General features: G+C 43.5%; 3 protein-coding genes across 4 annotated transcripts in view; all 3 read left to right on the top strand.

Annotated features, from left to right (window-relative positions):
* COL5A3 (collagen type V alpha 3 chain) overlaps positions 1-1,785 on the top strand; it is a 266,605-nt gene extending 264,820 nt beyond the window's left edge. For both annotated transcript variants that reach the window (XM_077470190.1, XM_077470191.1), the window contains one exon: positions 1-1,785. This exon is cut by the window's left edge and continues 2,036 nt beyond it. The gene's annotated coding sequence lies outside the window, so the exon portion shown is untranslated.
* Positions 1,786-14,796: 13,011 nt separating this feature from the next.
* PPAN (peter pan homolog) lies at positions 14,797-43,503 on the top strand. Its single transcript, XM_077470183.1, has 12 exons — positions 14,797-14,953; positions 16,753-16,923; positions 19,055-19,156; positions 22,131-22,181; positions 24,388-24,558; positions 26,669-26,745; positions 29,822-29,929; positions 32,787-32,910; positions 32,992-33,070; positions 36,512-36,641; positions 41,029-41,189; positions 43,010-43,503. The coding sequence occupies exons 1-12, from the start codon at positions 14,939-14,941 to the stop codon at positions 43,402-43,404; spliced, it is 1,584 nt and encodes a 527-aa protein (XP_077326309.1). The 5' UTR covers positions 14,797-14,938; the 3' UTR covers positions 43,405-43,503.
* Positions 43,504-53,144: 9,641 nt separating this feature from the next.
* P2RY11 (purinergic receptor P2Y11) overlaps positions 53,145-72,089 on the top strand; it is a 102,929-nt gene continuing 83,984 nt past the window's right edge. Inside the window, exon 1 of the mRNA XM_077470185.1 lies at positions 53,145-53,281. The gene's annotated coding sequence lies outside the window, so the exon portion shown is untranslated. The remainder of the gene's footprint in view (positions 53,282-72,089) is intronic.

Here is a 72,089-nt window from a genome sequence, read left to right on the forward strand (position 1 = left end):
AATGATGTGCTTGTTACCCGCAGTCTGGAGGCAGCCAAAAACTAGCATCATCATGAAGCAGAATGATATGGCTGCCCCCAGCAGTGTATATGTTACGGGTCACTTTAACTGAATTAATTTATAAAGCAGGGTGTGAACAAATGCAAAATATGTAACAGAGGTGCGACAGAACAATGGATGACCACTGTACTGCTCTGAAGTTTTGTCCCCATTAATGGTGCTTACATAAAACAGAACCCTAGCTTTTTGAATCGAAAAACTATAGCAAAAATATTTTTGTCTCCAATATACTATATATTTAAATCATTAAAAAAAAATGACAGACTTCCTCTTCAGAGCTTTCATTTTTTTTAAGAGTTATCATTTGCTCAGGGAAGTGCAACACACAGCTGCCACCATTCAATTTTTTACAAAATCCAAATCTCAGATTTTTTTATTAGTACCACTGTGAGCAAACACTTAGCAGAAAACATAAAATCATAGATTTGTTTTTGGTTAAAAACTATTCAAAGTTCACTTTTTTCCAAAGTATGAAGGACCAACTATTAATACGACCCCTCCGATTTCAATAACAGGTGCAATAGGCTAAGACATACAACCAAATGCCTCTAGCTACAAAGCTTAAATGAAATAATACTAAAAATATGTTTTAGCTGTAGTTTTTCTTCAAGAAAACCTATCACAGTGATTATACAAGTCTGAGATTTTATTTAAAAAGAGGAATGACAATCCTTCTAATTTGTTCTTCTACTTGTTGTAATTGTTCTAATTTATGGCCCTCCACCAGTTTCTCAAACCTAGCTTGTCATTTACTCAACCATGTCTAAATGTCTTCTGAAAAATCAGTAACATTTTCTTTAATCTGCAGTCATTTGGTTGTCACACAGGTTGAGTTACCATGATCAATTGAACTGTTATTTTTTTTTTTAAATCAAGTTTTTAATCAACATTCGAGAAAGCTGTAACGACCTCAATGGGTAACTCAATTCTTTTAACTGTTCTATCAAATTTGATATTTCAGGGTAGAGAAATATATGATCAACTTTATAATCAGTACGTTATCTTCAAAGTTCCCAGATTCTTATGCAGACCACTGAAGTATGCATTGGGGAGATTTACTAAAACTGGTGCACACAGAATCTGGTGCATCTGTGCACAGTAACCAATCAGTTTTTAACCCCAGCTTATTCAGTTAAGCTTTGACAATAAAATCTGGCCTCAGGAACTGTGTACACAAGAAATGTTTTGTCAAGTCAAACACTGTATGGGTGGTAACACTAGTTTACTGTAGAAAGATCTAGATAAGGTAGAATGCAAAAGTTATTGGACACAATGGAAAGCCTTAAGGATCATGATACTTAAAAAATACTATTTAGAACTCTTTTTAAATGTTTACTGCCCAACCTTACAATATTAACTAAGATAGATCACGTCACACTGCTGTTACCACCCATTTAAATGTTTGGAGTTGATATCTAACTTTCTATTGCTGCCTTCGGACAAAATTACATATAATAAAACTTCCCTTTAAGTGAGACCCAGTCTTATATAGTCACTGTCTGTAGGTCATGTGATTCTAAAACCTAGCACTGTGATTGGTTCTGCTGACTCCTATAAACAGAACATTGACCACTGTTTTCTTTTGTTCCATGTTGCTACTAATTACTGACCAAAATACAACTTTTTTGGTTGTTTATTTTTTATAAATAAAACAAATGTTTTATATGGTGCTAGAACGATTATACCAAATCTGTATTATAAGAATAAATAAGATTTTAAAACGAATGTGTGCATTTATTTCATTGTGTGATTTTTCTTTACTAATTTAGCTGGAAATCCATCCTAGGCCAAGAGTAAGTTTCACCTCCAATGGCCAAGCTACACTCAGAAACAGTATCTAGACCAGGGGCTCTTATGTGGGTACCCATGCCCCTTCCCCCCATGCCCCTTGGAGATAAGGGAACCAAATGATAGGCGTATGAGAATAAAGCTTAGAAACACAGAACATTTTTAAACCAGGATTCTCTGCCTTATTAAGCCTGAAATTAAACTACAGAAATCAACTTGATGTATCAGATGAGATACAAGTAACTGCCAGTAACTGGAACTCAATTCTATGTTTTGGCTGCACAAAAACAACAGCAAAATATGTAGCTAGTGTGTGTATTTTTGATTTACTGTTTTTCTATAAATGTGATGAATCCTTATAGCTTTCTTTTAGCTGCTCTATTCCTAGATAATGCTGTATAATGATAGCCAAAGTAAAACCAAGCTATTGGATTCTATGGAAGTCATACCAGTATGTAATAGGACTGGTGATGATGATGATTTTGACAGTCAAGGACACTAAGGACATATTGGACAATTCATTGGGGGTCTATAATGGGAAAAAAATATTAGGAATTAGATTGTCATCAGGAGTTCAGCACAATGCCTTTAAAGGCCAGCTCCAAGAAACACACAGAAAGTACCCAAATAGTGACCCCACCAATCCTCTACCTCTAGACTTAAGGGGCAATTAATCATTACAAGGCAAAGGGGCCCATTGCAGGGGTCATTTTTGTGTAATTCCTTGAGCTGGGCTTTAAAGGAATATTTGAGCTCTCAAACTTAGAAGAGTAACTAAAATAATTTGGGGATTTTTGTCTCCTTCGTTCATTAAAGCGGAGTTCCACTCAAAAGTGTCTGACTCTTCCCGCCGTCCTGTGCCACATTTGGCACCTTTTGGGGGGGATCGGATACCTGTTTTTGACAGGTATCTGTCCCCACTTCCGAGATCTCGCCAAGGCAAGATCACTCGGAAGTTCGGCCCCCCTTCTCCTTCCCTTGCTGCTGGGCCATTCCAAAAGTAGGGAATCGGCTGTGAAAACCACAAGGCTTCACTGACAGCTTCCCTTACAGACAATGGCGGCGGCAGCACCCGAGAGCCAATGGAAACTTGGGCTGGGGTGCCAACATCTTTGGATTCCAGGACAGGTAAGTGTGCTAATGTTAAAAGTCAGCAGCTACAGTATGTGTTTTGCTGGGCTGGGGTGGAAAGCCGCTTTAAGATAATTTCAGAAGTGTTATGCAAGTGCCTAACCTTGCCCCATACATATGTTGTGGCAGGACACTATTTTTGCACCCAGCATGACACTTCTGTAAAATATGTGCAGGGTTTTGCTAAACTGGGCATAGATGGAGCAATTTATTTTCCAGCAACCATGGGCAATGTAAACGGATCGCCTATCCATTTACACCTGACCCCATCCCCATCCGTCTGTTTTTAGCAGATAGGATCCACTCCATAGAAGAGACTAGAGGGTCCAATCTGTGCGCAGGCATAGCAAATAACAATATAATCCCATGCTACCTATATATTCCCTCTAAACTGATAAATAATAAGTAGAAAATAATTATCAGTGGCTGCAAACACATAATTAGGTTCTCACAATATATCAAGAAATAAAATTACCAAACATTTTGCAACAACGTAAAAAAATACATGTGATGAGATGCAATAAAATTAAATAGGTTATATGTACTGTGGGGGTTAGCGCAATGGGGATCACCTTCCCTGGTATAAAGGTAGTCCAGACAGCAGGTTTTCTTAACCACTTACTTTCACGCCCTTCCTGCCCAGGCCAATTTTTAGCTTTCAGTGCTGTCGCATCATACAACACTGACTGTACCCATATGAAATGTTTAGCATTTTTTTCTTATAAATAGAGCTTTCTTTTGGTGGTGGGCATTGATGGGAGGCACTGATGGACATTGATAGGCAGCACTGATGAGGAGGCACTGATTGGCATTCCTGATAAGCACTGATTGGCATCCCTGATGAGCACAGATTGGCACTTGTGGGCACTGCTGATGGGTCTGCACTGATGATCAATGTGATGATTATCAGCCCAGACCCCCCTCCCCATCAGGAGAGTCACTTATCAGCCTGTCAGTGTGAATAGAGGAAAAGTCGATAACCGGAACTTCCTAGTTAGGATGTGATCAGCTGTGATTGCACACGTCACAGGCTCTTTATCGAGATCGGAAAATGCGATCAGAGCGACACACCACACCACCGATCGCTGTTGCATGAAAATCAAACAAAAAAAACTGAAAATAAATCCTTGCCATCCAGGCACTAGCTAAAAATTTCTGGTTCCTACTGTAAATCAAAGTGAAGGGCTTCTCCCAGTCACCAACAAAACAGAGATACCAAAACATTTCTTAAAGATAAAATCAACACCCGCAAAGTTAGGTAGCCTAGACACTCTTGCAAAGATTTGCAATCCCAATAACACTTATCACATCAGCAACATCGTCATCAAGGGCTTGATAGCTTCTGCTAATCCAGGACTGATTCATTTTGAAAAATAGCTGGTCAACGGAGTCCGTGGACAGACAAGCTCTTTTATCTGTCATAAAACCTCCGGCAGCACTGAATGCCTGTTTGGAAAGCATGCTGGATGCAGGCCAGCCCAGCAGCTCACTTGCATACTGGGCAAGTTCTGGCCAGTGGTCTATTCTCATGACCCAGAAAACCAGTGGTTTGTCTACAGGAAAGGTCTTCATGTCTGTTTTTACCCCTAAATAATCTTCCAACATATGATGCAGACGCTGCCGATGGGATCTTAAAGTTGACAGCCCTAGGGGCCAAGGACTAAAAATAATGTATAAATGTATCACTGAGGTAGCCCCCTTTTCCACCGCTCCTCCTTTGACCAACAGAAACCTCAAAACTAGACTTACCATGAGACTGTAACCTACCAGAGTCTAGAAAGACATTACATAAACTTCTCTTTAAGGAGTTCTCAATATATTTCATCCTGTGCTCCCTCTGTGAGGGCAGGATCAGTTCAGAAACTTCCCTCTTGTAACGGTGATCAAGGAGGGTTGCCAACCAATAATGATCCTTCTCCTTGATGCCACCAACTCTTGGGTGCTTTCACAAGCTTTGAAGAATAAGGGAGCCCATGCACCGCAAGTTTTTGGAGGCATGAGAAGCAGAGTCCTCTGGGTCACTGAGGATTACAGTATCTGGAACTGCCTTCTCTTAGCCACATACTACTCCCAAGGTTTCTGGGGACTGAAAACCATGTCTTAAGGTTTAACATATGTCTTCTTCTGCTTCAATGCCTCCAAAACTGCCAGAATCTTCCTCTTCTTCCCTCTACTTGTGTGTTCTGTGGCATCACAAGAATGATGTCTGCATAAAGCAGGCCTTGAGAGGGAAGGAAATTCTCCTCTTCCTCCTGCTGCTCTGTTTCAAGTGCCCTGTCCATAAGGCCAACAGAGTAAGCTCCAACAGGAACACAAGAGGGATTGTGTCACTGATGCATGCATTGTCACAGCTCACCATCCTTGTCACCTCCTCAAATAGTGACAGTATAGCGCATGCACTCTTTATCAGCAGCAATTGGCGTGGGGGAAAAAAGCAAAACTGCCACAAGCCTGTCATTGTGCCATACTCACACAGATACCCGTTGATGGCCCTCTGCTGCATGTGCAGTCTCTGCAGTATTGCCAAAGTTGATTTCCACCTGTTTGGCATGTCACAAATCAGGCGGTTTATGGGCAGATGGAATTCCCTCTGAATTTCAGCCAACCAAACATTGGCTGTGTATGACCTCCTGAAAAGGCTACAGACTCTTCTGGCTTGCCTTAAAAGATCTTGCAACCCTGGGTACCTGTTTAAGAAATGCTGCACCACCAAATTGAGAACATGTTCCTCTTGTTGAAGGGCGGACAGGAGGTTAGTGCCAATATCGCACACCACCATTTCTGGCTCAAGCTGCTATGGTGTGAACCACCTCTGGATCTGCCCCTGCAGAACTGAAAGAATCTCTGCTCTGGTGTGGCTCCTGTCCCCTAGGCAGACCAGCTGAAGCACTGCATGTGTCAGGACCTGGACTTGAACCTGGGACCTCAGCTGTGTCTGGCAATGAATCTTCTCTCTGAGCTATCTGAGATGCTGGACAGTTCCTTGTCAGATCCTTTTGACAACCCTGCCTTGTACCTTGATTTCAGCTGAACCTTGAACTCTTTGCTCCTCCCATGAACTTCCTGATATAAGCCATGTCTCTGCACTTCCTCCTTGCCAGAATATTGTGCCATCTCCAGCCTGTATCTCGCTCCCGTCTTCTCTGCTGCCGCTTATATTTACTACTGCTCGTTATCGACCCTTGGCTTGTTCCACGACTACGCTTCTGCCTGATCCCAATCTGCAACAACTCGTTACCGACCTTTTGGCTTGCTTACTGACCACGCTTCTGTTTGATCCTTACCTGCTCATCCGCTACTGAACCCCGGCTTGCTCACCTCCTGGTGGGGCGATCCTGAGGACCGCGACCTGGTACTAACACGCAGCTAAATCCATCTCTACCATCTGGAGCTCTGGTGAAAACAGGTTAGTACTTAGACTCCGCACCTCAGGTGAGCCTGTGTCTTCTGCCAGGGTGACGGTCTGTGTTCCTATCCTGCTGGTTAGTGGTAATCCTGCAACTGCTATAGCAATTGGTCTTCGAGCCTGACCCCCTGATCGTGACAGCATGGCACTTTTAGCCTGATTCGTTAAATAGCCCCTTGAACACTTAGGGGGGTACTGGTGGTTCATAGGACATTTCAGCAGAGGAAAGCATGAAGGAGGAGGGGGTGGAACTGACAGATGTCATATCATCACCCCCAGCTGTATGGAGACATGGCAGCAAAACAAGCTCCAGCACTGAGCCCTGTCCTGCATCCTTCCTAGTTGCAGGCAGAGTAACCCAGTGTGTTGTGAACAAAATATATTGTCACTAACCATGCTTGCTGGACCATGAGTCAGCAGTAATGTGGACCTTGCTGCTGACTGCCTTGCCCAATGATGCCAAAACATTGCTTTCCATGTGATGGTACAGGGCTGGAATTGCCTTACCTAAAAATAAATAGTGATTGGGAACCTGCCATTGTGGTACAGCACATTCTTCAAATTCACGGAAGGGGGCCGAATCCACCAAACAGAAAGGCAGGAGTTGTAAAGCTAGCAATTTGGACAAGCTGGAATTTAGATGCTGGGCATTTGGATGGCAGGGAGTGTATTTTTTTTTTCCGATGCAGCAGCTGGGGCAGAGAAATTTGCCTGCTATACTCTGCAGATTTTGCTGTGCTGCTGGCAGACGTGTTGCAAGGACCTGACCTGTGTCAGTGGAAGCTGCTGAGAGGTCATGAGATATAGCACGGGTAGACATGAAATTTGAGGAGTGAGGAGATGAAGAATTGTGTCCCTTGTGTGTGGCTTTCAGGTGTTCTGGCCAATGGGCTGAGTGGTGGGAGGTTAAATGCCTTGTCAAGCATGTGGTACCCAAATGGCAGGTGTTTTTGCCACGCTTGATTTGTTTGCTGAAGAGATTGAAAATTGCAACAGTGAGATTGGCTGTTTGTGCTAAAAAAGGCCCACCCAGCTGAGCTGTGAGAAGTAGCCTGGGAGATAACAGCTCCACAATCCGATGAAGTAGAGTGGGTGTTCTCTACTCTTCCATGATGGCTGCCTTTGGAGGACACCCTCCCTTGTTGGGTTTGTGCCTCCTCCTCCCCTTCCTCCTCTGCTCTATCCGGCAGCAAAGTTACATCAATGATCTCATCATCATCATCCCCTCCATTCTCATCATCACTGGAGCCAACTTGGCAATATGCTGCTTCTGGGGGAACATGACTGCCAATTTTTTGCTTATCAGTGTTCTCCCCTCTCTGTAGGCTCATGTTATTCCCTTCCTCTACCTCAGAACCAACATCAGAATCAAGTAATATCTGTGCATTGTGAAGAAGCAAGTGGCTGGCGCTGTGTTCAAATAATTCAGTTGACACCTCCATGCCTGATGCTGGGGCTATGGCAGGAGTAATTGTGGACAAGGAGGCAGAATAAGCCACTCTGGCAGCTGCAGAGGACTACGCACTAGTCTCTACTTGGGTGGCGGAGGATGAGGAGGATGAGTAGAATGGTTTAATAAGCTAGTCCACCACCTCCTCTGCAGGCTGTGGCTGGATAGCACGTGCAATATCACTAAACAGAGTCAAATGTGCCATGTCTGATGACAGACTACATCCACCGTTGCCTGTTTGACCTTTGCCTGTGGGGAACATCTGCTTCTCCTTATTGGCCTCCCAGGCATGATTGGTATGATTGGCATAGTTGCCAACATTGTAAAAAAAAATTAGGGGAACTTTTTGGGCTGTGGGTGGAGTTACATTACAATTAGGGGGTGGGGCATGCATTTGTGGGCGTGGTATACGTAAACTTTAAAAACAGGCGTGGTTTACGCGAATAGTGGGCATGACTTAAATAGGCATGGCTCAAAGGGGTGTGGTTAGAGTCTGAGATGAATGAGAGATGGAGAGGGAAAGGGGGAAAGGGGGAGAGGGAGAGGGTTGGAGGGACAGCAGTGTTAGGAACCATGAAACAGACTGAGACAGAAGTACAATCAAACCACACTTGTTTATTAATAAAAATAAAATGGTAAATAGAAAAAAAGCGTAGTCAAGCATTTCCAGAGTCCAGTAGCCAGATCGGGTAGTCAGCCAGTCCAAAGTTCATTAACCAGATCGGGTAATCAGCCAAGCCAAAAGTCAGAGATCCAAGGAGAGCAACTGCAAGCAGGATAAGAAGCCAGGAGGGATGTCAGCAAGCCAGTCTTGAAACAAACAGCAGGAGATGGTTCATTCTGATGTGATCAATGAGAAGGCAAAGGAAAGAGTGAGCTGGAAGGCTTTAAATAGGCAAGTCAGACGAGCATCATCGGGAACAGCTGGTAACTGTGGAAAGAGAAGAGAGCTGGCAATTAGCCGACAGCTGAGCGGCCAGCCCAGAGGAGGAAGGGCTAAGCCAGCCCTGACAAGCAGCCCCAGATCCTACACCACAATAGAAATGTGTATTACACAGTTTAACAATCAGCAGATAAATATACTCCAAACACCTGGTGTTAGTACATGGTTGTTATGGTGTCAGGATGATTGAAGAGCATTATTTCTATTACATTATAATATAAAATTAAATCATTCAACTCCCCATATTTCAGAATCAGTGGGAGCTCTGAGCGTGTCACCTGTCACCAGATGCCATGAGGTGCCCCAGCAGAGTTCATCCTTACAACAGGTGCCCCCAGCAGAGTCCGTCCTTACATCTGGTGCCCCCAGCAGAGTCCGTCCTTGCATCAGGTGCCCCCAGCAGAGTCCGTCCCTGCATCAGGTGCCCCCAGCAGAGTCCGTCCCTGCATCAGGTGCCCCCAGCAGAGTCCGTCCCTGCATCAGGTGCCCCCAGCAGAGTCCGTCCCTGCATCAGGTGCCCCCAGCAGAGTCCGTCCCTGCATCAGGTGCCCCCAGCAGAGTCCGTCCTTGCATCAGGTGCCCCCAGCAGAGTCCGTCCTTGCATCAGGTGCCCCCAGCAGAGTCCGTCCTTGCATCAGGTGCCCCCAGCAGAGTCCGTCCTTGCATCAGGTGCCCCCAGCAGAGTCCGTCCTTGCATCAGGTGCCCCCAGCAGAGTCCGTCCTTGCATCAGGTGCCCCCAGCAGAGTCCGTCCTTGCATCAGGTGCCCCCAGCAGAGTCCGTCCTTGCATCAGGTGCCCCCAGCAGAGTCCGTCCTTGCATCAGGTGCCCCCAGCAGAGTCCGTCCTTGCATCAGGTGCCCCCAGCAGAGTCCGTCCTTGCATCAGGTGCCCCCAGCAGAGTCCGTCCTTGCATCAGGTGCCCCCAGCAGAGTCCGTCCTTGCATCAGGTGCCCCCAGCAGAGTCCGTCCTTGCATCAGGTGCCCCCAGCAGAGTCCGTCCTTGCATCAGGTGCCCCCAGCAGAGTCCGTCCTTGCATCAGGTGCCCCCAGCAGAGTCCGTCCTTGCATCAGGTGCCCCCAGCAGAGTCCGTCCTTGCATCAGGTGCCCCCAGCAGAGTCCGTCCTTGCATCAGGTGCCCCCAGCAGAGTCCGTCCTTGCATCAGGTGCCCCCAGCAGAGTCCGTCCTTGCATCAGGTGCCCCCAGCAGAGTCCGTCCTTGCATCAGGTGCCCCCAGCAGAGTCCGTCCTTGCATCAGGTGCCCCCAGCAGAGTCCGTCCTTGCATCAGGTGCCCCCAGCAGAGTCCGTCCTTGCATCAGGTGCCCCCAGCAGAGTCCGTCCTTGCATCAGGTGCCCCCAGCAGAGTCCGTCCTTGCATCAGGTGCCCCCAGCAGAGTCCGTCCTTGCATCAGGTGCCCCCAGCAGAGTCCGTCCTTGCATCAGGTGCCCCCAGCAGAGTCCGTCCTTGCATCAGGTGCCCCCAGCAGAGTCCGTCCTTGCATCAGGTGCCCCCAGCAGAGTCCGTCCTTGCATCAGGTGCCCCCAGCAGAGTCCGTCCTTGCATCAGGTGCCCCCAGCAGAGTCCGTCCTTGCATCAGGTGCCCCCAGCAGAGTCCGTCCTTGCATCAGGTGCCCCCAGCAGAGTCCGTCCTTACATCTGGTGTCCCCAGCAGAGTCCGTCCTTACATCAGGTGCCCCCATCAGCAAAGTCTTCCTCATATCTGTGTCCCCAGCAGCAGAGCCCCTCCTTACATCTATGTCCCCATCAGCAGAGCCCTCCTTACATCTGTGTCCCCATCAGCAGAGCCCCTCCTTACATCTGTGTCCCCAGCAGCAGAGTCCATCCTTACATGTGGTGTCTCCATCAGTGGAGCTCCTCATTACATCTGGTGTCCTCATCAGCAGAGCCCTCCTTACATCTGGTGTCCCCATCAGCAGAGTCCTCCTTACATCTGGTGTCCCCATCAGCAGAGTCCTCCTTACATCTGGTGTCCCCATCAGCAGAGTCCTCCTTACATCTGGTGTCCCCATCAGCAGAGTCCTCCTTACATCTGGTGTCCCCATCAGTCCTCCTTACATCTGGTGTCCCCATCAGTCCTCCTTACATGTGGTGTCCCCATCAGTCCTCCTTACATGTGGTGTCCCCATCAGTCCTCCTTACATGTGGTGTCCCCATCAGTCCTCCTTACATGTGGTGTCCCCATCAGTCCTCCTTACATGTGGTGTCCCCATCAGTCCTCCTTACATGTGGTGTCCCCATCAGTCATCTTTACATCTGGGGTCCCCAACAGTCCTCATTACATCTGGTGTCCCCATTAGTGGAGTCCTCCTCACATCAGCGTCTGTCCCTATCAGTGGAGCCGCTGTTGTAAAAAAAACTCTTGACCTGTGCAGAAGCTCGACTGCGTCACTTCCGGTGCAGCTCCGTCACTCATACAGCTGTTGGCGGGGCTTTACCGTGCATGCGGTAAAATTATAGAAAAAGAGGCGGAGAGTTGGTGGGAGGGGGAGATAGAGTGGAGGTTGGAAAGGAGGCAAGCCCCCCATGCATAGCACTGTCTATGTACATTGTTCTGCCATCAAACGCATCCACTGTGCCCATCTGCCACTTTGCCCATCAAACGCAGCCACCGTGCCCATCAAATGCAGCCACTGTGCCCATCTGCCACTTTGCCCATAAAATGCAGCCACTGTGCCCATCTGCCACTTTGCCCATAAAATGCAGCCACTGTGCCCATTTGTCACTTTGCCCATCAAATGCAGCCACTGTGCCCATTTGTCACTTTGCCCATCAAACGCAGCCCCTCCCACCAACTCTCCGCCTCTGCCTGTCCGCTCAAGTCCATCATTTTTCTCTACCATGGACATGATTAGTGGGGTGGGGTGGACGGGGTGGGGCTGGTGCTGGGGTTCTAACCATCTCTCCGCCTCTGCCTGCCATAATTTTCCTTGACTGTGAATAGCTCCCGTGCATGCGCGATAAAGCCTCTCCAACAGCTGTTTGAGTGACAGAGCTGCACCGGAAGTGATGCATCGAGCTTCTGCATAGGTCAAGAGATTTTTTACAACACCTGGTTTCTCGTGTGTTCATTGGAGAGGGGAAGGGCCTCCCCTCTCCACTGAACACAAGGGGATTAGTCCTCACGGCGGCAGCGGCGGCCATCTTCTTGTAGTCCGCTGGCTGTTTTTGCTAATACATTGCAGATTTTCCAGGGACAAAAAGCAAAATCCCAGGAATTGAATCAGGACGAGGGTCCCAAAATCGGGATTGTCCTGGGAAAATTGGGACTGTTGGCAAGTATGTATTGGGGGGGACCTTATTACCCAAATGCAATAGAAACTGGGTAAACAGCACTATACAGCACTAAATGTTATGTAATGCTGTGTTAAAACACTGCACTACACTATACTGACAACCTACACTATACTCACACTACACTATACTCACAGTTTACTGAAATACTACAATATACTGACACACCACACTATAATCACAATATACTGACACACTACACTATACTCACACTATACTGACACCCTACACTACACTCACACTATACTAACACCCTACACTATACTCACATTATACTAACAGTCTACACTATGCTCACACTATACTAGCACCCTACACTATACTCACACTATACTGGCACCCTACACTATACTCACATTATACTAACACTCTACACTATACTGACACCCTACAATATATGCACATTATACTAACACTCTACACTCAGTCACAGTAACTGAACACACTAACTCGCTATTAGTCCCTTCACTATTTATCTCCACTTCAACAACACAGTGCAAAATCTTCCAGTAGGAAGGAACCTTTTATAGTGTAGGGTGGGACTATGAGCATTGAGCTGTGATTGGACAAAGTCATCATCACTTTGTCCAATCAGGGCTCTGACAGTGTGTTGTGCCCTAATTGGCAAAGCCTTGCACCTGCCCACTGGCTTCATCCAATTAGGGCTCTAGAATGCACTGTGAAGCGCGCAGTACATTGTAGGGCACGCGGCAGGCGGACATCCCACCAAGCACCCCAAAAAAATACGGATGTTTGCTGAACGGGCAATGTTCGTGCTGAATGTTTGCTTGGCCTGAACTGTTCAGCCAACTCTAGTTCTAGCTACTAGTGCTTGTGTTATCCCTCATCCTACCTGTCAAGACATGAAATGGCTGGTGTCATATATGATCACACATGTAACGCCATGGCAACTGCTGATCAAACAGAGGATAAGATGGCAGCTTCCTTGGCTGTAAGCCCTTGTACACACGGTCAGACATTCCGATGGACAATGTCCGATAGGACCGTGTTGTCGGATAATCCGACTGTGTGGGCTCCATCGGACTGTTTCCGTCTGAGTATCCAACGGACCAAGTTTTCCAGCTGGGCTATAACATTTTCCAACAACATGATTCGATTGGACTTTGAAGAGAATTCTGTTCGGACAAAGTGCCACGCATGCTCAGATCAAATTCCTAGACCAAAGTTATTGGCTTCTAGCCTGAACCTTGTCCCGTCCTAACGAAATAACGTCATCACGTTCAGAACAATCGGATTTTCTGACAACTTTGTCCGACCGTGTGTATGCAACAGTTTCGGACAAAATCCGATGGATTTGGTTGTCGGAATGTCCGACCGTGTGTACAAGGGCTAAGGCATAAGAGGGTTTAGTCCTGCTTTAATCTGTGGCAGTGGGTTCGGTTACCATTGCCAGAGGATTAGTCATGCAATCTCCTTCAGCAATGGATGATGGTGTCCTCAGAAATGAAGGCAGCCTTAGGGCAGTCATACATGGATTCACATTCGGCTGGTTCAGAATTTCGATCCATGCATGGGCAGGCTGGTTGTACACAAGATGATCTATTGATCGACTTGTGTACAACCAGCCTGTTGGGTTTCCCCGAATGATCAGTGCCACCAGCTCTAGCCAGCAACCCTGATCACTGTATTTTGCCAGAGGGGAGTGCCCCCGCCATCAGAACACAATAGTACCATGAGAGTGATGGGGGAATCGGATGGGGGCGCGATGGGGGTTTTGGATAGGGGCTTGGATGGGGGAGTTATGGGGAATCGTTTGGGTGAGTGATGGGGGAATCCAATGGGGGAATCCGATGGGGAATAGGATGGGGGGCGTGGATGGGGGAGTTATGGGGGGTTTTGGATGGGGGCATGGATGGGGGGAGTTATGGGGGAATCGGATGGGGGAGTGGATTTGGGAGTGATGGGGGAATCGGATGGGGGAGTGATGGGGGAATCGGATGGGGTCGTGGATAGGTGAATCGGATGGAGGATTGATGGGAAACTGATGGGGAAATCAGATGGTGAAATCGGATGTGGGAATCGGGTGAGGGTGTGGATGGGGGAATCGGATGGGGGAGTGATGGGAAAATCGGATGTGGGTGTGGGAATCAGGTGAGGGTGTGGATGAGGGAATCAGATGGGGAAGTGATGGGGGAATCGGATGGGGAAAACCAGATGGGGAATTGATGGGGAAACCAGATGGGGAAGTGATGGGGGAATCGGATGGGGAATTGATGGGGAAACCAGATGGGGAAGTGATGGGGGAATCGGATGGGGAAGTGATGGGAAAATCAGATGTGGGTGTTGGAATCAGGTGAGGGTGTGGCTGGGGGAATCGGATCATTTTTTGGGAATCGGATTAGTCAGACCTCCTTGACTGATTCCACAAAGCTGGTCACATGATTTATGGTTATGGAAGGAAAAGAATGCCCATTCTACAAAACATTCTTTTTTCTAACCTCCTTTATGACTGATCATTATGATTAAAATAAGACCATATTTAACTGGGGAATTGGTAAACAGCACCTCATCAGTTCCCGTCTATAATCAACATTGATCGTATTATCATTATGTGCTGGTCAGTGTGATTATTCTACGTGCTGCACAGTGTGATTATAACGTCCAGCAGACCCTCTCAGATGTGAACTCTGCGCCTTCCCTGACATTTGTATCGCCCGCATGGCTCGTCACAAAGCTTAGAGACGCCTCTACCTTCGTCACTCCTCCAAGCCGGAACTGAATGGAGGCGGAACTGAAGACTTCGGATCCGCGGACTGCTTTCCGTGTATCGCACCAATAGCGGAAGTGTGTTTTGTTGCACGTGGGTAGAAGCTGGAGCGGGTGATATGTCGAAGGAGAAGGTGAGGGGGTGTGGAATACTGGAAAACTGTATGTAGTGGAGGGAGAAGGAAGTGTTATGAGTTGGGGGTCTCTGCTGTGTGTAATGGAGGGGGACAGACATCTGTTGGAGTATCTTCTGTGTGTAGGAGGGGGTGTCATTAGTTGGGGGTCTCTGCTGTAGTGTTGGGAGGTAAAGGGGGTGTTATCAGTTGGTGTCTGTGTGTTGTCGGTTGAGGTCTCTATTGTGCACCGTGGTGTCGTCAGTTGGGGTGTCTCTTGTTGCAGTGTTGTTGGTTGGGGTCACTCTTGTTGTGGTGTCGTCGGTTGGGGTTGTTGTGGTGGTGTTGTTGGTTGGTGTCCCTGACGTGCATCGCGGTGCCATCGGTTGGGAGTCCCTGTCGTGCCGCCGTCGGTCCCTGACGTGTGCGTGGAGTCATTGGTTGGGGTCCCTATTGTGCCACCATCGGTCGAGGTCACTCTTGTCGCAGTGTCGTCAGTTGGGGTCCCTGACGCGCCGCCATTTTTGGGGTCCCTGTCACACGGTGTCATTGGTTGGGGTCCCTGCCATGCATAGCAGAGGGGTGTTTGTTGGTTGGAGTCTCCGCTGTGTGGAGAGGGTGTTGGTTGGGGTATGCACTGCATGTAGTGGAGGGGGGTTGTCATTTGTTGGTGGTATCTGCTTTGGGAAGCGGATGGAGGGGCACTTAGCAGCAGGTTGCACCGACTTGCAAATTGTGGTAGTTTAAAGTGATTTTCTTGTTCTTTAAGAAAAATAATGCAAACTTTCCTGCTCTGTGTAATTGTTTTTCCACAGAGTAGCCTCCTGTTGTGGGGTCCCTCGCTGCCATTCCTGGCTACCCCTGCCATCCAGGTACCCCCATAGTAAGCCGCTGGCTCTGGGGGTTCTTGTGTGGACTTGATCCTGAGCTGCATTATTTGCATCTATTGACACACACAGTGTGGCTCAACACCGCTCTCTGATCCCATGATTTATCTTAGAGAAGGAGCCAATGGCTCCTGCATCTGCTGAGCCTCCTGTGAGAAGAGTAGTGCTGCTGCAGAAGGGCACGTAACTGGATTGAGATCAGGCTCAGGTAAATATGTCAGGCTCCTGTAGAGACACTGGCTTTCTGCCCCACATTTCTCTCTTTTAGAAAGCTGAAGAACATACGTGGACTATGAGCACGCTCGTGTTCATTCAGAACTATTAGCTGTCTGCCACAGTGGTAGACGGGACTTTGTTGTTTCTTCTTTCACAGATCTCTGCGAATGAATGGCGCGGCTGTGCAGGAGGAGCCCCAATTTTCAATGTGATAGCAGGTTTGCGGTCAAACTCCTGGCCACGGAAGATGAGGTGCTCAGGGGGTGGTGTGTTGGGAACATGTTTCTCCCTTTAATGCAGATGTAACATGTTCTAAAAGTGAACTGATACTTGAAAAATGATTCTATGAAGACTGTTTAGTAAATACGGCTTTGTGTGGATGCTATTGTTATAAAAGTCAGTCGGCAGAACTTTTGAGGGTTTTTTTCACAAGGAAAAGAATTTGATTGCTTCACATAACATTTCGGATAGCAGCCATTCTATATAACACATGTGCGTTTTCCGTATTCGCTGATACCATTGCAGGTGCATTCTTCTGGTGAACAATTGTTACAGCTGCTGATCGTTACTGTTTATGGAGCAATCTTCTGTACAAAAGATGCAAGTTTGGTGGGAATTTTCACTTGGACTGAAGTGATATTCTACTATATAAGGGTCTCTGAGTAAAGCAGGCAATGTGTGTCTCATTGATCTATTCACCTTCCTTCTCTTCTTCAGACAAAGAATCAGAAGAAGCTGCGAGCCACATCCATCCACAATGCAGAGGAAGAATATGCGAGCGTCCCTCACTCTTTTGTCTTCCACCGTGGGCAGATTGGAAAGAACGTACAGCAGCTGATTGAGGATGTCCGGCGGGCGATGGAGCCATTCACGGCTGCCTCTCTCAAGGTAACAGGCCACATAGATAAACGTTGTGTGCTGCTTGTTTACTACAGTGTTCAAATTGGCCACTTTGTTGCCATTTCTTGATTAACCGCTTAAGGACCGCCTCCTGCACATTTATGTCGGCAGAATGGCATTGCTGGGCACAAGCATGTACAGGTATGTTGCTCTTTAAGTGCCCAGCGACCCGGTCCTGAGCTCCGTGACCGTGGCTGCGGGACCCGTGGACCCGATCGCCGCTGGTGTCCCGCAATCGGGTCACAGAGCTGAAGAACGAGGAGAGGTCTGTGTAAACAAACCTCTCCCTGTGCTTCCTAGTGTGGCTGTCAACGATCGTCTGTTCCCTGTTATAGGGAAAGACGATCAGTGACATCACATGCCAAGCCACGGTCCCCTAGAGTAAAAAAAAAAAACACACACACACGTCACACATAACCCCTAGTGGTTAACTCCTTCACTGCCAGTGTCATTTACACAGGAATCGGTGAATTTAAATAGCACTGATTGCTGTATAAATGACAATGGTGTAAAAAATGTCCGATGTGTCCACCATAATGTCGCAGTCACAATAAAAATCGCTGATCGCCGCCATTACTAGTAAAAAAAAAAAAATATTTATATGCTATAAAGCTAGCCCCTATTTTGTAAACGCTATAACTTTTGCGCAAACCAATCAATAATCGCTAATTGTGCTTTTTTTACCAAAAATATGTAGAAGAATACATATCGGCCTAAACTGAGGAGAAAAAAAGTTTTTTTAATATATTTTTTGGGGGATATTTATTATAGCAAAAAGTAAAAAATATTGCATTTTATTCAAAAATAGCGCTCTATTTTTGTTTATAGCGCCAAAAATAAAAAACGCACAGGTTATCAAATACCACCAAAAGAAAGCTCTATTTGTGGGTTAAAAAAAAGACGCCAGTTTTGTTTGGGAGCCACGTCGCATGACCGCACAATTGTCCGTTAAATCAACGCAGTGCCGAATCGCAAAAAGGGGCCTGGTCCTTTGGCTGAAAACTGCTCCGGGGCTTAAGTGGTTAAAGGGAACCTGTCATGTGCCATCCACAAAACAAATATTAAAAAAAAAATGCAACTCTATACAAATTTATAAATAGAAAAAACAAAAGAAAAATATTAATATGTGCAAACATCAAAAAATATGCATAATTAATCCACCATAAACCCAAAATACATGTAATCGTGACATGAAAAGTATAATAAGAGTCCATCAAAACACAAAAGTCACAAAAAAAGTTTTGAGTAGTCTACCATAGAATGCATATATCCATATTGTTCCTGGACAGAGTATTGAACCCCTCCAGATGGTCATTCCACCAACCGAGAAATGGCAAGAAAACACCACGGTGTGTGCAGATCCACCTTTACCAGATAATGACCACCAATAAACGGATGGTCAAACGCGCTCTTTATGTCACCAACGCTAGGATATCCTCAGAATCTCCAGAAAAGCTTAAGGATGAGTAGGAAAAACTCAGTGTAGTAAGAAAAATCCTTAGATTTTTTATAATAGAATAAAAATACTCTGAGTAAAGGGCAAAACAAGCATCGTTCTATATTACTGGATTTAGAGCATCCAATACTCTGCTTGTGGTTGGCAATAGCCCACTTCTGATTCTCAATTTGCGTGATGGCGCCACTTCCGTTGCCCCCGACTAATGGATTTCATCATAGGAGACATCGTTGGGGAGTGGCCAGAAGGCAGCATCACACAACAACCCTCAAATAGCGACCGAAAAGGTTCCCTGCTGGCAGAATACAAAAGCTCAGTGGGAGGGATTCCCCTATCCACATCAAGTGTGTGGTTGGTGGAATCTGATACCCTTTTTTTTATGCTTTTTTTTTTTTTTTTTTTTCACTCAACCTGCAGTACCTGCCTTACATTTTGAGAAGCAGCAGAAAAGCACAACTATTGTTTATCATTTTATAACCAGAATGTAAATGAATTGCACATAGGAACAGGACTCTGTAGAACAATAGCATGCATTAATATAATTATTTACATCAAGCCAGTCTTTTGCACGTATATATGAAAATCATTGAAAAGAGTCCAGAAAGGTAAGACCAGTAATGTATTGTGAAGATGGTAATCATGAAACTATGAATTGTGTTCTAGGTTCGCAAGAAGAATAGCCTGAAAGACTTTGTTGCTGTGGCTGGTCCACTAGGAGTGACCCATTTCCTGATCTTCACCAAGACGGAAGCCAATCTCAACTTTGTAAGTGATAGTTTTGCGATACCTGTGTTGAGTGGAGTAGAAGCTGAGGCAAATATAAATACCCATTTCTTTATCCAGCTTTGCGTTAACCACTTTAGTACTGCGCTATAGCCAAAAGATGGCTACGGCATGGTCCTATAGTTCTGGTAGGGCATCCATAGACTTTCTCCCAGCTCCCTGCCCCTTGTGCAACCCCCAGAGGGCATCGGCTGCGCTCTGTGTCCTTTGGACACAGCTTGGGGTAAAGGGCCAATCACAGTGGCCCTTTCCTTGTGATCAGCATTGTCCAATCACAGTAAAAAGATTTGTCGGTTATCGGCAGTTCTTTACTCATGCGCTCTGTGTGAGGAAAGGAGAGCCAATAACTGGAAAGGCTGTTAGCACATCGTTTACTCTTATCTGATCATCAGTGTCGCCTCCTCGGTGCCCATCAGAAAGAAGAAAAATTACTCCTTTGCAAAATTTTATAACAGAAACTAAGTAGCGTTTTTATTTCCCAAGATTTTCAATCTTTTTTTGTTTCTTTTGCAAAAAATGGTTATTAAATACCACCAAAAGAAAATCTGTCTCAAAAAAAGAAATTTTTTATATGGGTACAGTAATGCATGACTGCACAATTGTCATTCAAAGTATGACAGCGCTGAAAATTGGCCTGGGCAGCAAGGGGGTGAAAGTGCCCTGTATTGAAGTGGTTAAAACAAAGCATGTTTAGTCACTCATTTTTAGACAGAAAAGTTAGAACCCCTGTCATGTTTTATTGCTGTCTGTGCCTCTGCTGGAAAGATTCACTAACCCTATTTGTACTTTGTCACCAAGCCAGAAAGTGACGGGACACTCAATATTTTAGAGTTGTCACCACACCTAGAGGTGAGAGGTAATCTTTTAAATGGGGAGACCTATCCCAGTGACAGCTGTCTAAGAGGGAAATTCCCTTCACTATGTGTAGAGTGCCTCTCACTTCCTTTTGTAGCTGTGGGTCAGGAAATTAAGTGAAATCTCCCAAATGAAGACAGACTGCAACAATAAACTGACTGGTTTAAATACGTACCTATTCCATCTAAAAATAGAGAAAGTTTTGGCTATACACACACTTTAAATATGTTCTTAACAGTGCTGGCATAATCTGTTATCACCTGCACACCAGAAATGAAGCCGAGTAAGGGAGTGCCAGCACTGGATGATTTTATTGCATACTGCTATCATGCTACCTCACCAATCTCATTGGAAGTGGTAATTCACCTCCCTGGCGGTACGATTATTTCGGATTTTAGGTGCTAAAAGCGGTACAATTATTTTGCATGAAAATTTGGTGTTTTATATTGTAGTCCTGTAATTCTTAGCAATAACTCACTTAAATCTGTCCAAACCAGAGTCTAGCAGATATCCCGGGTATGATAAATTTTGAAAAATGAAATCATAAATTATAATATAATAAATAATTGTACCTAATAATATAACAATAAAAATTATTCAATAATGTAATCAAATCAAAAACACTGAAATCTGCTCAGTTGCAGAATTGTCACTGTCATTACTTTTCAATATTTGATGACGGATCTCACCACAAATCACTATCCCTCAATTCTGCGAGTGATTCTAATTTTATTATCGCTGTTTTCTAGCTGGTCTAAAATCATTTTTGATGTAAAGGGACAGTTTTGGTTGCTATGGACAATCTCCAGTTTCCAGGCATAAAGAACATTTTTTATTATATAAAACTGCATGCAGGGCACTGGACAGACCACTAGGGACAAAGGGGATGTGAAATCATTACAGCAATGTAATCTGTAAGATTACATTATACTGTATGTAATGTGAGTGTTTCACTTTTTAATTTGGCGCGGATCTCCATCCCCGTGCTTCGCAACGCTCGCAGGGAGCGGAGATCGGCTCCGTGATCGAGCGAGACACGGCTCGCTCCTACAGCGTGGGGACATCGCTGGATCCAAGGGAGAAGGTAAGTAAGCGTTGTCCTGGATCCAGCGATGCGGTCCCGAGTCTGGCTCGGGGTTACCGCTTTTGGTATAAAAATTCCACCCCGAGCCAGACTCGGGAATACTGTCGGGGGGTTAAAGGCCTTTTAATGATTTATACCTACAGGTAAGCCTATAATAAGACTTATTTGTAGGTACAGTAAATCTCTCCTACACATGCACCTATGTGCTGTCCATAGAGAGCCGTGACTTCTGCACACATGTGCGGGAGTGACGTCATCACGGCTCGGTCTGTCAAACGGCCGCAAACCCGGAAGGAAGACTGGTGAAGATGGAAGTCATGACAGCGCTCCGCTGGAGGGCTGTTTTCAAGTAAGTCTTTCATAATGTGCTAGTATTCAATGCATACTAGCACGTTATGCTCTTGACATGCAGGGAGATTTTTATTTATTTTTTTATTCTAGCTTGCTTTTTTTTTTTTTTTTTTTTTTTTTTTTTCGTTTTACCACAGCTTGAAGGCTTAGTAGAAAAATAGGGAAGCTTAATGTCTCTGGGTATACAGTGTAGGTGTGCCTCACAAGAGCTGAACAAAATTACAAATCTTATAGCTTGCTCTACATATGCTACAAAGGTGAGTATTCTGGTGCCTCCTCAGTAGTTTTCTCTTGCCTGCAGGCTGATATTGATGACCAGGAATGCTAAATCTTTCTACTATGTAAAGATACTAAATGCTGTATAATGGCAAATGTTTATGTACAGCTCTCCTGACTTATGGCTTGACATCTGGGTGTCCCTGTGCTCGTCTTAGGGGAATTTAAAAGTTGCAAAAAAAATATATGTAAAATACTGAGTTTTTAATTTAAATTAGTTTGCTTGAAATGGTAGATGTCACTTTTACTTTGTAAGCTCTAACGAGCGGGGCCCTCTGATTCCTCTTGTACCAAATTGTAATATATGCCCTCATGTTGTAAAGTGCTGCGCAAACTGTTAGTGCTGTATAAAACCTGTATAATAATTTATTATATCAATTTTTTTTAAAGAAATTTGTCCGTTTGCCTAGAGGACCCACGCTACACTTCAGAGTGACCCAGGTGAGCATCTTAGCCCATCCCTCTTCCCCTTCCACCTCTTTGAATAAGTATTATAAAAGGGCCAAACATTTTGGTGCTTCCATCATGTCAACCTTAAATTCAGTGTAACTTGCTGGGTTCTGGGAAAACAAGTAAAAAATTGACAAACAGGCCCGTGGTAACTTATTCCTAGAGCAGCCATTGTCAGCCTTTTTTACCTGTAGGAGCCGTCAAAATATTTTTCAGGCCTCGGAACTCTTTAAAAATAATTATACCTACAGTTTGTGGTACATTAGCATAATCACTAAATTGTAGAATGATTTAAACATAGGAATAAATAATCTGGCACACCTAACAGCCTGGGCAGATACTTTTTTGCATACGCCTGTTATGTACCTTATTTTATGTGATAATTTTGTAATTAGGTGAAGAATAACTAATACAGCCCATACATGGGTCGTATTTCGAACAAATTTTCTTTTCAAAATCAGAAAATTCGTTTGTTTTTTTTTGTTTTTTGTGATCCGATGACGCCACCATTGATTTTCGAAATTCGGCCGACCAAGCCTTCAATATCACCTCATGTTGCTACAGAAAATAATTTTCTTGCCCGGGAATCTTCTTTTCTCTCCGTAAATTTTCTTTTCTTATTACATTTCTTGCATGATTCTCCCATCATTGATTAGAAAATCGTTTGTTTTTTCAAAAAATTTCCAACATGTCTGATTCCTCAAATTTGATTTCCACTCGAAAATCGGCTGTTACTGCAGCTCCACTAATGGTGCGAAATTCATACGAAAATTCTTAGATACGATTTTCAAAATTCAAACTGTGTATGGCTGGCATAACTGAAAAAAAATACAGACAGTGTGGTCTCATTGATCAAAGCAGCTCACCTCAGGGTCATTGAGAAACCAATTGTTTTTATTTGAAGGCACAGAGGATGGTTCAGTTGTCCTTGTGTTTAATATAAATTTTGTCTTTTTTTTTTTCCGGTATAAGATATAGAAGCACTTTTTTTATTTTTTTTTTTTTTTTTTATTGGTCCAGCACTAGACCTTGACTTTTTGACTATTTAAAGGATAAGTTCAACTTTTTGTAAAATAATTTAAATTTTTTACATCAGCAGATCATGGATGTAATCCGTGGCTCCTGTAGACACTCATTAAGCTGTCTGCATGTATCTCCAATATGGCAGGCAATTATTGAATGGCAGGACGCGTCCATGAACTGTGGGAGCACTCACTAGCGCCCTCATAGTTCATTGATAACTACAAGCCACTGGCTGCAATGGCTGACAATACTTGTAGTGTACTTCATTCACAGGAACTGTGAATGAATGACTCAGCCATGTGGGTGGACCCCCGGAACAGCCGTGCTGCTTACAAATTGTAACAGCGAGTGCAGGGAGAAGACCCCTGCCCGCTGTCACAAAGTGGGGAGCACTGGTGTTGAGGAGGGTTACTGGTCCAAAAAATAAAGCAGAGGTGAGGTGTTAAAACCCAATAAGATGAGGGAATTTTCCAGAGCTGCCGGGTGCAGAAAGGCAGTCTCACAGCTGCAATAGCAATCGTGAAAAGAGTCCAACTCCTTGCTGCTCTTTAAAATGTATTGATTTTCCATAAAAGACATGGGAATATATACAACTAGTGCATAGAGAATCTGGTGCAGCTCTGCCTAGTAACCAATTGGCTTCTAAGTTTTATTGTCAAAAATTAATTGAACAAGCTGAAGTTAGAAGCTGATTGGTTACTATGCACATCTGCACCAGATTCTGTGTGCACTAGTTTTAGTAAAGCAACCCCACTGTGTCTATACAGAAATTTTTATTGCGTTTCAGCCTTGCAGACCTCGGTAGGTTACTAGGAGCATGTTGCCTGTTACACCCTAAATATGGGTGTAAAATTCTTCTCCAGGTGAACTAAGCCTTTAACTGAAAGTCCAGATCGATCTGTATGAATCAAGGGAAGGAGGAAGCGTTACTCTTGTGACACATACAGCTGTGTGTATTATGACATCTGAATGAGATTTAATTACTATTCTTCAATAAAGCAGTGAACGGCTGTGCAGAGATGGTAGAGAATGACATCCAGTCTATAATTAATACATCCTAGTTCCTGTATCCATAACTGTGGAAATTGTGAGAATATGAAAATCAACTTGGCTTTCTTAGGAAAAGTCAGGTCTCTGCATATCTCCGTAACACAGATGCTTTTCTATTTGGCAGTATTCATTGGTAAAGGATATCATCTCCTCTCTAAAGCGACATCGGATGCACGAGCAGCAGTTCACTCACCCGCCTCTGCTGGTGCTTAATAACTTTGGCACACAAGGAATGCACGTGAAGGTGATGGCCACAATGTTCCAGAACATGTTCCCCTCTATCAATGTTCACAAGGTAGGAACGACCCTGGAAGATTGATTCATACTGAGTCAAACATAACTGTATTTTGACTTAAAGCTGAACTCTTGGTAAACCATAAACTACACAGATGTAATACAAATATGAGAGCTACAAGTGTTTTGTATTTGCTTCCATCCAATCCTGGCATTTACAAAGCCTGTCACACAGCACAGCTAGGAGAGTGATGCCACTTTCTCTGTTACATTTATATTGTAGAAGGGATATAGTGGTTCCCCTCTCCATCAACTGCTTGTTCACTAGACGGTGAAAGAGCAGCAACAGTCTGATGGGTTCATCTCTTCTTTTAGGCTGCTCGCTCCTTCTATTAGCATGTTTTTGTCTACAGTACGAAGGGTTTTCAGAAAAAAAAGTGACCTGAGAAGTTCTAGAGCCGCACAATCACCTTTATAGGACTTCGAAAGTATGTTGTATGTGTGTGGTTTTTGTTCTCCCCCCCCCCCCCCCCCCCCGAAAATTAGTTTGAAAAAAAGCTGCGCAAATATCAAGCAACCTAAATTGCAACTAGCACCATTTTATTCTCCAGGGTTTCTGCTTTCAGAAAACGTATACCTTTTTGTTGGATTTAAAGTAATTTCTAGTGCAAAAATAAAATTATAAATGCAGATGTTAACATGTATGTGTGTAAAAAAAAAAAAAAAAAAAAAAAAAATGTAAAGCATCTGTAAGCAAATAGTTGGGGATTTATTAGCACATATTCTATAAAGAGGGGGTTTTGGGACTTTAAATGAGGCATGGTTGGGTGCCTCCATCCCAGTATTGGGTACATTCAAAGGGAAATTGGGACTTTTTAAATGAAGCAGTTGAAATACGGAGTTAGGAGTGGAAATATTTAATTCATAACAAGTATAATAGAATAGATGATGTATTAACGCAGAACAGAATTTATTTGCATATTTTACACCTACCTGGAGATCTACTTTAAAATTTACAGATCTGGCTGTAAGCTAAAGCTGGCCGTAGATGTGTTTTTTTTTTTTTTTTTTGGGGGGGGGGGGGGGGGGTCCCCTGTTTAGCCAGCGACCTAAAAAAAACAAAACAATGTCTCCATCCACACAAACCAGGTTTCAGCCTGTTCAACAGGGATCGGCCAAGATTTGATCTATGTATGAAAAAATTGATTGGATGCCTAGATCAACCGGTAATAATAATTATTACCATAAATAAATTAAATTGTTCTAATTAATCACTAAATTCTGGAAGATTCCCACCAGAAAAGTGATCCTCCCAACCCTAAAGCACATCAGACAAAACAGTTCTCCCAGGAAGGATGATGAGGATACTGTGATTAATAAATTAATTAGTAAGCGTGCGTGACGTCAGTGCATTGCCTGGGGGAGTGTCAGCCGACTGCACCAGCGAGGACTGAGTGGCGGTAGCCAGCGGAGTGTACACAGCGGGACATTCAATCCACAGCCGTTCAGAGTGCTCATCGTAGCATGTAATGTGCACAGTGGACCTTCAGATCGGATTGTTTATCCCAGGTGGGGATCGACCTATGCTGATGGGTAGAGGTAACAGGAAGGCTCCTATGCCCCCCCCCCTCAGGCAGAACAGAAAAGCGCTGCAGGAAAGATTCCCCCATCAACACTGACTGTGCTGATGGGGAAATCAAGAAATTTCCTTTCCTTCCACCCGTTGTGGAAAGAGAGAGAATCAAATAATCTATGGGCTGCTTTTCTGGTTTCTACAGGGTGTCAATGATGACAGTATAGTCTTCTGAGGGTTTCCCATGATCCTTGGTGTAGTAAACGTTCTGAGACATCCATATTGTTTCCTGGGTAGGTAAATCCACATTAAGATGTTAATTATGATCAGTATGAATAGCCTGTGTTTGTGTTTATTAATGAACGTGTCATTCCCATTGAAGTATAAACTAAAAGCATAAACAAATGCAAGCATTTTTATATATATATATTTCTTTGGTAGGTAAAACGGTAGCTTTATATTTCATCTGTCCTTAATTGTTCACCTGTTACAGCTAAGGGTACCACTGCTTGGCACCTCCTTGGCATAGTGTGCTTCAGACCTCTCCCTAGTTGGTGTTTTCTCACTTTTTTTTTTTTTTTTTTTTTCCCCCCCCTAGGTAAACCTGAATACAATCCGCAGATGCATCCTTATAAATTATAATGAGGACACCCAGTCGCTGGACTTCAGACATTAGTAAGTGCTCTGAGATTTCCATGTGGCTCAGATGATGGTTTTATAGTCTGAGCAGAGCTTTGATCTTTTGGGAAATTCATCTGGATTCAGGATCCACAAGAAAAGAAGTGCAGGATATGGAGGAAAAAAAAAAACACACACTTGTAATCACCTAGGTGGATGTAGCGTCAGTCCCCTGCTGCCTCTACACCGAGAACTGATCACTCAAAGGCTGCTGATCACTCAGTTCTCTGTCCTTCAGAGAGTCAGTGACTGTCAGTGAAGGGATCAGGAGTGGTTGGCTCCCGGAGTGCCGGGCTGTGAAGGGGGCAGGAGCAGCTGGATTATGTCTTGCTGGTCAACACTTTAGAATAGGTGACATTTTGAGTATGGGAGGAATCTCTTATAGAGAGCCTGATGCTTGATATTTTTTGATGTACCTTCCCTTGAGGAAAGCCAAGATGGCCACACCTAAGAGCTGTCCTACTCTAAGCTGCTTTGGTGGTTTTTGTTTTTATAAGTGCAGTGATCAGGACAGGTTCTCTTGAAACATTTTATTGATGGCATTAGTTAGGTGCAATATGTACTGTCAACCTATAGGTGGTGCATTTGTGTAAGCCTGGATTGGGCCTATTTCCTAAGGTAGTCTTTAACCACTTGAGACCTGCGCTATAGCCGAATGACGGCTACAGCTCGGATCTCCTTTGCCGGGACTACGTCTATTGACGTAGTCCCGTGCACGAGCGGCCTGCACGCCCCCTGGGGGGCGCGCGCGGCGCGCTCTGTGGTCGGCGAGTCTGAGACTCGCCTGATCACCAATCCGTGCAAGGGGTCGATCCCGACCCCTTATCACGTGATCAGCTGTCAGCCAATGACAGCTGATCATGTGATATAACGGAGCCGGTAATCAGCTATTATTCCTGTCAGCGCGAGGAGAAAAAAAAAGCCGATCACCGGCAGCCGTGATCGGGACATCAGTCTCGATCACGGCCAGCCCTGCTAGTGCCCACCTGCCCCCTGCTAGTGCCCACCTGCCCCCTCATAACTATACATAATAAAAAATTAGTGCCACCCAGCAGTGCCCACAGTGCCACCCAGCAGTGCCCACAATCTGCCTCAACAAAGGTGCTGCACCCCAGTGCCGCCCATCAGTGCCACCTATCAGTGCCCATCAGTCCCATCTATCAGTGGTACCTATCAGTGGTACCTATCCGTGCCACCCTATCTGTGCCTATTAGTGCCGCCTTAACTATGCCCATCAGTGCCCACCAGTGCAGCCCATCAGTGCCGCCTCATCAGCGCACTTCAATGAAGGAGAAAAAAATTACCTGTTTGCAAAATTTTATAACAAACTATTAAACATGATTTATTATTTTTTTTTTTGCATCCTTTTTTTTGTTTGTTTAGCAAAAAATAAAACTCCCAGCTGTGATTAAATACCACCAAAAGAAAGCTCTATTTGTGGGAAAAAAAAGATAAAAATTTCATTTGGATACAGTGTTGTATGCCCGCGCAATTGTCATTCAAAGTGCATCAGCGCTGAAAATTGGTCTGGGACTGAGGGGGGTTTAAGTGCCCAGTAAGCAAGGGGTTAACCACTTAAGCCACGGAAGTATTTACCCCCTTCCTGACCGGGCCATTTTTTTAGGTTTTTTTTCGATGCAGCACCGCGTTAATTTAACTGACAATTTTACGGTCGTGCGGCGCTGTACCCTAACAAAATGGACGTTCTTTTTTTTTTTTTTTTTTTTTTTTTTTTTTCACACAAATGGAGCTTTTGCGCAAACCAATCAGTATACACTTTTTGCGATTTTTTTTATTTACCAAAAACATGTAGAAGAATACATATCGGCATAAACTGAGGAAAATTTGGGATATTATAGCAAAAAGTATAACATATTGAGCTTTCTTTTGGTGGTATTTGATCACCTCTGCAGTTTTTTTTTTTTTTTTGCGCTATAAACAAACTATTTTGAAAACCCCAATATGTTATACTTTTTGCTATAATATCCCAAATTTTCCTCAGTGTATGCCGATATGTATTCTTCTACGTGTTTTTGGTAAATAAAATCGCAATAAGTGTATACTGATTGGTTTGCGCAAAAGTTATAGAAATTATATATCTATATCTATATATATAATTTTCTTTTTTTTACTTCTAATGGCGGTGATCTGCGATTTTTTTTTTTTTTTTTTTTTTTTTTTATCAGGGCTGCGACATTAGCTGGGGGAGGAGACTGATCGGTGTTCTATATGTTGTAGGAACACATGATTTGTCTCCTCTCCCCCTGACAAGACGTGAACCAGGCACGCGCATCGGCCCCTCAGTGACGTAGCACGCGCGCCCCCCTATACCGGAGGAAAGCGGGGGCGTCATATGACGCCCGCCCAGAATGGGAGATCCCATCTGCGGATGTCATTTGACTATATGCCAGGAATTAAGTGGTTAAATGGGTATGGAGATCTGAGATTTTCATACTCAAATATTGACCTTCCTTTTGCAGAGCTTACTGTCATTTCTAAAAAAAAAGACTGTAGGAAACCTTGCATGAAAGAGATGGTCCGGACAACATCAAACCAAAGTACATAAATTCACTGTGTCCTGCAGCAGCATCTTATCATAGAGAAAGATCTGCAGATAACCACAGGCAGCGGTCTTAGTCATTGGCTGTTTACTCCCATCTAGGAGCACTCCCAAAGCACGTGTAAAGCAAGAACATTATTTCCTCACTGTTCAGCTGCTGCCCACGTAATTTCTGTCCTGTTGCTCTGCATTTTAGGAAGTTGCTGGCCCTAAAGACTTTTTTTGTTGTTTTGTTTTTTACAGAAGTGACTTCTTCATTTCAAGCAATAGTACTGTGATTAGCATCTGGTAGAGCCCCTTGTTAATGTATTTTTTTCTGCTGACTGTGTCCATAGAGAAGATCCCTTCCTATGTTGTGTGGTCCCTAGGGCAGGAAGTGTGAGGAATCTTTCCAGTGGGAATGCAAACACAAAATAAATTCCTGCTTTTCTTAGTAGATTCAGAAAGGCTCGGGCCTTTTATTGCTGTTTTTGTATTCTTAAAAATGATCTGTAAATTCTTTTGTTTCTACAGCAGTGTAAAGGTGGTTCCAGTAGGAATGAGCAAAGGTATAAAGAAGTTGCTTCAGGAGAAGTTCCCAAATATGAGTCGCTGGGAGGACATCAGTGAGCTGCTGGTCAAGTAAGTATATAAGTGAGGTAATATCCCTCCTTATACTGGGATTGGTGCAGCCTTCTCAAATGTTTTACCCCAGGGGAATGCATGAAATCCTTTTCAGGTCACAGGAATTCCTGCTAAATTCAGTTTGGGGGCCAGTGGATGAAATGTCCCCTTCATTGGTGCCCTTACAGTGATGATCTGATTGACACCCTTATGGTGTCGCTAGTTGTATTTAGTGCAGTAATGGAGATCTTTTGGGCTATGTTCACACCTTTGCTCCTGCTTCATGCATTTTTGGTGCTTTTTTGTGCGATTTCATGCATTTTGTGCATTTCTTTAGGCCTGGTTCACACCTATGCAGTTTGCTTTTGATATGTTTCTGCAATGCTTTTTGCTGTACGTTGTGTGTTTTTTTTTTTTTTGCACAAATTTTTCCCACATTTTGCATTTTTTTTTTTTTTTACTTTTTTTTTTTTGGCCAATTTGTTGTTGGGCAGATGAAAGACTTAAACTTAAAATCTCAGCAAAAAGTGCACTACATGCTTTTTCTGCAGCTTTTCCATTGAAGTCTATTGAACCCAAAATGCACCATTTAGCATTTTTTTTTTTTTTTTAAAGTCTGACCCTTTCCAAAATTGCAGTGGATGAAGAAACGTATAGATGTCAACGTGTCCCATAGGAAACCATGTTAAATAGACTTTAGTGCGTTTCTGCAAAAAGCACTGAAAACGCATAGGTGTGAACTGGGCCTTATTCATTGCAATGGTCTTTTATGGCTTTTTTTTTTTTTTTTTTTTACTTTTGGCCAATGACAAGCTATTAATGTGTTTATTTTTTGGCAATAGGAATGTATTCAGAAGTGTCATTTTTATTAAGCATATACTGGCATATGCATTTAATGTGTTCTGTCCAGAAGAAACTGTTTACTTTCTTTCTGTGTGGTCAAGTAACTGTCCCAATCCTCACCTTACGGGGAATGTCCTGCTATGCTTGGTGCGATCTTTGTATTTGTCAAATGGATGGTAGAGGAAGGATCTTAACTTCACCAGCCAGATTAGCTCTTCTGTGTCAATCATGCTGTGATCTCCTCAGTTTTATGTGCAGCCTGTGGGGTAGATGTTGCTAGGAGGTGTCTAGTTGTCATACAATGAAATGTGTCAAAAACACATGTACATGCGTTTTTGATGCAGTTCCATTGAAGTCTATGGACCCATAATTGCACCATCCTGCACCAAAAGAAGTGTCTGCAGCTCTTCCAAAATCGGACTGCAGAAAAGCACATAGGTTTAATGGGTCCTATAGAACTCAATGAGAAATGGCTTGTCATGCATTGTTGTGCTTCAGCATTGATTGATTCAAGACATTTTTAAAACTATAGAAGGAATGTAGACTGTTAAAACTTTACATTGGCTGCTGTTGGAAAGTTTGCATTTCAAAGCTGTAAATAAAATAAAAAACTGACAGGCAGTTGAGTCTAGAGGCTTTTTTTTGGAATGCAAACAAAAGGTTCAGAAGCTGAGTTTACAGGCATTTCAAGCGCTTCTAAATGCGGTAACTCTTGTTTAGCCGCATTTCGTGTATATATATATATATATATATATATATATATATATATATATATATATATATATATATATATATATATATATATATATATATATATATATATATATGTATGTCACTTGTAGTCAGTCCCATCCCCCACAGTTAGAACACACACAGGGAACACAGTAACCCCTTCCTTGCCAGTGACATTTACACAGTAATGAAGTGCATTTTTATAGCACTGATTGCTGTATAATTGTCAATCGACCCAAAAATGTGTCAAGTGTCCGATTGTGTTTGCCATAATGTTGTAGACCGTTGCAATTTCTAGTAAAAAATAATAAAAATGCCATAAATCTATCCCTTATATTGTAAATGCTACAACTTTTGCGCACACCAATCAATATACGCTTTTTGCTGGGTTTTTTTTATTACCAAAAATATGTAGAAGAATACATATCGGCCTAAACTGAAGGAAAAAAAAAATGGGGCTATTTATTATAGCAAAATGTACAAAATGTGTTTTTTGTTTTTTTTTCAAAATTGTCGGTCCTTTTTTTCTTTGTTTATAGCGCAAAAAATAAAAACCTCAGAGTTTATTAAATACCACCAAAAGAAAGCTCTATTTGTGAGGGGAAAAAAGGACATCAATTTTGTTTGGGTGCAACATCGCACAACCACGCAATTGTCAGTTAAAGCGACGCAGTGGCGAATTGCAAAAAATGGCCTGGTCATTGTGCAGCCGATTCTTCCGGGGTTGAAGTGGTTAATCCTTTCTAAACGCGCCATGTAAACACGGCAAAACGGACATTATAAACGTGGATTACCATCTGTCAAGTTTTAAGCATTCAGGAGAGTTTGTAAAAACATCCCACGTACATGAACTCTTGGTTAATAAATTAGAGCAAAGAGCAGTTTTGTGATATTATCCAAAAAACCTGCTTTCGTGCAAAAATATAAAAAATTTAAGCCGCACTCCAAAACTTAGCTCTCCTTTCCAATTGTCAAAAAAGACTGCATACGTCGATGCCAAAATCCCAATGTATTCTATTTTTTTTTTTTACAATTATTAAACACTGAAAGCCTAAGTTTTGGAGCGCAGGTTATATTTTTGACTGCGAGTGGAGATGACTATGGTGGCCGGCACTTGGGTTGTCCTTGTGAGATGAAAGGAGTAAGTCTGGAGCAGAGCCATTGGTTTGGATATGACTGTTTTTCATTCTCGTGCCAGTTTCAGACTTCTGATTTTTGTCTGTCCTCTTTGTGCTGGATTCGAGAGCTGCAAGGTACCTGATTCTAGCAAGTAGTAAAAACATTGTTTTTGCGTTTCCAGAGGAGCCAATCTCTCGGAGAGCGAGGCAGAGCAGGATGGAGACCACAACATCACAGAGCTGCCCCAGGCCTACGCTGGCAGAGGCAACATGAAGTCCCAGCAGAGTGCCGTGCGTCTGACTGAGGTCAGGAACGAATCTGTCTGCTTATTGGAAATTCCTTCATGTAAAGTGGTTTGTGTGCAATAACTCTTCTCTTTTTCACAGATTGGACCCCGGATGACACTGCAGTTGATTAAGATAGAAGAAGGCTTGAGTGATGGCAAAGTCCTGTATCACAGCTTCAGTGAGTTATGGGTGTTCATTTTAAAGTACTGAAATTGATTTTAAGAAGAAGCTTTGAATGTTTAGGAATGGCATTGGTTAATTTAACGCTGCATAACTCCAGCCAATTGTTTTACAGTGTATTTGTTCATTTCTTCAAGATTTGTGCGGTAATCCAATGTGAAAATGTGTCTTGGTAAAGAAGCTACCTTTCCTATCAAGACCAGTCACTTCTTGTGCAGGGGGACTGGTCTTGTATTTGCCCCCTTCTGTAGGTTTCTGCAGGCAGCTTGCAGTGGGTGGAGCTGCTGGGTCCTTCCATCACCCCTGCTCTCTGCACGGACTCTGTGCAGCCCAGTGATGATTCTGCAAGTTGATATCTGAGTTTTCAAAGGCATTTGGTGCACACAAAGTGGATTTATATCTTTTGTGTCTAATGTGGAATATATATAAATGAGCGCTTGTGCCTGGAGTCCAGCTTTAACATTTCTCTGGCATTCATTTATCTCTTCCTATAATGCCAGTGGACAGATTTTTCTATTTCCTGTGGCACCTGCACAAGAAATGAAGGGTGCATATGTCGCAGGAACATGAAGGCATAGACAGCAAAAAAAAAAGTTCTAACCCTTCCTCACTACTTTTTTGTTTGGTTCCCAGTTAGTGAATTTTTTCATCACTTCCTGTTCTTAAAGTGGACGTAAACTCCCCTATCGTTTTCAGCCAAGGAAGCTGCCATCTTTGCCTCTGTTTAATCTTCAACTGCTATGGTGCTGCACATGTGATTCTTTATGACACCAGCCATTGGATGGTTTGATAGTTTGGCTGAGAGCACAGCCAATGTGCAGTTAGCATTCCCGGCATGCTTTTTTTTTTTTTTTTTTTTTTTTTTTTTTTTACTGTTTAACCACTTCAGGACCGCCGTATTGCCATTGTACGTCAGCACAATGGCACAGGCAGGCAGAATCACGTACATCTACGTGATTGCCTTCCAGCGGGTGGGGGGTCCCATCGGACCCCCTCCCGCTGGATACGGCGGTCCGATTCGGTCCAGCAGCGATCCGTGATGAGGGGATGGCCGTTCGTTTTCGGCCACCCCCTCTGGATCGCTCCTGGCCAATGAGAAGCTTCCTCCCCTGTGTATTGTTTACACAGGAAGGAGGAAGTGATGTCATTCTCCTCGGGGCGGTCTTTTTGACCGGACTACGAGGAGAAGAGTAAAAGTAAGTCTGCACGAACACTACACTGACATGTAGGTACACACAGGCACACAAACCCCCCCCGATCGCCCCCCGATCCCCCCCCCGCCCCCCCTCCCCCCCCAGTCACAGTGTCACTGATTGCATTGATCATTTCTTTACTGATCAATGCATTCAGTGTCAGTTGTGACAGTAAAAACTGTCAGGACAGTTAGTGTTAGGTCCAGGGTAGCCCCCTATCACCCCCCAATAAAGATTTAACCCCCTGATTGCCCCTAGAGTTAACCCTTTCACCCCCTTTTGCCAGTGTCACTAAGCGATCATTTTTCTGATCGCTGCATGTGTCGCTAGTGTCGCTAGGTAGCTAGTTATTTTTTTAGGTTCACCGCCAGGTTTTTATATCGCTAGGTACCCCGATATACTACCCAATAATGTTTTTAACCCCCTGATTGCCGCTAGTTAACCCTTTCACCCCCTTTTGCCAGTGTCACTAAGCGATCGTTTTTCTGATCGCTGCATTAGTGTCGCTACAGTCGCTAGGTAGCTAGTTATTTTTTTAGGTTCACCGCCAGGTTTTTATAGCGCTAGGTACCCCGATATACTACCCAATAATGGTTTTAACCCCCTGATTTCCGCTAGTTAACCCTTTCACCCCCTTTTGCCAGTGTCACTAAGCGATAATTTTTCTGAACGCTGCATCAGTGTCGCTAGTGTCGCTAGGTAGCTAGTTAACTAGGCTCCCAAAAAGTCCCCCACATGTGGTATCCCCGTACTCGGGAGAAGCAGCAGAATTTATTTTAGGGTGTAATTTGACTTCTGCCCATAGCATGTGTGAGCAATATATCATTTAGTGACAACTTTGTGCAAAAAAAAAAAAGTTTGTAATATTCCCGCAACTTTTGGCAAAATATAAAATATTCCATGGACTCAACATGCCTCTCAGTAAATAGCTTGGGGTGTCTACTTTCCAAAATGGGGTCATTTGGGGGGGTTTTGTGCTATTTTGGCATTTTATGGCCTTCGAAACTGTGATAGGTAGTGAGGAGTTAAATCAAAAATTTGCACCCTTAGAAATCCTGAAGGTGGTGATTGGTTTTCGGGGTGCCGTGCGCGAGTAGACTCCCAAAAAGTCCCACACATGTGGTATCCCCGTACTCAGGAGAAGCAGCAGAATGTATTTTGGGGTGTCATTTCACATATAACCATGGCATGTGTGAGCAATATATCATTTAGTGACAACTTTTTGTAAAAAAAAATTATTTTTTTTTTTTTTGTCATTATTCAATCCCTTAGGACAAAAAAAATAAATATTCAATGGGCTCAACATACCCATCAGCAATTTCCTTGGGGTGTCTACTTTCCAAAATGGGGTCATTTGGGGGGGATTTGTACTGCCCTGCCATTTTAGCACCTCAAGAAATGAGATCGGCAGTCATAAATTAAAAGCTGTGTAAATTCCAGAAAATGTACTCTAGTTTGTAGACGCTATAACTTTTGCGCAAACCAAAAAATATACGCTTATTGACATTTTTTTTACTAAAGACATGTGGCTGAATAAATTTTGCCCTCAATGTATGACTAAAATTTAGTTTATTCGATTTTTCTTATAACAAAAAGAAGAAAATATCTTTTTTTTTCAAAATTTTCGCTCTTTTTTCATTTATATCGCAAAAAAAAAAAATCGCAGAGGCAATCAAATACCATCAAAAGAAAGCTCTATTTGTGGGAAGAAAAGGACGCAAATTTCGTTTGGGTGCAATATTGCATGACCGCGCAATTACCAGTTAAAGCAGCGCAGTGCGAAATTGCAAAAAGACCTCTGGTCCTTAAGGTGTTTATTGGTCCGGAACTGAAGTGGTTAAATCAATGGTTTTACTTCCACTTTAAAGGAAATTTTTTGAAAATCAAAGCAAGAGGAACCGCAATAACATGATGGGTCTCCCAACACTTTCTCACGCTATCCATAACAGTCATATCAAACTCTTCTGATCTGGAGGCAACATATAAAATCTGTCCCCTCCCCACTTTGAACTCTCTAATTTCTGGGTGTATATGATTATACTGACCAATAACCGCCAATGGTGGTTTCATGTTAGATGGTGCCCCCAGGAATCCATTGCAACCCCCATTCGTGACAGGGTTTAAATAAATCTAACTTGAAAACTCTATGTAATAAAATTGTCATTGGCCTTTCCTGCAAAAACAAATTCTTCATTATTGACCTCCTATGTGAACATGTGGCCAATAAATGTGTGTCTCATTTTTAGTTAAGAAGACAGAAGAGGAGATCTCGGCAATGCTGGATCGCAAAGAGAAGAAACTGAAGCTGAAGAATGAGCGGAAGCAGAAACAGGAGCAGAATGTGCAGAAAAAGCAGCAGCAGAAGGAAGAGAACAAGTACGTCACCACTCTCTGTGTTATATAGCTATGTGGAGCACATGAGTGGTTTTTGTATGTGCAAACATCTTTTGGTAAACGCAAGCCTGAACCACTTCAGAAGATTTGGCTGCTCAATGACCAGGCCATTTGTTGTGATACAGCACTGCATCGCTTTAACTGACAACTGCACAGTCGTTCGACGTTGTACCCAAACAAAATGTCCTCCCCCCCCCCCCACAAATAGAGCATTATAAACAAAAGAATAGCGACAATTAAAAAAAAAAAAAAAAAACTTGCTTTTTGATAAATATCCCACATTTAACCACTTCAATACAGGGCACTTTCGCCCCCTTCCTTCCCAGCCCAATTTTCAGCTTTCAGCGCTCTAGCGCTTTCAGTGACAATTGCGCGGTCATGCTACACTGTACCCAAATGAAATTTTTATCATTTTGTTCGCACAAATAGAGCTTTATTTTGGTGGTATTTATTCACGACTCCGTTTTTTATTTTTTGCGATATAAGCGCAAAAAAGCGGAAATTTGGAAAAAAAAAACAATATTTTCTTTTTTCTACTTCAATAAAAATCCAATAAAATCAAATTTTGTCATAAATTTAAGCCAAAATGTATTCTGCTACATGTTTTTGGTAAAAAAAAATCCGTTAAGTGTATAATAATTGGTTTGTGTGATCACGGACATATGTACGCAAATGATCATGTACATATGTGTGCAGGTGATCACGTACATATGTGTGCAGATAATCATTGGGACATGTGATTTTAGTGGGACGTATGTGGGGGACATGTTTTTATTATTAGGGACATGTGTTTTTATTATTTGGGGACATGTATGTTTTGGGGACATGTGTGGGGACATTGTGTTTATACTGTGTGATGTGTTTACTGTGTGGTGTGTTTACTGTGTACACTAGACTGGTGATCAGTGAGTAAAAAGCTGTAAAAAGCAGCTCATACTCACTGATCAGCAGCCGGCTGCAGCGATCTGCTCTCCTCTCCACAGCGATGACTTCTGTGTGAGGAGAGGAGGAGCCGATTGCCTAGCAACCGGCTGTTTGTTTACATCACATGACGGCCGTGATTGGACACGGCCGTCATGTGATCAGGAGGGCCAATCACAGAGCCCTCCTGCCGATCTGAGATGCGCCGTGTCCGGGTGACACGGGCGCATCGGGATCGCGCCGCTGCGCGGGCGCGCGATCCCGCTACTCCTGAATGACGTTCCTGAACGTCATATCAGGAGTAGGCGGCTCCCACCCGGCCGTATATGTGCATTGGCCGGGTGGGAAGTGGTTAAAAAAAAAAAAAAAAAAAAAAATTTCCTCAGTTTAGGCCGATCCGTATTCGACATATGTTTTGATAAAAAAAAAAAAAAACGCCATAAGCGTATATTGATTTGTAGATGCTATAACTTTTGCGCAAACCAAATATAGTTATGGCATATATATATATATATATATATATATATATATATATATATATATATATATATATATATATATATATATATATATATATATATATATATATATATATATATATATATATATATATATATATACTATTATTTTTTTCCTTGCTAGTAATGGCGGTGATCTGCGATTTTTATCAGGACTGCGATATTGCGGCGGACAAATTAAACACTTTTGACACATTTTGGTACCAGTGACAATTTTACAGCTATAAAAATGCACTGATTACTGTATAGATGTCACTGGCAGGGAAGGGGTTAACACTAGGGGGCGATCAAGGGGTTAACTGTGTTCCCTGACTGTATGTTCTAACTGAGGGGATGGGAGTATCTAGGAGGAGAGAGACCGGTGTTCATACTTAGTGTGAACACACGATCTGTCTCTACTCCCCTGAAAGAACCGGTATTTGTTCATACACACAGATCCGATTCTCGCTCTGTCTCGAGCAATCGTGGCTGCCCGGCGGTCATCGTGACCGCTGGGCACTCGGATTGGCTCCGGATACATGCGCGTGCACCTAGTGGCCAAAAGGTGAAGCGCCGTAAAGTAACGTAGTTTCACCCAGCTGTGCCATTCTGCCACAGTAAAACTGCAGCGACCGGTTGGCAAGTGGTTAAAATAATTGTGAATGATCACCTTGTAAAACAACCCATTCAGTTTAACATAGAAATGTAAGGCAAAACATTTTTGTAAAGAGATAAAATAAATTTTAACGTCCAGCAGGATATGCTGATCAGTAGTGTGGTGTGTCACTCTGACACACTGCGTCTTCGATCCCGGTAAAAATCTTATGCGTATGAGATTATCAGTGCAGCCCCATCAAGGATGCCAACCAGTGCTCACCAGCAAATCACCCATCAGTGCCGCCTCATCAGTGCTTATCAGTGAAGAACACAACTTGCTAATTTACAAAATTTTGTAACGGATACGAAGATAAACTTAAAAAAAGACTGAATTATTTATTTTATTTATATTTGTTTAACAAATAACCAAGTGCTGATCAAATACCACTTTAAAAAAGCGTTTTATTTGTGGGGAAAAAAAATTTTGTTTGGGTACAGTGTTGCATGACCGCACAATTATCATTGAAAATGCGACAGCTCTGAAAATTGGCCTGGGCAGGAAGGGGGTAAAGGTGTCCAGTATTGAAGTGGTTAATAAGTGATCCCATTCCCTCAATTCTCAGCTGCATAAGAGCTCGGGGAGGAGGAGAAGCAGCAGCACACTGAGCTTCTAAGTGAATGGCTGTGCAGCGTGCCAGGACATGTCTGATCATTGGAGGAGAGCAGTCTGAGTTTATCGGCATAAACTGAGGAAAATTTGGGATATTGTAGCAAAAAAGGGGTTAACCACTTGGGAGCAGTGTAGGAGTTAAGTGTGTCCTGGGGCGTGTTTCTAACTGGGGGGGGGGGGGGGGAGCGTGGCTGTGTGACACTGATCTCTGCTCCCGATTACAGGGAGCAGAGATCAGTGACCGTGTCACTAGGGAGAACGGGGAGATACTTGTTTACATTATCATCTCCCTGTTCTTCCTCCCCGCGAGACGATCGCGGGTATCCCTGCTGCGATCGAGTCTGCAGGACCCGCCTCGGAGCTTGCCACAGGGATAGCCCGCTGGCTGCCTCTTAAAGGGCAAAATACAGGTACCTTAGTTTGCCTGTACGAGCCCTTCTGCCGACATATATCGGAGTGAGGTGGTTGGCGAGCGGTTAAGTGAACCTGTCTCCAGGAGTCCCTGGATCTCTGGTGCACACTTATGGGCTGTCTGGAATGGGGAGGGAAACTTGCCTTCCAATTGGGCAAATGCAGAAGTTCTGTGTATAGTGTGTATAGCATGCACCTAGGTAGGATCCAGGCCTCTGCGTGCAGAGAAGTGAATTGGAGGTGCATTGCCTGCAATTTGCAGCATCATCTGTTTCTGCAATGTATTTCAAGAAGAGGTTTTTTATTTTTTGCACTGTTAATCCTGGGCAGCCAGCTTGGGGCTCGTTCACATGGGGTGGGTAGACAATAAAAGCAGGTTGTTGAGGTGAGGTTTTACCGCCCTCCTAAACTAAGAAATGCAGTCATTCAGAGCTGTACCAATGCTGTGAAGGCTGCAGGAGAATGCACATGGGTGGGACAGTACACTGAAAATTACTATGAAACACACCCCCCCCAACTCATTCACCAGCTAGTCAGTTGCAATCTTAGTCAATCTACATCAATTCTCATATTTTTACATTGCTTTGTTGAATTGGTAAATGTCCCCACTGTGACTCTGTCACTTAGAAAGGTTGTTTAGTTTACTAGAATCAATTGAAAGCCCTGACCTTTTACGGCAGCCCCATACCAAGAGCGTGTGCAATATGCAAGTAGCTTTACACCAAATGAAGCTGAGGCCCTCGTCTTCCCGTCTCATACCCTGAATTTCAGTACTAGCAGCTCAATGACTAGGAGGCACCCATATTGCAATGGAGGATGAGGGGGGTGTTCTGGTTTCTGACGAGAAGCAAAGTCTGTATCTGTGCATGCTGCCTGGGTGAGGGGTCCTAGATCAAGCTGGAGGACCATTTTGGCAGGCAAGGGTGTGTTATGCCTACTATTACTATTTCCTAGTAATGCTAGTTTATACAGACTCTTCTAGTAACAGGTTTCCTTTAACATGGAGGTAAATTCAGCCACACATGCAAAATTTTGACAGTACGGCCTTGGAAATAAACCTGTAAATGGAGTGTGTTTTAGCCAATGTACAGTAGCTGTTTCCTTGATTTTTTTTTTTTTTTTTTTTCTTCTAGATTACTATCTGTATGAGTCTTAGGAATAGTTTTACAGGCCCTTACACTTAAACCGGCCCTACAGCTTCATTGCAGTATGACTTTTTCTTGCAACGTATGCAGTGACCTTTTATAGTGATATGTTCTCTCCCTGCACACAGGAATCGCAGTATGGCCGGTATGAAGAGGAAGAAAGGTGAGGATGATGAGGACAGTGAAGTAGAGGATCCTGGTTTGTCAGGAGAACAAGATCCAGCTAACCTGTCAGAAGATGATGATGCCGAGTATTACAGACAGGTGGTTGGGGAGGAGCCTGACCAAGGTACCGTCTCCCTCATATATTCTTTTGTGCTTCAAGTCCTCTTCATTAATGTTATATGTGCTTATTTGCTCTTTAGTCGTATTTCTAAGTAGGTAATGTTTTTTTTTTTTTTTACCTGGACTAGTGCTGATCAGAAAAATTGCTTCTTTAAAGCTGAAATTTGGGTATAACTGTTTTTACATGGCTACATTGGTTCAGTTTAGACCAATGTAAGTTCCCTGTGGAAGCCGGAAATCATTGTAATCAGCACCAGTAATCATCGCTAGCTTCTGGGTCCCATGCTGAGCACCTGCCCTGTTTCTTAGTGAACAAAGTAGGTCGCTTGCTCAGTACCATTCAGGGAACACTTTGCATTTTATTAGAAAATGCAAAGTATTTTCTGATTGGATGAGGTGGCGATTGTGATATCCCTGTCCCATTTCATCTCACCCAGAGAACACTTTACATTTATTGAAAAAAGTAAAAGTAATGGTTTAGTGCCCATGTAGAGCGAGCACCTTTCTGTGTTCACAGGGCAGCCACTTGACATTGGACCCAAAAGCTGTTGAAGATCACTGTAGGAGCGGTGATTTCCAGCCTCCACAGGGATCGGCCAGGTATGGCCAAACTGAACCAGTATAACTTGTTAAACCTTGCCATACCCAAACTTAAGCTTGTAATCCTTTTTATTTCTCTGATTATTTTCATATAGATTTGTTTGATCTCTAGAGAATTAAGACAATTAGAAATGTAAACCGCATTTGTTTATTCATTGTTAAGTCTGCTGACAATGATTAATTTCTGCATGTTTATATTGTTGTCCCTTGTCCTTTTTCCCTATGTGTGCGTGTCTAGGATGTTTGTCATACCATTTCTGAAACATTCTCTATTGAGTTCTATGTAAAGATCTAGATTATAAAATATAAAGCATAACTAAAAAACTTTATCCATCCCCAACCCTCTCCCCTCTCTTTGCCAATATGTTCTTTTAAATTTATCCCTGGTTTTATACACCATTCACATACTAACCCACCCAGGGAATTCCGTGTTTTCCTGCTTTGATCCACTCCTGCCACAAGCTGGGTCCCGCACCACCATCTTCTTATGATGTCATTCAGAGCCAGTTGTTGTGTTCCTGGTTCAGCCAACTGCCCCCGATATCCTGCCAGGTCTAGCCTCCTCTGGCCACTGTATGGAAATGAAAGCATCTTGCAATATGTAACCAGCATATCCCAGAAGGCTTCAGAATGGAGGAAAGGTTATTCATGCCTAGGCGAGGTGTGGACTGGAAAAAAAAAACGTGTGTGTGGTAGGGGTGGTACAGTGATGTATAATTCATTTGGTGAGTGAAGGTCTGCTGTAAAGTGGAGTTCCACTCATTTATAAGTTTTTATTAAAAGTCAGCCGCTACAAAAAGTTTAGCTGCTGACTTTTAATAAACAGACACTTACCTGTCCTGTCCCATGGTCCAGCGATGCGCCTGAAGCCTCACTCCTGTCCACACCTTCATTGCAGGGTGCGTGAGTTGTGCTGCGCTCTTAGTGGCCAGGCAATCTTCTGGGACCTTTGACATGTCCCAGAAGATTGCAGAGAGGAAGTGGGATAGGAAGTACCTGTCAAAACTAGATCCCCCCCCCCCCCCAAAGAAAATTGACATGCAAAGTGTGGCTTGTAAGGGTGCAAGGAGTTCTTAAAGCAGGAGTTCCACTATTGTTTGTTTAGCACTCATGGAAAACTTTTAAACATTTTTTTAATATATAATTATACAGAAAGAATGAATGTTAGTTCTGATGTCAGCTGTTAGGTTTAGAAGTAACGGCTTTATCTTTCCACCTTTTTAGACCTATTTCTCCACGGAAGCAAAAAGCCCTTTGGGGGCAGGAAGTATGGACCTCCCAGAAAAAAGTTTAAAGGTTCTAAAGGACCTGCCAAACAGAGGCGGGATTCTGATTCCCAGGCTGAACCTCACAAGGGAAAATTCTCCAAACACCAAAAGTCAAAATTCCCAAAAGGACAGTCACCCCGACCTGGCAAAAAGCAACAGAAGTTTCAGAAAAGTAAGGAGGGGAAAGGAGCACACAAACACTCTCCTGCTCAGAGTAAAAGGGGCTTCAAGAAGCCGGGGGCATTTGGCTCTAAGGGCCCAAAGATGGGGAATCGCTCAAAAACAAACACCCGGCAAAAAGTGGGTGGGCCAAAAGGAAAGGCTTTCAAGCAGAAGAAAAAGTCACATTAAATGGACAACTGTTAACACATCTTCTGTAAATATGTGTATTTATCATCTAGGTATCCAACTATTGACTGCCAAAAAAATAAACTTAGTTTCCTTTATAAATTTGTATTATTTTTTTACTTGGTCTTTAAAACAAGAAAATAATAAGAGGCATTTGTAACAAAGGCAAAGTAAGCTTTTCAAATTTGTGGCTACTGAAGGTATATTTGGGGGGGAAAAAGATTGCAAAAACATGTTCTAACCATCCACAGGAAGAAGAAATGGCTGCTCACCACGGCTGCTCCTGAGTCCTTTTATTGAATATATCCCAACATGATGCACACAGGACACTGACAGGCTGCAAATGGTTGACACATTTCACACAAGACAACTGTGTTTAATCATAATTATGATTCCTAGTATGCACACACAAAATTAATCATTGAACCTCATGCCAATGTGTTTAAAAATCCTAAATAAACCAAATCTACTTATAAAGCTGCTTCTCCAAATGTGCAGAGACACTACAAATTAAAATTTTTAAGTGAGGGGGTGCTATACTTAAATGGTGTAATAATACCTGTGGTGTTTATTGATTTTGTATTTAAATTTTATTTATTATTCTCCGAAATAGTGCATAGAATATATAAAGTGCACAAAGCATTTAGAGTGCTTCAATTAAAGTTCATTGAGCCCTTGGATGAAAAAAATCTTGATTCTGCAATGTGAAATGCGAAACTAAATACCTTCTGCCTGCGCTAGAGCTAAAAGACCGCTAAAGCACAGGCTCAAATTGCTGGGAGGGCGTCTATGGACATCCTTCCGTGATCATGCTTCCCGCATGCCCCCTACGGCACGAGTCTGTGATCACCATGTCCTTTGGACAGAGATCGAGTTAAAGAGCCAATGGTTCTTTACCATTTGACCAGCTGTGTCCAATCGCAGCCTGGCCACAGCGTAAACAGGATTTGCCTGTTATCGGCAGTCCTCTCCTCACTCTGACAGCGTGTGGAGAGCTAATAACTGGCAAATCCACACAGGGAACATCTACAGTGATGATCAGGGCACTGATCATCAGTACATTGCCCACAAATGCTGCCAATCTGTGCACATCAGTGAAGGAGAAATATTACTTATTTAGAACAGAAACTAAAAGTTTTTTTTCCTTTTTTCAAAATTTCCGTTTTTTCTGCAAATAATAAAACCCAGTGGTGATTAAAAACCACCAAAAGAAAGCTCCATTTGTCTAAAATAAAAAAAAAAAAGATAAAAATTTTGTTTGGATACAATGTTGCATGACTGCGCAATTGCCATTTAAAGTGTGACAGCGCTGAAATCTGAAAATTTGCCTTGGCAGGAAGGAGGTGAAAGTGCCCAGTAGGCAAGTGGTTAAACCATCACCACCAACTTCATTCACACCTGATGTGCTCTACTGGAATATTACACACCAGACTGCCATGACCTAAACTGAACTAAAAAAAAGGTCAATAATTGCTTGAGTACTGAGTTTCCTTATAGCTCTATACATATAACACACAATTATCATGGATCCAATACAGTACTCCTCTCCGCTATGTTACCATAAATCAGAAAAAAAACTAGATTGTGTAACACTGTTTATTAAAAATAGTTTAAAAACATGGACAAGCGGCTTACATATATGGTGCCCTCCCTGTGACTGGAAATGTTTGCCCGTTTTTTTAATGTTGGGATCGCCACTGCTCTGCTCAAGATCTGGAGCCGGTATGCATTCCACGTGCCAGATACTTGGGACCGAAAGATCGGAACCCGGAAGTGATGTGACTGGAAATTGCATCACTTCCGGGTTCCGATCTTCCGGTCCCAAGCATTCGGCAGGTGGAATGCGCACTGGATGCGATTTATTGACCACCTTTTTAGTTGGAGGTCATGGCAGTCTGGTGAGGGATATTACAGTAGAGTACATCGGGTGTGAACGAAATTGGCGGTGATGACATTTCACATTGAAGAATCCAAGAATTTTTTTCATCCAAGAAGGGCACTTAAGGCTTTATGCACACTAGCATTACTCATAAGCGAAAAAAAGCTAGAAAAAAATGCTGGATGAATATTGCTTGCGTGAGCCACTGGTCACGGCACTTGCTACTGAAGAAATGGCACAGGCGGCTGTTTGTTCACAGCACATGTATATATATTCTGTCAGTATATATGATATTTACCGTACTTATAGGTGAGCCTTATTATAGGCTTACCTATAAGGTACAACTGACACTGTGGTTTACAACCTCTTTAAGTAGCTATTAGGAGTATTAGCATTTTATTAGTGTGTTTGCAGTACATGAAGAAAAAAAAAGCTGTAGCATTATAGGAGCATTTAGCAGGCAGTCTTTTATGACTTGTAAACTGACAGTGGTGCTGCACAGCTCTGTGTATAATCCTGACAGTTTACAGATATTGGGAATAAGAGTTGGGTGCCAGGGTGTTATTACAGATATTGGGAGTAAGAGCAGGGTGGCAGGATGTTACAGATATTGGGAGTAAGAGCTGAGTGCCAGTATGTTATTACAGATATTGGGAGTAAGAGCTGAGTGCCAGTATGTTATTACAGATATTGGGAGTAAGAGCTGGGTGCCAGTATGTTATTACAGATATTGGGAGTAAGAGCTGAGTGCCAGTATGTTATTACAGATATTGGGAGTAAGAGCTGAGTGCCAGTATGTTATTACAGATATTGGGAGTAAGAGCTGAGTGCCAGTATGTTATTACAGATATTGGGAGTAAGAGCTGAGTGCCAGGATGTTATTACAGATATTGGGAGTAAGAGCAGGGTGGCAGGGTGTTACAGATATTGGGAGTAAGAGCTGGGTGCCAGGATGAGTGAACTCCTGTGCACATGCGTTGCATCATCCCAGCTGAGCAAAATAAAACCAGCTAAAGAATCAAGATCATAAAGACTGAGGCCGCGTACACACGAGAGGATTGTCCGTCCAACTTAGTCCGCTGAAACGTGTTTCAGCGGACAGTCTGGCGGACTAAGTCTTTCGGAATTTCCGTAATACAGTCCGTCCAAACTTGGTTTCAGCGGACAATCCGCTCGTGAGTAGGCTAGTTCGACGGACTAAGTATGGCGCATGCTCAGAAAGGATTTACACGGCCGAAGGTTGCATTGCTGTGTATTGGACGTCGTATTTCTAGTCCCGTCGTACGTGCTGTACACGTCATCGCGCAAGCTTTCAGCGGACTGTCTGTTCATCGTGTGTGGTCAAGTCCGTTCATTCGAAAGTAGGACGGACTGTCTGTCGGATTGTCTGACGAACTTAGTTGGCCAGACAATCCTCTCGTGTGTACGCGGCCTGAGAAGACATGACGGAAAACTGTTGGCACTATATAAATTCTGTAAAATGATAAACGGCAACGGAGCTATGGGGGAGATTAGACATGGCGCTGGGTGGGGCACTTTACAAGGTAAGGATGGCATAATGTTCACATAGGTCATGCATATTTACACAAGCTCCTGGGGAACCTAAAAAGTTGAATTCTGCTTTAAGCATGAAATGTATCTATGTTCCTAAGGGAGATTTGAAATCATTTTCATCGCATGAAGGAAAACCTAGTCCTATCTCTTCCCCCTCCTGCCTCCCAGCACTGCTGTTGGTCAATGAGCCTGAGTTGACAAGCAAGGGCGTACTTCATTTGCCATAAAAAAAAAAAAAGCAACAAATTGTGTATTTGTTCTTTTCATGCAAAGAAAATGACAACCCAATTAGTCTATTTTTGTGTGCAACTTTACTTTTCAATTTCAGATGATAAATTCTGGGGACATAAGCATCTCTAGACCTGTGAACCTGGGTGCGTGCCTTGGCTCTAGCAACAGTCAGTTACTGTATGTAGACTGTGCTGGGCATGAGTGCCCTTTAACCCGATAGTGCCTGCATAGTTCCCGTATGTTGTGCAGGACAATGAGGAGCCAAAAGCAAACTGAGGGTTCTTCCCCCCCCCCCCCCTCACTCACCGGACACTTTTAGGTACACCTATACTATTGCATGGTAACTTAAATTGCTAATCAGCCAATCACATGGCATAAGCCCAATGCATTTAGACTTGGTGAAGACAACTTTCTGATGTTCAAACCGAGCATAAGAAAGAGAAAATATCCAGTGAGCAGCAGTTGTGTGGAGGAAAATGCCTTGTTGATGTCAGAGGAGAATGGGCAGACTGGTTGGAGATGATAGGCAACAGTAACTCAAAGAACCACTCATTACAACCAAGGAATGCAGAATACCATATCTGAATACACAACACATTGAATCTTGAAGCAGATGGGTTACAGCAGTAGAAAACTATACCAGGTGACACTCCTGTCAACTAAGAACAGCAAACAGGCTACAATTTGCACAATTATACAATAGAAGATTGGAAAAAACGTTGCCTGGTCTGATGAGTCTCGATTTCATCTGCAACATTCAGGTGGTAGGGTCAGAATTTGGCATAAATAGGATCCATCCTGTCTTGTATCAACTGTTCAGGCTGGGGGTGTAATGGCATGGGGGATATTTCTTGGCACAATTTTGGCCCCCTTAGTACCAAGCGAGCATCCTTTAAACACCACAGCCTACCTCAGTATTGTTGGTGACCATGTTCATCCCTTTAGGACTACAGTGTACCCATCTTCTGATGGCTCCTTCCAGCAGGATAATTCACCATGTCACAAAGATCAAATCATCTCACCACTGGACAATGAGATCACTGTACTCCAATGTCCTCCACACTCACCACATCTCATCTAATAGAGCACCTTGGGGATGTGGCAGAAAGGGAGATTTGCATCATGGATGTTCAGCCAACAAATCTGCAGAAACTGCGTGATGCTATCATGTCACTATGGACCAAAATCTCTAAGGAATGTTTCCAACACGCAGTTCTGAAGGCAAAAGGGGATCCAACCCGGTACTAGCAAGGTATACTTAATAAAGTGGCCGGTAAGTGTATATTGCTAAGCTCCCACTGACCATGAGTATAAGGTGACATTTCTCAGCCACCAATAAAAAGGAGCACTTTACCACTGATAACCATAAATTTAGCCAACACTAAGAAGTCCAAAGCTTGTGTAATGTAAAAGGAATTAAAATATTGAGGCGTAACCCCCCGCAAACAACTGCTTTGTTGTGAAGATTAAGCAGAGTTGCAGGAAAATTGTAGAGAAGAAAAGGTGAAAAGTATTTGAGAAGAAGATCCTGATGTACAAGGTGAAATCTGCTCCTAAACTTGTCATGCATACACACGGTCGCACAAGGTTGTCGGATAATCTGATCGTTCTGAGCGCGGTGACGTAGAACACGTACGACGGGACTATAAACGGGCCAGTAGCCAATAGTTTTTGTCTCGTAATTTATTCTGAGCCTGCGTGGCACTTTGTCTGTCTGAATTGTCTACACAAGATCAGAATTTAAACGATCAGATTTTGTTGACGGAAAATTTTAGATCCAGCTCTCAAACTTTGTGTGTCGGAAATTCATACAAAACGGTCCGATGGAGCCCACACACGATTGGATTTTCCGACAACACCATCCGATCGCACATTTTCCGTATGTACAGGGCATTAGTCTGTAGGGTTCAATATTGAGTTGGCCCACCCTTTAAAGCTATAACAGCTTCAATTGTTCTGGGAAGGCTGCCCACAAGGTTTAGGAGTGTGTCTATGGGAATGTTTGACCATTCTTCCCAGAGGTGCATTTGTGAGATCAGGCGTGGTGTTGGATGAGAAGGTCTGGCTCGCAGTCTCCATTCTAATTCTTCCCAAAGGTGTTCTATCGGGTGCAGGCCTGTCAAGGTCCTCCACCCCAAACTCGCTCATCCATGTCTTTATGGACATTGCTTTGAGGATGGCCCCTTCCTGTTCCAACATGACTGCGCAACTGTTTACAAAGCAAGGTCCATAAAGACATGGATCAGTGAGTTTTGGGTGGAGGAACTTGACTGGACTGTTATTGAACCCTATGGACTAAGACTGGAATGCCATTAACCACTTAAGCCCTGGACCATTTTGCTGGCCAAAGACCAGACCACTTTTTGCGATTCGGCCCTGCGTCACTTTAACTGACAATTGCGCGGCCGTGCAAATTGGCTCCCAAACAAAATTATTTTCTTTTCCCCCTCAAATTGTCCTTTCTTTTGCTGGTATTTGATCACCCCTGCGGTTTTTATTTTTTACGCTATAAACAAAAAGGCCGATACGTCTTCTACATATTTTTGGTGAAAAAAAAATCACAATAAGCGTTTATTGATTGGTTTGCGCAAAAGTTATAGCGTTTACAAAAAAGGGGATCGTTTTATGGCATTTTTATTCATTTTTTTTTTTTACTAGTAATGGCGGCGATCAGCGATTTTTATTGTGACTGTGACATTATGTGACATTATGGCGGACACATCGGACATTTTTGACACATTTTTGGGACCATTGTAATTTATACAGCAATCGGTGCTATATAAATTCACTGATTTCTGTGTAAATGACACTGGCAGTGAAGGGGTTAACCACTAAGTGGCAGTGTAGGGGTTAAGTGTTTCCTGGGGCATGTTTCTAACTGTGGGGGGGCTTGGCTGTGCGTGACACGTCACTGATCTTTGCTCCCGATGACAGGGAGCAGAGATCAGTGACAGTGTCGCTAGGCAGAACGAGGATAAGCTTGTTTACATTAGCATCTCCCCGTTCTTCCTCCCATGAGACGATCGCGGCTATCCCCGTGGCGATCGATTCTGACTCACGGAGGACCCGACCGGCGAGCGTGCCGCCGGCACGCCGCCAAATTTAAAGGGACCTACAGGTATGCCTATTTGCCTATCCATGCCATTCTGCTGACATACATCGGCGTGTGCCGATCGGGAAGTGGTTAAAGGAAGAAATCGTCAGAATTCAAGAAGGCCATGATCTTTATGTAGGACAATGTTCCATTGCATGCATCCAAGTATTGCACTGCTGGCCAAGCCAGAAAAGACCTCAAGGATGACTGGCCACCTAAGGTCTGTCCGTTACAGGACCTCAAGGTTCGTACGTTACCTGAACGAATAGGACAAGACTTCAAAAAGTGACCTGTCTGGCCACAATAAAAGCACAATCTCTTCTTCCTTCTAAACCCTTGTACACACGGTCGGAGATTCCAACGGAATGTGTCCGTTCGGACCATTTTGTCGGATATTCCGACTGTGTGTGGTCTCCATCGGAATCCGACGGACCAAGTTTTCCAACTTTTTCAGACAAAATGCTCCGATCGGACATACTCCGATCATGTGTAGAGAATTCCGATCGGACAAAGTGCCACGCATGCTCAGATCAAATTCCTACATCAAAGCTATTGGCTACTAGCCTGAACGTAGTCCCGTCGTAACGAAATAACGTCATCACGTTCTGAACGATCAGATTTTCCGACAACTTTGTCCAACCGGGTGTATGCAACAGTTTCAGCCAAAATCCGACGGATTTGGTTGTCGGAATGTCCGACCGTGTGTACAAGGGCTAAGGGCTCTCTCATCTGCAGAGAGATCTGTGAAGCCCAAGTGCATGGGTTCACCTTCACTGACTGACTCAGTACCAGGAGGAGTGGGAAGTGGGGGAGCCAAGGGTGGGAATGCAAAGTTCTGAGACAAATGTTCAGGAGGCTTCCGCAAGCATTCCTTAAAAGAGAGTCTTACTCTGAGTCTTGAGTCAAAGAGAATGACAAACGTGATCAACTTCTCCAGCTCAGTGGATATATCTCGGGCTGCTATCTCATCTTTGATGGTATCCGAGAGACCATGAGAAAAAGCAGCCACGAGGGTCTCATTGTTCCACGCAACCTATGCTGCCAGAGTATGTAATTCAATGGCATAATTGGCAACAGTTCTTGTAGGCTGTTTGATGGACATGAGGCACTTGGCAGCAGAAGCGGAGTGTGCAGGAATGTCAAATACCCTTCTAAAGGAAGCCACAAATTCTGGGTAACTCAGGACAACAACCTAGTTTGTTTCTGTCCATGGGAAACGCCTGGGGCAGCATCTCAAAATATATCATGACTTGATTAAGAATCCCTCTGCATTGAACTGGATCGGTCCCAAATCTCTGGGGAAGCAAAGTGGACCAGACATACCTCTTATAGAGGCAATACACGAGGTGGGTGCCAGCACAAAGAGTGGAGCAGCAGCAGGGACGGCCTGAAACACAGGTTGTACAGGAGCAGCCACAGTGGGAGAGTCTAGGTGAGAGGTGCGATTCAGGAGCGTCTGTAACGCTATGGCAAACTGATCCATACGGTGATCCTGCTCATCCAACCTTGGAAAAATATTACCAACAAGTGGATTGACTGCATCTTCTGAATTCATCCAAGACAGAAGTGCAGTTAAAATCAGACTTGTTTAATAATTATAATTAGTAAAAGGTAAACAGAGCAACATAGTCAAATCATAGCCAGTGTTCAGTAACCGTAACATATAGTCAGACAAGCCAGGACATCAGGGAGCCAGAAATTAGCGTACTTCAGGACAGACCAGGAAATCAGGAAACTGGAGAATCAGCATAGTGGAACAGCAAGCAGGATCAGGAACCAGATGGAGCCAAGCGAGTCTTCCATGGGTACACAGGAGAGAATCTCTGGATGTGTTGACAAAGGTGAAGGCAGAGATGATCTGAACTGAACAGCTTAAGTAACCAGTAGGAATGACAAACAGGATATCGTCAACAGGTGAGTCACTGTGGAAAGATTTAGAGCTGGCAATTAACCGACAGCTGAGCGGCCTGCTCTGAGAAGGAAGGGCTGAGCCTAGCTCTGACACGCAGCCTACACATTTCTGGTCGCACTGGACCCTGACACTGTCTCTTATACCATGTCCGCACACTCTCTGGCTGTCTTCTGTACCATGTCCATACACTCTCTGGCTGTCTTCTGTACCATGTCTGCACCCTCTCTGACTGTCTCCTATACCATGTCCGCACACTCTCTGACTGTCTTCTGTACCATGTCAGGACCCTCTCTGACCGCCTCCTGTACCATGTCCGCACACTCTCTGACCATCTCCTGTACCATGTTCCGCACCCTCTCTGACCATCTCCTGTACCATGTTCTGCACACTCTCTGACTGTCTCTTGTACCATGTCCGCACACTTTCTGACCATCTCCTGTATCATGTCTGCAGTCTCTGACTATCTCTTGTATCTGTTTGATGAAATCTGCCCGGGGGGATGGTGTTTGGAGTATCTTTATCTGCTGGTTGTTAAACTTTCTGAAATACAAATTTTGCTATTGTGGTGTAGGATCCATTTTTTCGGCGTAGGGATTCCCCTTTAAGTCCATACCAGGTGACGGGGCCAGCGACGCCTCCTTCGCTGGTCCCGGCTACCTGGAGCCGTGCTCAAAATGAGCGTACTTTTCTCCGGGCGGGAAAAGTCCGTTCGTTTCAAAAGTACGGCGGACTAGCACACACACAGCCGTATTGTCCACTGGACTAGCACACACACGGCCGTATTGATGTGCAAAACTACAATCTTAGTCTGCCGGACTTTTGAGTCAAAAAAGTCCGCCGGAGCCCACACACGGGCAGATTGTCCGGCGGACTCAAGTCCACCGGACTTTTCCACCAGATTGTTTGATTGTGTGTACGGGGCTTTACTTACCAGTAGCATGTGTAGAAGATGGTAATTGTTTATGCAGAATAACAGTCACAGTAGAAAATATCACATCAGCCACACATGATTTCACTTCCTACATATGCTCTGAATAACCTCTTGTGCTGGGTATTTCCTCTTTTTGGTAGATCCTTCTATTATAGGGCAGCCAGTTACTAACCACATCACGAAGTGTCTGTGCACAGTACAAGCCTTCTCGCCTTCTTGGAGAACGCCCTTTCCTACCTGGAGGGTGCTCATTGATGTCAGCATGAGCTCAGCATGAAGGTAAGTCACTGCAGGCAATTTACTATTGGTATTTATTTACTACTGAATCCAGTCGTAGTATAAAGTACAGCATCTCCTGTTATACTTGAAAGCAGACCTGTCACAAATATTTGGCAATTTAGGCTGAGTATACAATATAATGTTAAGCAGAAAAGGCATGTCAAACTGATCAATAGATTCAGGTAAAGCTAAAGATTTATGTATGTGTGTGATATATATATATATTGGGAAAGGAAACACACTCGTACACGTCGCTCCTGTAAATTATAACATAAAAGACATAGAGACAGCTCTGTAATCACTGAAGCTGAAGTTTGGGTATGAATTGTATTCCATATTTACATTGGCCTAGTTTGGACTAATGTAAGTATGCATATCAAATATTTATGAGATCCCTGTGGAAGATGCAAATCACTGTACTCACCGCTATTACAGTGATAGCTGCAGTTTTCCAGGTCTAGTGCAGAATGCCTTGTATTTTTTTCAATGAAAACAAGGTGGTCTCTGATTGGATGAGGTGGAGAGGTGGGACATTGATGTCACAATCTCCACCACATTCACATCCATCTGCTTCTCCTTGCCATGTTCAGTCACAGGCTTGGGGGGGGACAAGACCTGTAAACTGTTATCTAACTGCATCAGAGAAAAGACAGCTCTCCTGTCCTGCCAGACAGGCCTATGCTATTTGGCAGGACTGTGTAAATTTCAGGACTGGATGTAAAGAAATACACATTCTTTGGCAGATAAAACCACTTCCACATATATATGTATATGTCAGGCAGACAACTCCTCCATGAATCTTCTAGACCAGACACCCAGTGAAATCCTGAACTTAATTTCAGAGAATTTAGCAGAACAGGCCCCCCAGCACTGGCACAGCTGGGACCTCGATGAGAACAGGTAAAACTAGCTGCTGGGCTGCCCAGAAGGGCAGTAGCCCTTCAGGCTGGGAACTTCTCCTGGACAAGAACGAGGTAGCTCCAAGCTTCAGACTATTTATGCTCACTACTAGCCACCACCTGGGCAACAAAAATATTCAGCTGCTGATTTGCTTCATCCAGCCCACTATATTCTGGAATCCGCCAGAAGGAAGCAATCAAACCTGCAGCCAGTGAAACCCAGAACAGTCCAAAGCAATCACAAGCCACTCAACTGATTACAGGAGAGCCACAAGAACTAAATTTGCCTAACCCAACTAGCAGTTTATTTAGGCAAATGCGACACTCATATCAGCTTTTATATAACTTCTGGTTTACAAATCTGTACAAATGGGGATTAAAATAGAATTGGAGTCACCAGAGGAAATATATAGTTTAGTAGAGAAATCTTCAGTACGAGTTAAAAACCCTCACTTAAAGAAATAAATTGTAAAAAAAAAAAGTACCACACAATGGAAATTTGTATTACCTATTGCAATTGTCTGACTTGTTATGACAGCATATGCATGTTAATTAACTCACTATATGGGGGAGATATGATGCAAATATTGGCAACACAAATTAACACATAGAAAAATGCACATTAATATGCTGCAATCAATCGCCTTAGTGAGAATGGGCTCTAAAAGATTCAGCTTAGAAGAAGGGACCCCTGCAATGGCTCAAGTTTGAAACTGCACCGAAAAACAGAGCAAGATCCAGCAATAGAGTCCACAGAATGAATATAAATAGTTTTTTGTTGCTTTCATTGAATTATTAAAATTGATAAAGAAATATAAAAATCGTAAGTAGCACACAAGGACAACTTAAACATACTTAGAAGAATTTTGTAGGTTCCTACAGCATGCAGTGCCTTGAAAAAGTATTCATCATACACCTTGAAATTTTCCACATTTTTTCATGTTACAACAAAAAACATTAATGTTTTTTATTGGTATATTATGTGATAGACCAACACAAAGTGGCACGTAATTGTGAAGTGGAAGGAACATGATAAATTGTTTTCCAAATTTTTTACAAATAAATATCTGAAAAGTGTGGCGTGCCTTTGTATTCAGCCCCCATTACTCTGATACCCCTAACTAAAATCTAGTGGAACCAATTGCCTTAGAAGTCACCTAATTAGTAAATAGAGTCCACCTGTGTGTAATTTGATCTCAGTAAAAATATAGCTGTTCTGTGAAACCCTCAGAGGTTTGTTAGAGAACCTTAGTGAACAACCAGCATCATGAAGGCCAAGGAACACACCAGACAGATGAGGGATGCATTTGTGGAGAAGTTTAAAACAGGGTTAGGTTATAAAAAATATCCGAAGCTTTGAACACAGTGTTGGATCCATTATCCGAAAATGGAATGGAGTATGGCACAACTGCAAACCTACCAAGACATGGAGAGAATTAATCAGAGAAGCAGCCAAGAGGCCCATGGTAACTGGAGTTGAAGAGATCCACAGCTCAGGTGGGAGAATCTGTCCACAGGACAACTATTAATCATGCACTCCACAATTCTGGCCTTTATGGAAGGATGGCAAGAAGAAATCAATTGTTGAAAGAAAGCCATAATTAGTCCTGTTTGCAGGTTGCGGGAAGCCATGTGGGGAGCAAAGCAAACATGTGGAAGAAGGTAGTCTAGTCAGATGAGACCAAAATTTAACTTTTTGTCCTAAAAGCAAAACACTATGTGTGGTGGAAAACTAACACTGCACATAACGCTGAACACACCATCCCCACCGTGAAACATGGTGGTGGCGTCATCATGTTGTGGGGATGCTTTTCTTCAGCAGGGACTGGGAAGCTGATCAGAGTTGATTGAAAGATGGATAAAGCCAAATACAGGGCCATCTTAGAAGAAAATCTGTTAGAGTCTCCAAAAGACCAGAGATTGGGGTGAAGGTTCACCTTCCAGCAGGACAACGACCCTAAACATACAGCGAGAGCTACAATGGAATGGTTTAGATCAGTGATGGCGAACCTTGGCACCCCAGATGTTTTGGAACTACATTTCTCATGATGCTCAGCTACATTGCAGAGTGCAGGAGCATCATGGGAAATGTAGTTCCAAAACATCTGGGGTGCCAAGGTTCGCCATCACTGGTTTAGATCAAATCATATTCATGTGTTAGAAGGGCCATGTCAAAGTCCAGACTTAAATCTAATTCAGAATCTGTGACAAGACTTGAAAATTGCTGTTTACAGATGCTCTCCATCCAATCTGACAGAGCTGGAGCTATTTTGCAAAGAAGAATGGGAAAAATGTCACTCTCTGGATGTGTAAAGCCGGTAGAGAGATCCCCAAAAAGATTTGCAGCTGTAATTGCAGTGAAAGGGGGTTCTGCAAAGTATTGGCTTATGGGGGCTGAATAAAAATGCACACCACACTTTTCACATATTTATTTGTAAAAAAGTTTGAAACCCATTTATCATTTTCCTTCCACTCCATAATTATGTGCCACTTTGTGTTGGTCTATCACATAAAATCTCAACAAAATACATTTACGTTTTTGGTTGTAACATGACAAAATGTGGAAAATTTCAAGGCACTGTCTCCACTGGTTAAAGGGGTTGTAAAGTAAAAATTTTTATTTTTTTAAAATAACAAACATGTCATACTTACCTCCACTGTGCAGCTCGTTTTGCACAGAGTGGCCCCGAACCTGCTCTTCTGGGGTCCCTCAGCGGCTGTCTCTGCTTCCTCCCGCAGGTGCTTCTCACGTTAATGCGAGCTCCCTCGCATTGGTGAGAAGCACTGCAGGCGCGCTCCCGTGATACAGCCGGCGGCTATAGCCGCTCGCTGTATCACAAGGCCCCGCCCCCCGGCGCGCTGCGTCATTGGATGTGATTGACAGCAGCGCGAGCCAATGGCTGCGCTGCTTTCAATACATCCACTCCAGCCAATCAGCGTCCAGGCTAAGCGGCGAAGAGGACGGCGGGGGCGAGCGCGGGATTTTCGAGGGGTCAGGTAAGTAAAACGGGGGGACTGGGGGCGCCGGCAGTGTCAGATGTTTTTTCACCTTAATGCATAGAATGCATTAAGGTGAAAAAACATTTACCTTTACAACCCCTTTAAGAAAACAATACTAATCACCTGAAAAAAATAAATTCATTTTAGGAGGGGGGTCGGAAACCCGTGGACCACAATCTACCAGTTGATCACGGCCAGGTGAATGGTAGATCGTGCCTGGGGTTGCCAACCTACTATCCCAAGGCCTCCATCATGATGCAGGGCAAACTTTGCAGAGATGCAGCCCAGGTGGTACCAGGTATGGAGGGAGCAGGCTGACAGGCGGAGTAATACCTACAGCCCTCCGCCTCTTATTCTGGTAGGAGGATTCACAGCAGCTAGCAACGGCTTCAGGTCAGTCTGACTGGGATTAATAGGGCACAATAGCAACTGTATGGACAAGATAGCACCTATTAGCCTGCTTTCACACTGGTGCAGGTGCAGAGCAGTGTACCCGCAGCTTTCCTGCAGGTTAGCTGTACTTAGCCTTAGATTTCTATTATATCCTGTGGGTTTGGTGCACTTACTGAAATTACACCAAAATTCAGGAGTTTTGGTGCGCTTTCAGAAAGAGGCATTGTATCGCCTCCTCACCAACTGCTTTAACCCCTTGGACCCCACAGAAGCACGCAGTTGCGGGGTGCTTGCAAAATGGCCCCATTTACATGAATGGGTCACGATAGCGGTGGACGGTAGCACCCACCAAAAGCGACAAGGGGTTTAATTTCTCCTGTTGCATGTGTACATCTTTGGCTGCTGCCTCTGCAGCTAATGGGGATAGGGATTGGGGTTGTGAAAACCGGGGGTTGCTGCTCCTCTGAAACGCAATCCGAGCATGTGTGACAGGTGGTGAGGAGATGATATGTTGCCTCCTCATCGCCTGTTTTAAACCTATAATTACTGTGCAATGCATGTGATTGCGGTACGGTAATACAGAAATGTTAGGTTTAAATCTGGTGGTGAGGAAGTGACATTTCACCTCCTGACAACCTGTCAAACACTTCCGAGTATGGATCGCTTCCCAACCGAGGATCATTGCTTTCATCCATGTTGTCAGGTAGATCTCAACCCCTGAAAGGTTGCCTATCCCTATTTTAACTTAAAGGTAAAAGCACAAATAATATGAAAAATGGCTAAATATGACCAGCAAATTGGCAGATTCTCCGATTTGTTGAAGGCATGATAAGTAAGATAAGAAAAAAAAACATATCAGGGGTATAACAAAAAGGGGCAGGAGAAATGCTTAACTTAGATCCACACGTTGCGTGGCCACAAGGCTTGGCTGTGCAAGGGTGGTCCGACCATCCACCAGCACCTGTGATGGCAAAGAGATGGATGGTGAAGGTTTCAGAAGGAGATTGGCACAGACAGACACGGCCAGCACTGTTTAGCTCCAGAGGGAACGGCAACTAACACAGGTTTTCTAATCTTCCAAATCCACGTCCTCACCAAGAATGTGTGGTCAGCGGATATTTTCCTGCACATACAGAGAGTGAAAAAGCGCAATCAGGCAGCGACTATCTCATGGTGCATGTGCAGCTTAAGAGTTAAACTATCCATGCCACACATGTAACGAATGATGTCTGGTTCCTCTCTACCCCAACATTGGTGTTTATCTTCAAAAAAGGGATCTAACAGCAAAAAAGGGGATCTAACAAATATACAAGTCATTTAAAGGGCATTTCTACTTTTGCAGACAAATAACGGGAAAAAAACCCACTATATGTTTGTTAAGTGTTCCCAATTTACACCGCATAACTAAAAATGTATTTTAAAATTTATCTTACCTTTTTAGATGTTTCTCAGGAGGAGGTGTCATTGCTGACTGCAAGTTTTTTGTCCCAAGTCTGTCCTGAATAACAATGCAAGAAGCCCAATCTCTAAACCTGTAACCCTTTGGACTTACAGTGTTCAAATCTAGTTACCGTTGTTGGTTATGAGATTGTGCCTAATTATAAAAGAAAGGTATATGGTATCCTCATCCTTGTATATTGAAGATTTTTTTGGGGGGAAAAAGACCAAAGGAATTCATACATGGAACATCATAACCATGGTTCGCCTTAAAGTCACCCAATAGAATGATGGACTGTCTTGATACCAAGTTTATATAAAAAATACAAATATTTATTATTACTTATAAAAGAGTTTTGTTACAAGAAAAAGGGAAAATTTATACATACAAAAGTAAATACATATTATGACTATAACATAGACAAAATTTGTTACGACAATATTTTGTGTCCAATACGGTCTTTGGTTTCTCTACTAGTTTCGCGACTACTCTGTCGCTTCTTCAGGAGACCTTTTTTGTCTAGAAAGAAATTTATCACATATTACTTAACAAACAACAATATTTATTTCAAAGTATTTGATGTATTGTTTATAGTCAGTTTAATAAGAGAAGGGAAAAGATATGAATACGAAGCATGTAGCTCACCACCATGCAGATATCGGAGGACAACTGGAGTTCGGGTAGTCCTTACCAAGTTAGGCAATTGACCACCCTTTGGGGCGGACACGGGAGGTTCAAAATCAGCTACAAAACAATAGTAGGAAATTTTTAAATAATAGATATATATATGTAAACGGCTTGCACAGCTTCAGCGTGGACATTTATGTCATAGTTTGGGTATAAAGATTACATACCAATATAGCCAGGAGCTTTGAAAGAAGCAGCATGGGTAAAAGTGAAGCAGTGCGGCAGTTCCGATGGACATTGAAGTCCGGGTACAATTGTCGGTATGCCAGGAAAGCCCAGAAGGATATATCTATTGGATCTAATGCACGGTGGACATTGTGTCTATGTCAAAGGGAGAGTCCAAATCTTTGCCCAAACTGTCGTCGGTGTGCGGTGTTGACCTAGTAAAAATTTCGTTCGGTCAACCGAGTGTATAGATTTAATTCTGGGGTACATAATGTATAAGGGAATTCATACCGATCGACAGCGTCTCTCCTGCACCTCCTTCGTCCGAACGACGGTTTTGGCCTGAAAGCTCCCCGTTCTTCGTTTCGCACGCTGTAAAGGAGCGCCATAATTGCGCGCCTTTAACCTCCAACCCGGCGGCGTCACGAACACGGCGCGAGCGCCGGGCTATGACGTCGCCGGGTCCGCCGCTCCTACTGCGCATGCGCCAATACGTGGCGACGCATATCAGCCATAGTCACCTAGGAAACCATCGGTGACTACTTGCTGAGGCGGACCTGTTGCCACCCACTGTGTGGGGGCCTATCAGGACCGCCGGAGAGGCGCATGCCCGCCCCTGGGAGTCTCCTCCCATACTCCATACTAGGTCCTACAACAGCATGATTAGAGCATTACATGCCTCGTTTTACACTGTGAATAGACATTAAGAAAGAGGGGGGTAAACCAAAAAAGCATTACAACTATTACAATGGCAACATTTTGTTACATATTGTTATATATGCAATTCTCACCAATACGTTAACTTGGTCTGTGGAAAGATAATGCGATATCATAATTAGATAAATGACTGAATTAAAGTATTAAAACAAAACAAAATAGACACCTTTGTCCACATAGTGCATTGATGACCAGACTGGTGGTGAGGAAGTGACATTTCACCTCCTGACAACCTGTCAAACACTTCCGAGTATGGATCGCTTCCCAACCGAGGATCATTGCTTTCATCCATGTTGTCAGGTAGATCTCAACCCCTGAAAGGTTGCCTATCCCTATTTTAACTTAAAGGTAAAAGCACAAATAATATGAAAAATGGCTAAATATGACCAGCAAATTGGCAGATTCTCCGATTTGTTGAAGGCATGATAAGTAAGATAAGAAAAAAAAACATATCAGGGGTATAACAAAAAGGGGCAGGAGAAATGCTTAACTTAGATCCACACGTTGCGTGGCCACAAGGCTTGGCTGTGCAAGGGTGGTCCGACCATCCACCAGCACCTGTGATGGCGAAGAGATGGATGGTGAAGGTTTCAGAAGGAGATTGGCACCGACAGACACGGCCAGCACTGTATAGCTCCAGAGGGAACGGCAACTAACACAGGTTTTCTAATCTTCCAAATCCACGTCCTCACCAAGAATGTGTGGTCAGCGGATATTTTCCTGCCCATACAGAGAGTGAAAAAGCGCAATCAGGCAGCGACTATCTCATGGTGCATGTGCAGCTTAAGAGTTAAACTATCCATGCCACACATGTAACGAATGATGTCTGGTTCCCTTTCTACCCCAACATTGGTGTTTATCTTCAAAAAAGGGATCTAACAGCAAAAAGGGGGATCTAACAAATATACAAGTCATTTAAAGGGCATTTCTACTTTTGCAGACAAATAACGGGAAAAAAAAACACTATATGTTTGTTAAGTGTTCCCAATTTACACCGCATAACTAAAAATGTATTTTAAAATTTATCTTACCTTTTTAGATGTTTCTCAAGAGGAGGTGTCATTGCTGACTGCAAGTTTTTTGTCCCAAGTCTGTCCTGAATAACAATGCAAGAAGCCCAATCTCTAAACCTGTAACCCTTTGGACTTACAGTGTTCAAATCTAGTTACCGTTGTTAATGAAGATTTGCTGCAAAGTACAGACAGGGTGGTTAATTATGGCAAGCACAGTTAACCAGCCCTCCATAAATAGGGAGAACTACCTAGGATTTTTCATTGTTGGAGGGTCCAGAATAGAGCAACTCATTTAAAAGAATATCTGGTGACCCTGCCATGATGGTACTTGCTAAGGCATCTCTTGTTATGATGTGACAAGTGTCTCCCAATTGAGTCCCTGCATTGTCACCCTGTCACACGTTCCCATACAGGTGTCTTTTTCACACGTTGCATGGGACTGGGCCAACATTTTTACTTTCATAAAACCAATTCAGAGCAGTGGTGCAACCAAAACTTGAGAAGGTCCACATAACAGGCAGGAGGTGATCAGAAGCAACAGACAGTGAAAAAAGGTGACAACTTTTTTTTAAAATGTGGCAGTTATTTCATACACAGTGCTTTAGCTAAGTAAATTTTATCTGGTTAGGAATAATGAAGGGGTTTGAGGAAGGGATTTTAGCGGTGCAAAAAATAAAAGTATGAAGGAAAATATATTTATACATAAAGTTTTATTACAATCAAGGTTAAAAATTATATAGATAGTACAAATGAAATAATACAGGTGACTATATGGTGGTTTGCAAAGATGATCTTTGGATGGATGCAGGGAACTAACTATTGCACACTAGCCCAACATGTTTCGCTATTTGCTTCTTCAGGGGATGTGCAATAAAACAAATACAGACACTGTAATATACAAAAAAAGAATTATACATAGAGAAAATAATTATTATAATAATTAAGGATATTCTCTCACACCCACATCCCCAAGGCCAAGCTTACCCCCTGCTGTGTCCACCAGAGTCAGCCACCACCTAAAGTTTCACACCTGCCCGCAAACCCATAGAGAGCACTCCATGCAGTCATAGAGGGCAGGACAAGGCCAGACTAAAAAAAGGGGAAAAAAATACATACAAAAAAAGTATGTGTAAATAAGGGAAAGTTTGACTGCCAGCTCAAGGCAGTAAAAAATGAAAACAATTTCTCTTAACTATCCAATTTTTTTTATAAATTTTCAAAATTTAATAAAGAAATTTTTGATTATTATTAATAAAATGTAAATAAACTGAGATTTCAAAAATAACATGATTAATACTTAAAAGACAGTTTGCCAAAGCATCAGTAAGGAGTGACTCAAGATGTTATATTAGACAAAGCCGATCGAAAATATATAGGAACACTAAAAAAAAAAAAAATTTATATTGCTATTTATTATATATATATAAAATGGTTATAAGGCTGATATTAAATGGGCCTAGGAATTTCCAAAGTAAGAAACATCAAATTAAAAGATCAAAAAACTCACCAATCTTTTCTGTTCAATAAGAAAGAGTGACCCCCGCCAGCGCTTAGCTGGCCGGTGTGACGAACAGGCTGGTTTTTGTACCTGTCCTCCATCAAGTCGGCGTCTGACGTCACCGGCTCGATGCTAAATGGACCTAAATAGGCCGATATTAAATGGGCCTAGGAATTTCCAAAGTAAGAAACATCAACTTAAAAAGATAAAAAAACTCACCAATCTTTTCTGTTCAATAAGAAAGAGTCACCCCCGCCAGCGCTTAGCTAAACAGTGTGACGAACAAGCTGGTTTTTGTACTTGTCCTCCATCGAGCCGGCGTCTGACGTCCCCGGGTCGATGCAGATGTGACAGCGCTAGTGCGCATGCCCCGGAGGCCAACAAGGTCCCAACGATTACAATACCCAGATGGCCTTGCGGGGTGGGACGGGATGCCAACGGAGGCATCCATCATGATGGTGCAAATTCTAATGGGTGTTCCTATGTAGCCGGACTAAAACCCAATTGACTTTATCTTCAACACCAGACACTTTCACCCCCTTCCTGCCCAGGCCATTTAGTTATAAGCCATACATTTTCAGTACTTTCACACTTTAAATGACAATTAATCGGCCAGTCTGTACCTAAATGGAATTTCTAGCATTTTTTTAGACAGATAGAGCTTTAATTTGTGGTATTTAATCACCACTGGGTTTTTTATTTATATTTTATATAAAACGTAAAAAAAAATATATTTTTTGAAAATAAACAAACATTTGTTCATAAATTTATTTGGTAAAATAATCCAAATCAGTGTATAAAATGTGTGTGTGAACATTATAGAGTTTACAAACTATGCTATATATACTGTATATATTTGAAAATCAATCCTGGTGTACTGATGTCCTATCTCATTTCTTTAGACCCTAAAATGAGTGGACAGTACAAATACCATAAAAAATACCACCTTTTTTGAAAGTAGACAGTCCTAGGTATTTAGTAAGAAGTATAGTGAACTTTTGCCATTTGTCATTTTTGTCATTTGTCATTTTTTGCCAAAATTTTTTGGAAAATGAATAAATAAATAAAAAAGTTTTCATTTTAGTTATTTCTCACACACAGCATAACCATACTTACAATTACACCCCAAAAACATTCTGCTACTCCCCCCAAGTATGGGGATATCACATATGTGAGACTTTTGAACAGCCTAACTGCATAAAGAGACCCAAAATCCAAGGAGTGCCTTCAGGCTTTCTAGGGGCATAAATTACTCTAACTTTCTGACTGGCTATCACATTTTTAGAGGCCCAGGAGAACCAGGACAGTGGAAACACCCACAGATTTACCACATTTTGTAAAGCAAACACCCTAATGTATTTTCTAAGAGGCATAACAAGTCTTTTGAAGATGTATTTTTTTTTGCCACACATTTTTGGGAAATGCAGAAAGAAAATGTATTTGTTTTTGCACTAAGTTGCCAATTAATAAGATATTTCTAACTCACAGTATACGTATATGTAAATGACTCCCCAAAACACATTCTACTACTCCTCGCGAGTATTGCAATACCACCTGTGTGAGAGTTTTTCACAGTCTAACCATATAGAGAGGCGCAAAATCCAAGGAGCACTTCAGGCTTTTTAGCGACATAAAACGTACGTATCTAATTTCCTGACTGCCTCTCACATTTTTGGAGGCCCTGGAGCACCAGGACAGTAGAAACCCCCACAAAATGGCAACATTTTGGAGAGGAAACACCCCAGGATATTTTTCAATAGGCATGATGAGTCTTTTAAAGATTTCACTTTGTTGCCACAAGTTTTTAGAAAATGCAGAAAGAAATTTGTATTTTTTACACAAAGTTGTCAGTTTTGTAAGATAGTTCTCACACACAGCATAGACATACTTTGAATTCCACCCCAAAACTCATTTTGCTACTCCTCCTGAGTATGGTAATACAACATGTGTGAGACTTTTTTCAATGTTTGGAATTAATATGTACCAGACATTGGATCTTGTGTATCACACAAATCAACCAACACTGCATTGAAGACAGTGTGCTGTAATGGTCACTTCAGTATGAGTGGTCAGGGAATATATACCCATAGCAGTCCCTATTCCTATAAGCCAAACAAGCCTAGCCTACTGGCACGTGGCTACCACCAGAAATGCCATGTTCACTGGCTAGCAAGTATAGGACGCTGGAGAAAGGAAGAACAAAAGAGTTCTTGTGGTTTCAGGAGTGCAGTTGTCTGCAGGAAATGGCTGGGACTGATGTATCGCAGGAACATAGTCAGCAGGACATGCAGAAGGGTCAGTTCAGGTGGCTGGCAGTGACATAAACAGGGAAATGATCAGTCAAAGCAACAGGAAGAAACGCGTCAATAAACAGGTCAGGGTCAGTACAGGCAACAGGCAGGGGAAACACTGCACTGGTGTGACAGTGACCATGAACACTGTTGCTGCTGTACTGATCTGGTGACATTGTTACTGGTGAGTAGGGATGAGCTTCGTGTTCGAGTCGAACGTATGTTCGACTCGAACATTGGCTGTTCGGCCGTTCGGCGAATTCCGAACGTTTGGGCCGTTCGCGTCAAAATTCGAGTGGCGCGCGCGCGGACCACAATGCACTGCGGTGGCGCAGTGCATTGCTGCCCCATGATTGGCCAAGCATGCACTGTGACCCCGCATGCTTGGCCAATCGCAGGGCCAGCAGCAAGGAGAGCCATGATTGGCCACAGGCATCCTGCCTGTGGCCAATCATAGCTCAGGCTGTGTAGTGCACGCCCCACACTATATAAGGCCGCCTTTGAGGCGGCCTCGTGTAGTGTGTTAGCATCTGAAGCAGTGGGTGTTCTGTGTACCTTCAACACAGTTACACACCAATCGTTTTTGGCTGATTTCCTATCTTGCTGCTGTGTAGTGGTTGTTGTCTGTGCCCTGACTGCAGTATACACCACTATATTCACCTCACCTATATAGCTAGTGATCTAGCTTTAACCACTTAACAACTGCCCATTGCCGATTAACGGCTTCAGAGCGGTTGTTTAACTCTGAGAGGCCGTTAATTAACGGCCTCCCAGAATTCTGCTCTCGCGCGCCCCCTGGGGCGTGCACTCGAGAGCATCCGTGACCGCCCTACAATTAACACAGGACCCGGCGCATCATGGATCACGGTAAACGGCCGCTCATAGCGGCCGTTTACCACGTGATCGCTCCGTCAAAGGACGGAGTGATCACTTGTAAACAAACCGGCGTCATGTTATGACGCCGGTTCATCCCTCCCCTCTCTGTACCGATCGGTACAGCGGAGGGGAAAGAGATCGGTGTCAGCAGCGATGTGGGCTGCATCTGCAGTGCCCACATCGCTGCTCACCGAATTTAACCCCTCAATTCCCTGCCAATACTCTGCAATACCAGTGCATACTCTGCAGTACCCTGCCATTACTCTGCAGTACCCCGCCATTACTCTGCAGTACCCCGCCATTACTCTGCAGTGCAGTACCCCGCCATTACTCTGCAGTACCCTGCCATTACTCTGCAGTACCCCCCATTACTCTGCAGTACCCTGCCATTACTCTGCAGTACCCCCCATTACTCTGCAGTACCCCCCATTACTCTGCAGTAACCCCCATTACTCTGCAGTAACCCCCATTACTCTGCAGTACCCCCCAATACTCTGCAGTACCCGCCATTACTCTGCAGTACCCGCCATTACTCTGCAGTACCCCGCCATTACTCTGCAGTGCAGTACCCTGCCATTACTCTGCAGTACCCCCAATACTCTGCAGTACCCTGCCATTACTCTGTAGTACCCCCCAATACTCTGCAGTACCCTGCTATTACTCTGTAGTACCCCGCCAATACCCCGCCAATACTCTGTAATACCCTGCCATAAATTGCCATACCCAGCCATACTCGGAGATACCCAGCCATACTCGGTGATACCCTGAAATACCCAGCCATAGACGCCCCCCACCCCTCACCGCCCTCCGGTGCTTCTACCAACTCGCCAGTACGATCAAAGCCAGAATCTTTTTTTTATTTTTTATTTCAGGCTTCCCAGCCTAGAGGTGAGATGTGGGGTCATATTGACCCCCCCAGATTTCACTGTAAAGAGGACCTGTCACCCCATATTCCTATTAGGCTAGGTTCACATTGCTGCGATGCGGGAACGCCGCGAATCCGCGGCGTTTTCCCGCATCGCATACCTCCCGCCGGCAGTTCACACTGCCCTATGCGGACGGCTGGGGGTGTCAATGTTATGTTAATGACACCCCCAGATCCGTCGGCATATCGCAGTGCGATCTGCCGACTCGCACAGGAATCGGATCGCATGGTGTGAACACCCATGCGATCCGATTCCGTTGCGGACCCAAAAAAGGGTCCCGTGCGAGTTTGCTGCGGGACCGCTGCGAGTTCAGCCATACTATCTGTATGGCTGAACTCGCAGCGCTACGGAGATCGGATGTGATTTGCTGTGCGAATCACATCCGGTTCTCCCCCCGCAGCGGTGTGAACCCAGCCTTACAAGGGATGTTTACATTCCTTGTAATAGGAATAAAAGTGATCAAAAATATATTTTTGGGGAAAAAAATGTCAAACTAAAATAAATAAAGTAAAATGAACAATAAAAAAATAAAATAAAAATTAAAGCGCCCATGTCCCCATGTGCTCGCATGTGCCACACATGTGAGGTATCGCCGAGAATGATAGAGTGAGAGCAATAATTCTAGTCCTAGACCTCCTCTGCAACTCAAAACATGTAACCATTAAAAAAAAATTTTAAAGCGTCGCCTATGGGGATTTTTTAAGTAGCGACGTTTGGCGCCATTCCACGGGCATGTGCAATTTTGAAGAGTGACATGTTTGATATCTATTTACTCAGCATAACTTCATCTTTCACTTTATGCAAACATTGGGCTAACTTTACTGTTTTTTTTGTTTGTTTTTTAAGCACAAAACTGTTTTTTCCCCCAAAAAAACGCGTTTGAAAAAATGCTGTCAGAATTGGCCTGGGTGCTCCAGAACGCCTGATGGCGCTCCCTGCATGTTGGGCCTCTGTATGTGGCCACGCTGTGTAAAAGTCTCACACATGTGGTATCGCCGTACTTGGGAGTAATAGCAGAATGTGTTTTGGGGTGTAATTTGTGGTATGCATATGCTGTGTGTGTGAAATAACCTGATAATATGACAATTTTGTGGAAAAAAAAAAAAAAGGAAATAGGCCGTCAGTACTTCAGGTGTGATCAATTTTCAGATATTGGCACCATAGCTTGTGGACTCTATAACTTTCACAAAGACCAAATAATATCCACCAATTTGTACTTATTTTTACCAAAGATATGTAGTAGTATGACTTTTGGCCAAAATGTATGAAGAAAAAAATGACTAATCTGCTAAATTTTATAACAGAAACAAAGAAAAATTCATTTTTTCTCAGAATTTTCGGTCTTTTTTCTTTTATAGCACAAAAAATAAAAAACTGAGAGGTGATTAAATACCACCAAAAGAAAGCTCTATTTGTGTGAAAAAAAGGACAAACATTTCCTATAGGTCCAGTGTTGCATGACTGAGTAATTGTCATTCAAAATGTGAGGGCACCGAAAGCTGAAAATTGGTCTGGTTATTAAGGGTGTTTAAGTGCCCAGTGGTCAAGTGGTTAATAATAGAGCTTGCAGTCAGTAGTGTTAGGAGATAGTGCGTGCTGTCTGCGTGCTCTGTACCCAGTACATACCGCTATAATATAGGGCAGGCCCCTACTTTCAAACATCCAACTTACAAACATCTCCTACTTGCAAACGCAAGGAGACAGCAGCAAGTGAGATGAAAAAAGATGGACGACAAAACAAATTATACAGGGGTGATAACCCTTCCCTATGTTTTCCAAAAAGCTTAAAAATAGTTTTTTTGACTGGAGCTACACTTTAAAAATGTACCAGTTGAAAATGACAAACAGATTCAACTTAACACAACAAACCTACACAGTCCCTGTCTTGTTTGCACCGCCTGTATACTGCTGTTCTGAGTATATAGGGCCTGGGGGCCACACGCATTTCCTTTTTTTAATATGGGTACGGGGTTCCCCTTAATATGCGTACAAGACCCAAATAGGCTGGTAATGGGCAGGGAGGGCTACCCATGCCATGTTTCTCAATGATTTTCAACCATATTGCAGGAACCAGATATAACATTAAAACCGCAAGCAGTTTTAAATGGTGTTATTTCCGTTTAATGTCATTTTGTGCAGGGACTGTTCTAAACACGGGAAACACGTGGCACTTCACAGGCATACTACAGACACCCCCCAGGCACCATATTTAAAGGAATATTTCACCTTTTTTTTTCACTTTAATCGTCATTAAAATCAGTGCTCCCGCCAAAACGGCAGTTTTTAAAACTTTTTTTTGCAGTGACCCATGTCCCCTGAGGCAGGAGGCAGGTCCCCAAACCCTTTTTAGGACACTATCTTGCATATTAGCCGTTAAAATTAGCACTTTCCATTTCGAACGTTCGAGTCCCATAGACTTCAATGGGGTTCTAACGTTCGTACCGAACGCGGGGGTCGTTCGCAAGTTCTGGTGCGAACCGAACCGGGGGGTGTTCGGCTCATCCCTACTGGTGAGGCAGCAATCAGGAACACTGTGACTGGCTGTACTATTAGGTCTCATTCACAGGGGGTGTATCAATGTGTACCCCGTGCGAGGGTTGTGTTTACCTGCACAAGAATGCACAAGTGTTCTGTAAATCCCCATGCAGGCAGTCCCATTTATGTCTATTGGGACAGTGGATGCATGGACACTGCTCCTAATCTATCTGTGTTTGGGTCTTGTACCTGCAAGGATGTTGGATTGGGAGCAGTGGCTGTGTCCGTGCAGCTACTGTGTCCCAGTAGACATAAATGGGACTGCCTACACAGAGCCAATCACAGCTGCCCTGTACCCCGATCTGTGATCTGCTGTGTCTGATCGTGCCAGTGAGTGGCCTGGGGGCTGCATACCAGCTCCCAAAATGTGGGATGTACAAGTATGTACAGTTGTGCTCATAAGTTTACATACCCTGGCAGAATCTATGATTTCTTTGCCATTTTTCAGAGAATATGAATGATAACACAAAAACATTTCTTTAACTCGTGGTTAGTGTTTTTAATATTTTTAAATTATAATGGCAACAATAAGTACCCAAATGATCCTGATCAAAAGTTTACATACCCTGGTGATTTTGGCCTGATAACATGCACACAAGTTGACACAAAGGGGTTTGAATGGCTATTAAAAGTATTCATCCTCACCTGTGATCTGTTTGATTGTAATTAGTGTGTGTGTATTAAAAGGCCAATGCGTTTTTGGACTCCTGACAGATCTTTGCATCTTTCATCCAGTGCTGCACTGACGTTTCTGGATTCTGGGTCATGGGGAAAGCAAAAGAATTATCAAAGGATCTGCGGGAAAAACTAGTTGAACTGTATAAAACAGGAAAGGGATATAAAAAGATATCCAAGGAATTTAGAATGCCAATCAGCAGTGTTCAAACTCTAATGAAGAAGTGGAAAAAGGGGGGGTTCTGTTCAAACCAAAATACGGTCAAGTAGATCAACTAAAATTTCAGCCACAACTGCCAGGAAAAATAGTTTGGGATGCAAAGAAAAACCCACAAATAACTTAAGGTGAATACAGGACTCTCTGAAAACATGTGGTGTGGCTGTTTCAAGATACACAATAAGGAGGCACTTGAAGAAAGATGGGATGCATGGTCGAGTAGCCAGAAGAAAGCCATTACTACGCAAATGCCGCAAAGTATCCCGCTTACAATATGCCAAACAGCACAGAGACAAGACTCAAACCTTCTGGCACAAAGTCATTTGGAGTGATGAGACCAAAATTGAGGTTTTTGGCCACAACCATAAACACTACATTTGGAGAGGAGTCAACAAGGCTTACAATGAAAAGTACACTATTCCTACTGTGAAACACGGAGGTGGATCGCTGATGTTTTAGGGTATGTGTGAGCTCAAAGGCACAGGAAATTTGGTCAAATGTTTTTTTTTTTAATCAGTTCATTCTTTATTATTACTTTTTCATACAAAAAAATAACAAGACTAACAAACAACATACACCCAACATACAACCCCAGCACGTGATGAAATGGGGTAAAAAAAAAAACCTTGGCACCTGTACTCTCCCCCTCCCTCCCTGCCCCCCCCCCCCCCCCCACTCTCCCATAAAATGATACATCCAAAATATCAGACCATCTTCTGCATATCCTTTTAACATTCCCTGGACAGCCTCTGTGTAAAAAGATATACTTTTCCTTAACTAAGGTTTCCCTTATTTGTATCTTCCATTCTGCTATTGTTAGTGGGCATGGGGATGTCCACTTTTCCGCTATAAGCTTAGGAGCCAGGGAGGATGGTGTGGGGGCAGATCGCTGACACGTAGGTTCACGCCGGAGACCTTCAGCCCCACCTGTGACCCTCATCTCACCTGGTGTTGACATGCTGAGACTACAGCGCTGCCAACGGCACTTTCTCCACCCAGAACAACTGTCCCCGGTTCGGTCCAGCAAGGCTTGTCTGGGGTTCCCCTCCTTCTTTGTGTCCCCACCTATCCCCGGACTTCCCATTATTGATGTTCCTCATGCCGGACACTGGAGGAGATGTTTCTCTTAGACGGCGGAGTGGCATGGTGATATTGCGGCACTGGGCCGGAGACCGCTGCTGGCACCCCTGGAGACTGGTGGAAGGGAGACAGACTAAGGGGAAGACCAACGCCGGCTGAAGTACAGACCCCCGTGCTGATAGGAAGGTGGAGACGATGGAGGCAAGACTGACAGCTTCCCTGAGAGAGGTCACCACTACAGATCCACCTAAAGGAAGAGGAAGGAGACTAACTGGATTGCGGTAGGAAAATGTACCTGTAAACAGACGTATATTTTGCTCATGTTTCCCCTTCAGTAATGGGGATGAATAGCAGGATACCTGAAGTGTACCTGGGAATTGCCTGGTTTCCTCCTATCC

This window comes from Lithobates pipiens, unplaced genomic scaffold (genome assembly GCF_037356315.1).
Source record: "Lithobates pipiens isolate NorthernLeopardFrog02 unplaced genomic scaffold, aLitPip1_a1.2 Scaffold_8, whole genome shotgun sequence".
Lineage (NCBI taxonomy): Eukaryota > Metazoa > Chordata > Amphibia > Anura > Ranidae > Lithobates > Lithobates pipiens.

Coding starts and splice junctions, on each gene's coding strand:
- PPAN (XM_077470183.1), top strand. Junction 24,559..26,668: donor CCTCTATCAATGTTCACAAG/GTAGGAACGACC, acceptor TCCCCCCCCTAG/GTAAACCTGAATACAATCCG. Junction 33,071..36,511: donor AGTCCTGTATCACAGCTTCA/GTGAGTTATGGG, acceptor TCTCATTTTTAG/TTAAGAAGACAGAAGAGGAG.